Source organism: Magnolia sinica, chromosome 6 (genome assembly GCF_029962835.1).
Source record: "Magnolia sinica isolate HGM2019 chromosome 6, MsV1, whole genome shotgun sequence".
Taxonomy (NCBI): Eukaryota; Viridiplantae; Streptophyta; class Magnoliopsida; order Magnoliales; family Magnoliaceae; genus Magnolia; species Magnolia sinica.
Window position 1 is genome coordinate 39,787,639 of NC_080578.1, and position 72,089 is coordinate 39,859,727.

Genomic DNA, 72,089 nt, shown 5'->3' on the forward strand with positions numbered 1-72,089 from the left:
GTAGCCCAAAACCTAGAAAATGAACAAATAGTGCGCATATACACATAATATAGTGGGCCACACAGGGCAGCACCATGGTTTAAAATGGATGATCTACACATCAAGGTGGGCTTCAAGGTTTGGTCAATCCTTCTAGCATCAATGGGGCCCAACGGTTTGGGTTAACCCACTAGGGGGAGATGAAAATGGGCCTAAGGATGGGCCTAGGGAGGTTACAATGTGGACCTTTAACCATCATTACTCTTACAATGTGGACATTTAACCATAATTACTCCCAAGGCATGGCCCATTTAGAACGTATCCTATAATGGGGGCCCATAGGCCTAATACTTGTTAAGAATGGATGATCATTATAAATGTTATCACATACATCATGGTGGAGACACGCATCACAATTAGGCCTCATCACATCATGATGGGCCTCACACAAGGGCCATATATACATTATATCTGGCCTCACTACATGGGCCTCATATACGTCACCATGGGCCTCATATAAGGGCCTTACATGCATCACATTGGGCCTCATCATATGGGCCTCATATACATCACATTGGGCCTTGGCATATGGGCCTTATATACATCACATTGGGCCTCATCATATAGGCCTTATCTACATTACATTGGGCCTCATCATATGGGCCTCACATATATCATATTGGGCCTCATCATATGGGCTTCACATACATCATATTGGGCCTCAGCATATGGACCTCATATACATCACATTGGGCCTCATCATATGGGCCTCATATACATCACATTGGGCCTCATCATATGGGCCTTATATACATCACATTGGGCCTCATCATATGGGCCTTAAGGGGCAGCCCATGATTTGGTAAAAAATGGATGATCAACATGTGTAGGAAATATATCAAGGTGGGCCTCACAGGTCAGCCTTATGGTCCAGAAAATAGATGGACAATGTTTACAATACACACATTAAGGTGGGCCTTATGCATCACGAAAATGGGCCCCACCAGCTGGATATACAATGCATACAATATGGTGGACCCCACCGTCCCTGGACTTGATGGGGCGGATACAACTCATATCATCAAGGTGGGCCCCATCCCCACACGTGCAGCATGTGTAGTGTGGGTCCCACGTCCAGAAAATGGACGAATGGCATGGGATAAATCACATATATCATGAAGGTCCCACCATCCAACAGACTGGATGGTGTGGATATAACACGTACCTCAAGGTGGGCCCCACCCCCACACGCGCAGCATGTGTGGGTGGGTCCCACGTCCAGAAAATGGACAGTTAGTGAGGATAAAACCCATACATCGTGGTGGGGTCTAGCCCACATGGACGGTTCTGATACAACATGCATCATGGTGCATCCCACCGTCCAACAGATTGGACAGTGTGGATAATATACATAAATCATGGCGGGTCCACGTCCCAGCTGGACGGTGGAGACCCCACACATGCAAGGTGGGTCCCATGTCCAGCAATGGATGGCGTGGATGTAAAATCCATATATCAAGTGGGTCCCACTGTCCTTTGCTAGACGGTGAACACCACATACACCACAGTAGGCCCCACCATCCATGTGGATGGTGGTTGGCATGGATGAAACATATACCTCAGGTGGGTCCACACGTGTGGCCCACCAATAGCTTGGATGCAAGCTAATATTTGTATTTTCTCTACAACTAGGCTTGTCCAGACGGTCAGGCAGGTGGGCTTACCGCTGGATGTCAGCAAGGTGGGCCACATGGGTGGTCGGCATGGATGAAATGCATACATCATGCAAGAGGTCCACTTGGGTGTGCCACCCATCCAGAAAATCAGGCTGATCCTTCTATTTTCCCTCATCCAGATTGGCCCGAAAATGGGCAGTAAGGTGACCCAAAAATCTGGATGTGTGGGGTCCCATCTTTGGACAGCAACATGCATTAGGTGGGCCATCATGCAAGGGATCAAGAGAGAGAGAAGGAAAGAGAGAGAGGGAAAAACGTGTGATAGAGGGGCCCTGCCACTATGGGGCCCTTTAGGATCTACAACATACATCATACAAAAAAAAAACTGAGGTGGGAATGCCATCCCCACCATAAAAATCAAGGTATAGGTGACCCATCAATGCTATGGATTAAATCAAAACATCATGATGGGGTGCATGGAGAATGGCCCCATCATGGATCATGTGTGCAACAAGGATGGGCCATTGGCCACATCCACTTGGTCAAGTAGGATCTCCACCATTGAATTGTGGGTCTTACATGCTCCTATGCAAGAAAAAACAAAGATCTATGAAGGGAAAAGGGAAATCTAGTCATAAACATGCACCCACCTTGGATCTTCAACTTATTCATCTTCCCTTATGCTCCAATGCTCCTATGAAGCTCTTTTAATGGTGGAGGTGGGCTCTTGATGGTTGGATTGGGAGGGATCCAAGGTGAAAGGGGCTGGATTTTCTCCAAATGGTGGGACGTCCAAGCTCTTACAAGAATGGAGAAATGAAGAAGAAAGAGGGAGGGAGAGAGATAAGAGAGACGTGTAATCATTAGTTGTAAGGTAATGATAATTGGTGTAAGAAAGCATGGCTAGCTAGCCATCATAGCTTGTAAGAGGCATAGGGCTATGGGCTAGGGTAGGGTGATGCCACCCCTAGGGTGACATCATCCTAATGATGGGTTTTTAGGAAAAACCAACAACTGAGGTAGGTGGGTCTGCAGTCAAGTGATCAATGGCCAAAATAATGTGTGGGTCATATCTTATAATCTAAGCATCGCATTGACGCACAAGATGAGACGTCAGAACCGCGGCGATGGCGGGGTCGTAATGGCATAGGTCTCAGGTTGAATCAGCTCGGGTTTAAAGGAAGCAACTTAAGGTCACGTGCAAATTCTAAATACAGGTCGCAGGTTGCCGAAATTCGACCGCGAGGACCCCGGGATCCTACGGAACGGAATGGTACTAGGACACATGCCTTAACAATCAATCATGAACTCGATCCTCGATATTCCGAGTGTTACTTATGCTTTACATAAGTATGAATTTATCGTATTTTTTCTTGATATTCGAGCAATCATATAACTAAGCTAAATATTGTAACACACTCTGCAATAAATCCATCTAAAACAAGCAATATAAAGAAATATATGAAATTACGATTTTACTGCTACAAGCGATGCTTGAATATATGCCTAATGTCCTAGAGGGGGGTGAATATGACTTTTTTAAATTTCAACTGAATAAGTTAAATGCACTTACTTATAAACACTTATGTAAAGTTGTAAAAATAAGAAGAAGTGCAACTATTCATTTACTTAAATGAAAACATCATTTAGGCATTTTGTCAAACATGCTTATTGTAGTAAAGTAAATCATGTATATTGTTCAGCAAAATGTAATAGATAAGAGATAAAACATTTAGTTTATTGCATACTATGTATAGTGGTTCGGCTACATGCCTACTCCACTCCTGGCTGACACACACACACACACTCTCTCTCTCTCTGTAAGGCCCGTATCCTAGACCATACCGTTCCATAGACTCTCGTGATCCTCCCCATCTAATTCTGGCAACCTGTGATCTGTAGAAAGTGTTTGCATGCGACCCTAAGTCGCATCTCAGAGATCTAAGTCTATTCAACTCAAAACTTGTACCTTAGCGACCACACCATCGCTGCGGTTCTAACACCGCGTTTTACACATCGATGCAGTACCCAGGCTAGGAGACATGAGCCCACGTTTATCTCGAAGAAACGCAGCGCATTTTGCAAATCCTGAGAAAATCTCTACAACCTATCCCATCAATCAATCAAGTCTAGTCAAGTACCCAACCCATCACTCAACCCATCACACCCATACCTCACATGTCACCTCTCTTACACAAGCTACCCCCAAAGTCAACATTTCTCTTACACAACTCATACCTCTCTTACACAACCATCCCTCTCATCCCATCCTTTTTACACACATCACTACTCTCTCATTTCACTCCATCCAATCTCATTCTCTACAATTTCCAAGCAACTGAGGAGAGAAAATCCTAAGAAGAAAAAATCCTAAGGAGTAAAAGAACCCAAGATCAAGGCCCACTTCCTACCCCCAAATCTCTCCATCCAACCCTTCGATCTTCATCATCCTTCATCAAAGAGTGAGCTTAGGATCTTAGCATTCCAAGGAGCTAAAGAAGAGGACCTTAGGTGGGTGTTTTGTAGGGTTAGAATTTTGTTCTTAATGATGGGGCAAGTGGGGCCTACTGGTCAATGGTAGGGATCCCATTTTGGACCCAAGGTGTGGCCTATGGCCCACCATGATATGCATGTGTTACCCATGAGGGGTCCATTCTCTATGGACTCCACCATGATGTTATTTGTTATTCACCTTGTATTAGGTCATGTAGACCTTGAAATTTGTGGTGTAAATGGGATTTTCACCCTAGATTTTTTATTTAGAGCCCACCTATTTTGGGACCCATTTTGATGTATGTATTGCAATATCTAGGGGAGCTCATAGTGGCGGAGCTCCCCCGCCTCATGTCTCTCTCTCTCTCTCTCTCTCTCTCTCTCTCTCTCTCTCTCTCTCTCTCTCTCTCCGGCCAAAATGTAGAATTGTCGGAGTCCTAGATCAAACAGTGGACCAGCTTGCTGTCCAGCCAGCGCCCCACTCGTGCTGCCTGTCTTGGGCTTGCACGGCCGGACAACCACACAGGCCCAGACGGCATGAAAAACACAAATATTAGCCTGATTTCAAGCTAGTGGACCACATGTGTGGACCACACCCTGGTGTATGCATCTCATCTTAGCCATCCAATGAGTGGACTACCTCAAACCGTTGTGGGCCTGCATGACTGGCCGGTCATGTAGGCCTACCTGTTGGAAAATGTAATTATCAGCTTCATCTTCTTATTTGTAGGTTGGCCCACCTATGTGGACTCCACCTTGATGTTTGGGTGTTATGTCCACACCGTCCATTTGAAATCCATCCACACCATCTGTCCAAGATCGGACAGATCCAGCCATAGGAAAACTGCCAGTAGGACCATCTGATGGAAGGACACCAATATCAGCTTTGTTTTGAGTGGAGTGGCCCACCTGCATGGCCCCACCTTGATGTATGGATTTGATCCACACCATCCATGCCTGTGGGACCAACCTGCTGTCTCACGTGTGTACTGTCCACACCGTCCAGTGTGGGATGGTGCTGGACGCACCATGTTGCACGTGTTGTATCCATACCATCTAACCATTTGAAGAGATCGTTTTATGGCATTGTAAAGAGAATGAGACAGATCTAAATTTCAAGTGGGACCCACCCTGCACGTGCTGAATGTGTAGTGGAACCCCACTTGAATGTATGGATTTTATTTGCACCGTCCGTCCAGTCTCTGGATGTGTGGGAACCCACCATGATAGATGTGTTCTATTCACACCATCCATCCATCTAGACGTGTGGGGTTCGTTGATGCATGTGTTTTAGCTTCACCATCCAAATGGGATGGTGGGCTCACCATGATATGTCTTATATCCTCACCGTCCAATGCACGAGACGGTGGGATCCACCGTGGTATATGCGTTGTATATCCAGGTTGTCCGTCTGGTGGGGTCCATCATGACGTGCAGGGCCCACCTATTGCATTAAGGCCCACCAGCGGAATGTATAAACCACCTTGAGGCCCACAATGTACAGGCCCACTGTGAGGCCTATTATGAAGTGTAGGCCCACATGATGAGGCCCACTTGATGTGTATAAGGCCCTTGTTCGAGGCCCATTGTCATTGTATGTGAGGCCCATTGGGAATATATGAGGCCCACCATAATGTATGTGTGACATACACACTGTTCATCCATTTTCAGGGTTGTGGGCCCCATTGTCTTGAGAGGCCCACCATGGTGTATGTGTTATACGCCCAATTATGGGTTGCCTCGTGAGGCCTGCCTTGATGTATGTACTATATGCACTATCCATCCATTTTTTAGATAATTAGAGGGCCGAGAGCCCCGTTATGATTCCAATTCCGATCTTAAATGGACCGCACTTTAGGACAATGGTGGTTAAATGTCCACTGCTGTAAGTTTTCCTAGGGCCCTTTATTAAGCCCGTGTCCACCCTTAACCTACTAGGAAAACCCAAACAGTTGGGCCCCCATTAATTATGATACTTTATACCGTCCTTGCAGGGGACCCCACCTTAAAATATATGATATGCTAGTACCTTGGATAGGTTACGATAGTCTAACATGGACCATTCCATATAGACTTCTATACATCTAGTGGGGCACTTCGTTCAACCCTTACTCTTGTAAGTGACATACCGGTTAAGGCTGATCATCGCTTGTTATATCTAATAATCATGCTAGTTTACTTAGTCTAGTAGGACACACTAAGAATATGCTTATTATAGTATCATGATACATGCCCATACGCATCATTTGTATGCTTATTATGAGGAGTGTTTGATTATAGCATAGGCCGTTGGGCTGAGATATTTATGGGACTCCTTATGAGATGGAGTGCCCCACATGATCGCAGGTACGTGCAGGACTGATGCATGACTGGATGATATGACTCATGCATCTCGTATTTGTGTGACATGATCAATGTATGCCCTAGCGGTATCAAGGTCGTGGCCTCCACAGGCACATTGTGGATGGCCGGATTAGATACCGAAAATATTGGCTCTAGCACTGTAGGCATATACGATGTCCTTGAGTGAAAGTCTCAGAATCTTTTTGGTACTAGGAGATGCTCTAACATCTACACCGAGTGGATACATGACCGCATGAGTGTCAAATACCAGTAAGCCGCGTCTCTCACTGTGTCGTGGTCGGTTCGGAGGGGGTGTGGCCTTATCTGCCCAAGTGAGGGGGTTGTAAGCTAGTCTAAGTTTGACCAGCTCACCAATGGGTCTACTATCGATGAGCCGGGTAGGTATTGGTAGACTGGTTAGGCAGATAGTGTGGTTTCTTCCGCTCACTGGGCTGTGCAGTTAGGAAGGCGGCAGTTAGCGTGGAGTGTACTAGACCCCAGTGATATCCCAGAGAGGAACTGTACTGATATATGTACTTGATACGAGGACTGGCATGCTTACATTGCATTTTGCATATGACATTTGGCTACGTTAGACTCGCATCACATAGCCTTGATATGGCTGATAACATTCATGGACTTATCGGCATTTCTGCTTACTCTGATATTATATGCTTGGTACATGCGTTAGGCACACACGTACACACTCTCTAAGCTTTTATAAGCTTATGCATGAGCATTGTGACGTTAGATCACAGCAGCGCCGAGGTAGGAGCGAGTATCAGATCATTTTGGAGCTTTTTTATCATCTTGTATTTCCATTTCCTCATTGTACTTAAAGTTTTTGATATAGTGGATATGCGATGATGTTCTTTTGTGAGTTGGTTATGCTTGTGGTTATGCTCCTTTACAAAAAAAATCATATTGAAAATCCTCCTTGTAGGATCCGAGGATCGAAATTTGGCGTATGGGTACCAAGAGCCGAAAATGGGGTACTATGGAGGCTATTGGCGTCGGATTCAGCAATCGAAAATTTTGTGAACCCGGTTTCTGAGTTTGGGGCATGACACATACACACACACGCTTTCTCTCTCTCTCGCTCTCTCCTAGATTGTGACGGATTTCACTATTCAGATGGTTTTAAATCAAGTTCACCATAAATCTTCACAACCTACACAAGGTCTACACAGTTTTCATCCGTTGATATCCTACACAGGGTCTTAAGGAGTTTGGATCTCAAACTCCAACACGAAGTCCTTGTTAACAACCCCAAGTGGAGGGTCATGATGTAGTAATAATCTCGGTAAGACCGAGGTCGAATCCACAGGGACTAATCTCGCGTGTATTCTGAAAGTAACTAGAATCAAAATCAGAATAAGATCTAAATCTAAATTAGGAATAAAAAGGAAGTAATTGTGAAGTGTGAAAAGGCCGAGTTAAAAGTCCTAGAGGGGGGGGGGGGGTGAATAGAACTATGTCAAATTAATAATTAAATGTGAAATTTAAACAAATATAAATAAAGATAGCACTTAAACAATCCATAATGTATAAATGTAATACAACCTCAAGCGTATAAGTATAGAGAGGCTGATACAAATGTTGTTCTAAGGACAACCTTACACCGAAAACTGATGGCTTATGGTAGGACAAACTGATTCCTAAAACGGTCTGTGTATCAAAATCTCAAACCGATACAGAGGAATAAAGAAATAAATAGCAAAGGAAATAACTAAGCTATTACAACATTCCCACACTTCCATAAAAGAAATTACAACGTTCTCCACAAATGCATAAAGGGAAATTATAACATCCACCAAATGAAATATTCAATTAATCACCATAAGACCAGAAATTATAGTAGTTCGCTTGTGTGTACACCAACTGTTTAGAAAAAATAGCCACACAACTACTCCACTCCTAATATCCTCACACAGTGGATATTAGCATTCACTATGAAAATAGGTTTTTCAAGGTTTACCTAAAACCTTCACAATTGTGTCTTTCAAGTGGGCTTACACAATTTAAAAACCCCATACTCTGAGTTTTCTGCATCACCTCAGACAAACTAAAAGAAATTTTTATGTCACAATCTCAATGAAACCAAAAGAATGAATTTTAAAAACAGTAAAATACTTATCTGAATATTCTCATTTTGATGCAGCCCAGAAGAACTAAATCGGAGTAGAAGTTTAACGTAGAAGTTCAATGTTCACACTCACTTGCGAAAAGGTTCTAAATGCTAAATTGATTTTAAATTAAATCACCTTGGGCTAGCTTGATTTGATTTTGATTCCAAGAAATGAGAATATTTCAATCCCTCTTTCAAATAAAATTAGAATGTGGAATACAAAATCAAATGCAAAAACCTAATTAAAGAGAATATGAAATAAGCACTAAATAGCTTAAGAATACCACTAACTTATCTATCAGAGTGACGTATTGATTTTGCTTGAATTGGATATCAAACTCTAAAATTCGTGCTCTATTTATAAGTGCAGAAATTGCATCTACGACTGGTCCTGAGGTCGGTTCGATAGGTCGAAGGACCAACAAACTTTTGAAAATTTAGGTGTGATAAGATCAGACCATTCCACGACTGGTCGAAGGACTTGCTCGACCGGTCGAGTAGCCTCCACGACCGGTCGAGTCCTGTCCACGACTGGTCATGTGAAACTCAAATTAGTTGCCGGACTTTGAGTCAAGCCTGCAAGACTGGTCAAGCACTGTTCATACGACCGGTCGAGTAGTCTCCAGGACTAGTCGAGGCAATAATAAAAAATCTCGAAAATAAGTAACAACCTTAAGACTGGTCGAGGATTTCTTAGACTAGTCGAGCTAATGTTAGGACTATCCAGACTTAGTATAAGACTAGTCGAAAAACAGATTATGCACTTACAAAATGACCCAATTAAATTATGTATTCAAAATGACTTATCCTATGGTCAATCTAGCATCATCCATACCTTATAACCGATGTATGAACATTAAATCTTCTTTTTGCTTCAGTTGATAGTTATTCTTAGAAGTTCACGTAACTTGAGATCTCGACATATGATGAATCTTAAACTTGAGACCTTTTGAAGCTTGAAATTAAAGTACTTGTCTTGTATTCCAACTTGAGTTTTGAGTACCAAAGTGAAGACTATTATCTTGCCTTTAGATAAAGCTTTGAAATCTTGAACTTTGAAGTTTGAAGGAGTGAACTATGTACTTGAACTTGTATATCTCTTGATCTTGCAGTTGAAGTTTTAAGGTAAAGACCTTTGATCTTGTACATGAGATTCAATGTCTTAAACTTGTAGATGAGCTACACAAGACACAGATTTCAAGAGGTTTTGGCACTACAAAATTCGACAATAATAGGAACTAAAAAACATAATACTTACAATCTCCCCTTTTGTCAAATTTGTGACAAAACACACTTCATATTTAAAATAAGCATAATATGCGCAATAAAGAATCATGCATCAATTATCAATATAAACCAATTACAACATGGTTAAAGAATCATGCACGAGAAATTAATAGGTCAAAACAATTCGCATCTACTCCCCCAACAGTACTCCCCCTTACTCCCCCATACAAAAAATTGGATGGTTACCTATCCAGATCCACAATCCACAATCCACATGCCACATATCATAAGGCATGATAAAATTCTCTCCCTTTTTGTCATAATATGACAAAGGAAGGAACCACTGAATGATAATGGAAGTAGATAAATAAGGAAGAATAAGAAGAGTAACGAGGGATAAATTAACAAGATATTCAAGATAGTAAATCCATAAACAAGCATTGTTCAAGCATGATCAACCATGTTCAACCCATAAAATAAAAGATATCTAAGTATCATAAAAGTTATTACAAACCACATAAGCAAATACTAATCAGAACCCGAAGAAGGAGCAGGTATGGTAGGATCAAGTTGATGAAGTCCCTTGTTAAGGCGCCTAAGATATTTGCGCATATATTTGAATTGCAAGTCATGAGACATATTCATGTTTTCTACCTTCTCCTCAAGCGATCGCAACCGCACATCAAAATTAGATGGCTGATAATCAAGGGCATCCGTGGAATCGGATTTGATCTAATCAAAAATATTATCCATATTGATGTCATCTAGAGGCAAATCACCTTCTTCTTCATTTGAGGCATTAGCTCCACCAGCACCCACATTAACTTGGCCTGGGGCCAACTTCAAATTCATCTTATTAATATTAGAGTTGTTGAATTGTAGGTGATGAATGGGAGCTTCTCCTACAGGCATAGCCACTAAACTGTGTGGCCAACGCAATCATAAGATACGCGAAGGGAATGTCACTGTGTCCTGGATGGAGACGGAACTGAATGATGTAACGACAAATCAAAGAAAGAAGACATACAGATGTACCATAAATGATGGAATGAAGAATGCGAACCATGAACGTAGTGAGTTCGGTTTTGTTACTAGAACGAGGATAAATATTTAAAATGAATATCCTGTGAAGGACTCTGTATCTGGGTAACAAATACTTTAAGGCAATCGCATTTCCATTAGTATTCCATTCCACATCTATATTGTATAAATCTTTAGTAAGCATATGTTTCTCAGCTTCAGATCGTTTTGCTACTAGAGTGCTAATGGAAATACTGTCATCATTGACAGGTAAATCCATTAATCCAGAGATAAGGTGACGGTCCACATCAATTGAACCTTCTCTAGTCGAGATAGTGAATGTCAGATTTTCAGTTGAAAAATCAGCAATACAAGCATATATAGCTTGTGCAATGGAGCGATATGCCGGCCCACCCCAATGCAGTATGTTATCCCATCCTACAGACTGAAGGAGAGGAAGGATATCAAATAGAGTTAGATGATCAACATTAACAGGTCGTTTAACTATAACATTGCGCAACCTAATATCCCGTACATAAGAGGGATCATCTTCGGGTGATCGAAGGTGGCGCACTGTTATATGAGTTGATCGAGAAGTAGAAGGACCACGAGATCCTTTCTTCTTGGTTCCACTATCCATTTGTATCAAAGATAACAAAGAACAAAGAGATTACAAAAGAGGTAGAAAGGGTTTTCACTAAATCAGATTTTTGAGAAGAAAATCCCAAAAATAACTATGAATCAAGAAATAAACCACACCAATGATGAAAAGGGAGTGCAAAGAACTTGATTCTATAAGGAAAATGAAAATCATGCACTAACCTTGAAGAAATAGGAGAGGGGTTCGATCAGTCGACCTAGGAGCCATTGGAGAAGACACCCAAAATGAAGAAAAAATGATTTTTTCCGCTAAATAAAGCACCAAACCCATACTACATGGCTGGTCAAGTACGTGCTCGACCGATCGTGCCACGACTGGTCGAGTATGTACTCGACTGGTCGTACACAGTCCAAAATATGCAATTTTCATAAAATTTTAAATTTTAAACATTTAAAATAACAAATATATACATTATGATACAAAAATGCATGACTAATCAATTTAAATTGCACGTACCAAGATCAAATTTTAATTTAGCAAACCTGCTTTTGTCAAGCGATTTTGTGAATATGTCAGCAAGTTGAGTCTCAGTTAGAATATATTCCAAAGAAATTGTCTTTTCTTCCACTAATTCACGAATGTAATAATATCTAATGTCAATGTGCTTGGTTCGTAAATGCTGGATTGGATTTTTGAATATATTAATTGCACTGGAAATATCATAATATAAAACTATAAAATCTTGTGCAATTCTGTAATCGCTTAACATTCTTTTCATCCATACAAGCTGAGTACATGCATTACCTGTCGCAATGTATTCAGCCTCAGCAGTTAAGAACGATGCGGAACTTTGTTTCTTACTTAGCCAAGAAAGTAAACAGTTCCTTACATAGAAACAACCACAACTGGTTGATTTTCAGTCATCAATGTTACCAGCCTAATCAACATCTGTGTAACCAGTTAATTGCACACTAGTATCATGTGGATACCAGAGACCAAGATTAGCTGAACTAGCAACATATCGCAAAATGCACTTATCAACAATTAAATGTGACTCTTTAGGATCAGATTGATATCTAGTGTAAATTTTTATGCTAAATGCAATTTCAAGTCGGCTCACAGTTAAGTAAAGTAAACTTCCTATCAAATCGTGATATAGCTTAGGATCCACACTCTTACCTATCGAGTTTTTTTAGAGTTTTAAAGTAGTACTCATAGGAGTATCAAAATTTTTCTCATTCTCAAATCTGAGTTTTTTAACTAAGCTTGGTTTAAAAGATAAAGAAACCATCAGGTTGCTGTTTTACTTGTAACCCTAGGAAATAATTCAATTCCCCAACCATACTCATTTCAAACTTAGACTTCATAAGATCTGCAAACTCAACAGTCATGTTAGCATAGGTAGAACCATATATAATATCATCAACATAGATTTGCACTATTAAAATGTGATCATTATATTTCTTTATAAATAATGTTTTATCAACACTTCCCATTATAAAGTTACGACTTAGTAAAAACTTAGTCAACTTTTTGTACCATGCCCTAGGAGCTTGTTTAAAACCATAAAAGAGCCTTTTTTAGGCGGTATACATGATCAACATTTTTAGGGTCTTCAAAACCCATTGGTTGTTCAACATATACTTCATGCAAATTGCCATTTAAGAAAGCACTCTTTACATCCATTTGGTATACTTTGAACTTTTTAAAGCATGTAATGGAAATAAATAGTCTGATTGATTCAGGACAAGCTACTCGAATAAAGCTTTCATCATAATCGATGCCTTCAATTTGAGTGTACCCTTGTACAACCAGCCTAGCCTTGTTTTTAATAATATTACCAAGTTCATCAGACTTATTTTTAAAAATTCATTTTGTTCCGATAATGTGTTTATCTTTAGGTCTAGGAACTAAGTACCAAACATCATTTCTAATAAATTGATTGAGCTCTTCTTGCATCGCAACTATCCAATTTTCGTCAATAAGAGCTTCTTTTACATTAACGAGTTTTATCTGAGATGTAAAGCACACATAATTACACATATCTTCCAATTATTTATGAGTGTGCACACCAGTGAAAGGGTTTTTAAAAATCTAATTAGTTGGATGGTCTTTAACAGTCCTCAGTTCTAAAGTATCTGGTTTATCAATTAAAATAACTTCATCATTTTCTGAACTTGCGACAGGTGTATTTAAGTAATCGTCAATAACCACATTAATAGACTCTTGAATTATACTAGTCCTCTTGTTAAGAACTCGATACGCTCGACTATTCATAGCATACTCTAAAAATATCCCTTCATCACTTTTGGTGTCAAACTTATCCAGATTTTCTTGGTCACGTAAAATTTAGCACTTGCTGCCAAAAACTCGAATGTATTTGATGGTAGGCTTTTTATCAAACCATATTTCATAAGCCGTTTTACCATTTGATTTTCTAAGTATAAATGTGATTAATTATATAACAAGCAGTATTTATGGCTTTGGCCTAAAGATTTTTAGGGAGCTTCATACTATTTAACATTACATTTGCCATTTCTTGAAGCACTCTATTTTTTCTTTCTACTATACCAATTTGTTGTAGTGTTTTGGGTGCAGAAAATTCATGTGATATTCCCTGATCACTACAAAACTTCTCAAAACTACTATTCTCAAATTCTGATCCATGATCACTATAAATCTTACAGACTTGAGATCCTTTTTCTGTCTGCATATGTTTAAGTACCTTTTTTACTTCATCGAGAGTTTCTGATTTGTCCTTTAAGAAGACTACCCAAGTATCTAGTAAAGTCATCAACAATTACCACTATGTACTTCTTGCCACCTCGACTCTCCATTCTGGTTGGTCCAATAAGATCCATGTAGAGAAGTTCGAGCGGTTTAGATGTGGCATTGGAGTTTACCTTTTTGTGAGTACTCCTGGTTTGTTTGCCGATCTGGCATTCACCACATATTTTGTCTATTTTCTGTATTTTAGGTAAGCCTCTTACCAACTCTCTTTTACTTAATCTATATAAGTTGTGGTAGTGAACATGTGCAAGGTGTTTATGCCATAACTCGGTCTCATCGGTATGGACCACGTAGCATGATAGATTAGATGAGCTTGAATCACTCACAATGTAGCAGTTTTCTGACGTTCTGCCACCAATTAAATTACAGAACCATTTTTATTTAGGATTTCACAAACTTGGTTAGTAAATTTTACACTATAATTATTATCGCATATTTGAGAGATGCTTAATAAGTTATGTTTTAACCCTTCTACATATAAAACATTCTCAAATAAAGGGAGGTTAAAGAGTTAAATCGTACCTTGGGCAACAATTCTGTAGTTGCTACCATCACCGAATGTGACTGAACCATCAGTCATATCTTTAAGGTTAGTGAACAGACCTTTGTTACCAGTCATGTGTCTAGAGCATCCATTGTCTAGTTACCACTTTGAATGGCTTGTAGCTTTGAAAGCAGTGTGGGAAACCAAGCAAGTAACCTTAGGAACCCATTTCATTACAGTCTTGGGTTTAGGAGTATAGTTGGTCTTCTTATGTTTGTAGTTGTTATAAGACCGACCCATTGAGTTAGATTTTAAGAGCTCCTTAAGTAAATCAAAAATTTTCTCAGCTAAAGGATTACGATTCTGATTTTTATAGTTGATATGATTACTTTTAGGTTTTAAGGTTTGAAAAGTATTAGTATTTTTAAAATAGTTTTGATTTAGACTTTTCCCTTTTGAGTTTGAAGACTCCCCTTTTGCAAATTTAGGTGGAATATTCTTATGTTTGGGAGGAATACTTTTATCGTAGCCCAATCTAGATCGATCGCCACATTTTCTGGATCCGGATAAGAGTTTTTCTAACTTAGAATCACCTTAGGCATACCTCAAAGTGTCTTTTAAACTCAAAAGTGAAGAGACTTTAAGTTTTAGCTTTTCATTTTCAGATTTTAAGTTTTCAACTTGAGAGGTTTTGAAATCTAAGTTGCACTTAGTTTTTTCAAAACAATCTGAAATGTGAGATTTTTCTAAAATAAGATTATCAAAATTTTCTTTTAAGTTTTGAAAACTTTTCTTTTTGAAGTTTTAGTTTTACAGTAATTTTACAACTTTCCTTGTATACGGCATTATAAGCATCTTGAAGATCTTCTTCAATTTCATGATAACTATTCAGATTTTCTTCACTAGTTGAATCATCATTATCTGAAAGAGTGAACTTGGCTAGAGTCATAAGGGCTTTAACTTCATTACCCAACTCAGTTTTAGAATCTTCTGACTAAGTAGAGGCTTCAGAGTAGGAAGATTCATCCCAAGTAGCCAACATACCTTTCTTTTTCTGTTTGTCCGTTTTAGGACACTTGTTTGCTAAATGCCTAGATTCATGGCAGTTGTAACATTGATTATCTTTTAAAGATTTTCAGGTTTTAGATTTAGATCTTTTCTTTTCATTAGGTTTTTGTAAATCAGCCCTCTTTTTACTTTTGAAAATGTTATAAAACTTTTTAGCTAAAAGGGCCATATCATCTTCAGAATTTTTTAAATCAGAACTACTATTTTCTTGAGAAATACTTTTAGAAGATTTAAGGGCGATGGATTTACCTTTAGGAGCTTTAAAGTTTTACCCATAGGTCTATAATGAGCTAACTAATTCTTCTACCCTCATATTATCCGTATCACGAAGTTCTTATATCGCAGTCACCTTTAAATTGAACCATTCAGGTAGTGAGCATAGTATCTTTGCACAGACTTTACTTTTTGGGATTCTATCACCGAGACCCCACATAGAGTTGACAATATCATTTAATCTTGTATAAAAGTCCATAAAAGTTTCACTTTCTTACATAGGTATTTTCTCAAATTTGGTTGTGAGGATTTGGACTTTAGATTTCTTGAAAATTGTTGTTCCCTCGTGTGTCATTTCTAAAATATCCCAGGCTTGCTTTACAGTATCAAAGGATATAATTCTTTTGAATTTATCTGGTGATAGTGCGTAAGTAATTGCATGTAGAGCCTTTGCATTGGCACTACTCTCACTTTTCTGAAGAGTGGTCCAAGAGAAATAAGGTGTGACTTTCATAGTTTTGGATTCGTCTGTACTAGTTACTTCAGTAGTAAGGGGGCCTAATTAGTCACTGTGGCTTACCACACGCTCTCATCCATGGATTTTAAGAAAATTCTCATCCTGGCTTTCCAAAAGGCATAATTGGAGCCATCAAATGGTGAAGGCCTAGTGACTGAAAGGCTATCAAAATTTGACATCTTACAAAGCTCAGATCGATTAGCTCAGGAAATTAATCCAAAAATAATAATAATTAAAGCGAGCTATTAGGCTCTGATACCACTTGTAAAGGCCAAGCTAAGAGTCTTAGAGGGGGGAGGCGGGGTGAATAGGACTATGCTAAATTAAAAATTAAATGCGGAATTTAAATAAATATAAATAAAGATAGCACTTGAAGTATCCACAATGCAGAAATGTAAAACAACCTCAAGTGTACAAGTATTGAGAGGTTGATACAAATGTTGTTATAAGGACAACCTTACACTAAAAACTGATGGCTTATGGTAGGACAAGCTGATTCCTAGAACGGTTTGTGTATCAAAATCTCAAACCGATATAGAGGAATAAAGAAATAAATAGCAAAGGAAATAACTAAGCTATTACAACATTCCTACACTCGCATAAAAGAAATTACAACATTCTCCACAAATACATAAAGGGAAATTACAACATCCACAAAAATGAAATATTCAATCAATCACCACAAGACCAGAAATTATAGTGGTTCACTTATGTGTACACCAACTGTTTAGAAAAATAGCCACATAACTACTCCACTCCTAATATCCTCACACAGTGGATATTAGTGTTCACTTTGAAAATAGGTTTTTCAATGGTCACCTAAAACCCTCACAATTGTGTCTTTCAAGTGGGCTTACACAATTCAAAAACCCCACACTCCGAGTTTTCTGGATCACCTCAGACAAACCATAAGAAATTTTTCTATCACAATCTCAATGAAACCAAAAGAATGAATTTACAAGATAGTAAAATACTTATCTGGATATTCTCCTTTTGATGCAGCCCAGAAGAACCAATTCAGAGTATAAGTTTAACGTAGAAGTTCAATGTTCACACTCACTCGTGAAAAGGTTCTAAATTCTAAATTGATTTGATTTTGATTCCAAGAAATGAGAATACTTCAATCCCTTTTTCAAATAAAATTGGAATGCAGAATACAAAATCAAATGCAAAAAGATAATTAAAGAGAATATGAAATGAGCACTAAATAGCTTAAGAATATCACTAACTTATCTCTTAGAGCGACGTATTGATTTTGCTTGAATTGGATATCAAACTCTGAAATTCATTCTCTATTTATAAGTGTAGAAATTGCATCTACGACTGTCCTGAGGTCAGTTCGACTGGTCAAAGGACCAACAAACTTTTAAAAATTTAGGCACGATAAGATCAGACCGTTCCACGACTGGTCGAAGGCCTGATCAACCGGTCGAGTGGCCTCCACGACCAGTCGAGTCATGTCCACGACTAGTCGTGTGAAACTCAAATTAGTTACTAAACTTTGAGTCGAGCGTACAGGACTGGTCGAGCACTATTCATACAACCGGTCGAGCAGTCTCCATGACTGGTCGAGGCAATAACAAAAAATCTCGAAAATAAGTAATAACCTTAGGACTGGTCAAGCCAATGTTAGGACTAAATGAACTTAGTCTAAGACTGGTCAAAAAATAGATTATGCACTTACAAAATGACCCAATTAAATTATGTATTCAAAATGACCTATCCTATGGTCAATTTAGGGTCATCCATACCTTATAAGCGATGTATAAACATTGAATCTTCTTTTTGCTTCAGTTGATAGTTGTTCTTAGAAGTTCGTGTAGCTTGAGATCTTGACATATGATGAAGCTTGAACTTGAGACCTTTTGAAGCTTGAAATTGAAGTACTTGTCTTGTATTCCAACTTGAGTTTTGAGTACCAAAGTGAAGACTATTGTCTTGCCTTTAGATAAAGCTTTGAAATCTTGAACTTTGAAGTTTGAAGGAGTGAACTATGTACTTGAACTTGTATATCTCTTGATCTTGCATTTGAAGTTTTTGAGGTAAAGACCTTTGATCTTGTACATGAGATGCAATGTCTTGAACTTGTAGATGAGCTACACAAGACACATATTTCAAGAGGTTTTGACACTACGAAATTTGACAATAATAGGAGCTAGAAAACATAGCGCTTACAAAGTGTTTAAAGAATTCAAAGGTGGGAGCTAGGGTTTCCAAGGATCCACTTGTAGCAATCAAGGTGATTCCTTACTTGATTCAAGTAACATGATTAGAATTGGAGTCCTATCCTATCCAATTAGAAGAGATAGCAATTAAGATCAAATCTGAACTTCCCTTGACCTAATTCTCAAAAGAGGAGAATTATGATAATTGGCAGGGATTCCATCACCAAACCATACCCATGAGACGATGACAAATAACAGGATTTACCAATCCTATAATCTCTAAATAGGAAAAGAAGATAATCAAAGCTATTGCAGATCCACTATAATTTAAGTCACAATAAATCATTAAAAAATGAAAGTATTCCTTCAATATCAAATTAGAATCAAAGTAAGTTCAACATAAACATGAATCAAAGTAATAAAAACATCCCATCATGCTACAAACTTCACCTCTTAGCCTTAGCTAAGAGGTTTAGCCAACCATAGACATGATTGGATCTAAAACCTCAGAAGAAAACATGAAAACTAAGGAAGAAATGAAGAAAAACGCTTGTTGATGGCTCTCCACCCTTGTGCTTTGCTCCTCCAAACCCTAGATGATCCCCAAGGATGCCTTAGAGACTCCTATTTATAGTTGAGCAACAGCTCCTTTCACACCGACTTAGAAGAATCTAAAAACTACCTCAAATATACGTAGTCTGCTTAAAATCTACGTAACAGCTTCAATGCATCGAAGGTCTTTCTATATGATCTTCAATATAAGCTTCGATGCATCCAAGCTCTTTCGATATCATCGAATCTGGTCCAGAACTGTCCAGAGTTTGGCTTAAAAATCCTGCAATTTTCGATTCCACCTTCGATACATCTAAGTACCTTCGATATGATGGAAGGTGATTTTTGCAGTTTTTTAGAATTAGACTTTTTTGGACCTGAAATTTCTTTTCAGGAAAATTTTCTGGATTCCTTTTCTTCACTTCAAGTCTTCGATTCTCTTCCTTCATCACTTGGTTTCATTAGATCTTTAGCATGTGAATTCCTTAATCTTGGTCTCCAAAGATCCATTCCTTGACTTAGTGATCTTTCAGCATTAAATTCATTCTTTTACCACCTTTTTCAATCCAAGCTCTTAAATTCACCTTGTAACACAAACATGAGTAAAATACGACATTAAGCAATATCATGTTCATAAAACCAAGATATAATTGGGAGATAATATGCAATATTTGACCCTCAACACAATCCCCAGCCAACATTTTGCTAGTCCTGAGCAAAGTATGCGTGAAATAAACCTCAATGCTCAATGTCCAAAACCTCTTTACGAAAACAATCTTTTGTACACTCAAGTATGAATGGGTAGAAGTAAGATACGAAAGTGAGATTTTGAAAACCCTCCATTAAGTAGATTCTTTATCAATTAAATCAGAGTATAAGTCTATATATCATGTTTTTCAATGTGCTCAGTGAGAATCAACTTACTTCCAATAAAAATAATGTCTTGTCATCATGTTACCCATGTTCATCACTTCAAGATTGGTTTGAAATTCAAGTATTGATTCTAAACTTATCCCCATCTCCTTCTTTTTCTAATTTTTAATTTTATATCGACAGTCAATTTTTATTCATTCTTTATTTTTACAAAGTTTTCCAGTCTTTTTTAGTTTTTTTCACCGTACATGACCTTTTTGTTGATCTCTAGTTTTTTAATTTGTTCTTTTCTTCTTTTAAGGTGGATAAAATTCTTCAGACTTGATTCTCACCACCTATCAATGATTCACATACTAACAATAAGAAATTCTAGCATGTCTTACAAAAGACAAATTAAATGTGTTTTATGATTCAGATTAGCATGATATTCAAACTTCTTCTTAATCAATTCAGCGTAAGAACTTAGGTGATAGATTACTTAGTTGATCAAACTCAAACAATCCAAAATTCAATCTCTATCTTACCATACTCAAAGCATTCTTGAATACAAAAATTTTCTTTCAAAAAATTTTGCTCAAAACTGATAAAACACTGATTAGTTTACCTAATCTGCCATCCCCAACCTAAAATCTACATTGTCCTCAATGTAAAAGAAATAAGCATGCAATACAAAAATGGCAATGAAAGAAAAGGGAGGTGATGGAAAGATAATACCTAAAGAAGGAATTTTGAGGCTCTTACAATGATCTTAATGTGAAGATGGATTAACACAAAAACTAAATAATTGAAAGCAAACTATCCTAGTCCTAAATCATATGAAAGCAATAAACCTAAACTAGGAAAGTAGGGGAAAGCTACTCAGTCATGCAGCAAGGTTCCTTCTCTAGCCAGTATCTTGATAAATTCCTTAGTAGGTTTCTCAACAAAATCATCCAAAAGCCCCTTTTACAATAAACTCGGATGCCCTGGAGCATGAATTTCTAGAGAAATTTATGGACCTTAGCATACGGTTTCTTTTTAATCTCTTGAGATGTCCAAAGTATATATGATTCACCTATAATAGAAAAAGTTTTAATGTTAACATGGTGAATCAGAGACTACAAGTAGATGAAATTCAGAAAAAATTCTCAGTAGGTGGTGTAATCTCAGCACATTCCAAAGTTTCAGACTTTGGTTCAATTTTCAGCTCTCTCTCCTTTGATAATGAATTTTCAGGATCTATGGAAGAAGGGGCTTCAAAATAAGGGTTCTCTCGGTCAGTAACAACTACCGAGATGTTGTCTTATAAGGCATCCACTTTGTCTTATATCATGGGATCGTTTGAATCTGCAAAGTGCACCAAGCAATCTTCGAAACATTCAGTTGAAAGGAGTTCATTCACCAAATCAAGATTTGTGATGATATGTCCAATAACTCCTTTATCTTTTTCGAGAGTGGAAATGAGCATACTCTTCTGTTTTTTCTCAAGGTGGGATGAAATCACCACCGGGTATGTCTCTTCTTGACCTAAGTAAACCTGTTCAAGATCAGTGGGCAAAGGTTTTAGGTCAGGCTTCAGTGTCTTGAAGCTGGACGGTAAAGGCATTACATCAGTTTAGCGCAAATCTTCAAATTATGGCCTCCACCGGTTAACTTCAAGTACCGACGTAGTTTCAAACATGACATCCATCACCCTAATCATGTCATCATCCAAATCAGTGGGGTGAGCCAAACACGTCTCAATTATGTTAATGTCGTGGGCCTTGTCATCATCCTCTGCTTGTTTGCTCATATTGAAAAAGATATTGAGCTCCAATGTCATATTTCCAAAAGATAAACTCAAAACCCCATTCCTGCAATTAATGAGTGCATTTGCTGTAGCAAAGAATGGGCAGCCAAGAATGACAAAAATCCGAGTGCTCATATCCATGATGGGTTGGGTATCCAGGATGATAAAATTTACTGGATAATAGAATTCATCAACCTAGACCAACACATCCTCAATGATCCTTCTTAGTACATGAACTGATCAATCAACAAGTTGTAATGTGGTCTGGGTGGGTTTTAATTCACCTAGGCTTAGTTGTTTGTAAACCGAGTAGGGAATCAAATTAACACTCGCCCCCAAGTCAATAAGTGCATGCTTGATTCAGTAGTTTCCAATTACATAAGTGATGGTTGGGCTACCGGGGTCTTTGTACTTTTGTGGCATATCTTGCTTGAGGATGGCACTCACTTTTTCTGTCAAAAAAATTCTCTATTGAATAGTTTGTCGTCTCTTAGTAGTCCATAGATCTTTCAGAAATTTAGTGTATGAAGGATTTTGTTTAACGACATCCAATAGAGGGATGTTGACCTTTACTTGCTTAAGCACCTCTACAATATCCTGAGAGTTTGATAGAGGTTTTGGAGCAATCAAATGCTGAGGGAATGGAGCAATCGGCTTGCCTTGAGGTTCCGGTTCTAACCCATGTGGGGTAATGCTAGGTCTAACATCCATGTCTTCTTTTTAGTCTTTACCGGAATAGATTTGTCAATTGTTTTACCACTTCTAAGAGTGGTGATAGACTTAGATTGTTCCACATATTGATTTGAAGAGCTTGGATCACTAATTTCATATCGTAGTTTAGGGTTGGGGAGAGCTTGGGCCGGAAAGAACCCTTTCTCCCCAATAAAAATTTTTGTTTCACACCCTTGTATGGCCTTTGAAAGGTTTTGAATGGCTTGCAATATACTCTGATTGAAAAGCTCTTAATTTTGAAGGCGTTTTAAGACCGGATCCTCTTAATGGTTCCCTTGATTGAGGAATTGGTTAGGGAATGCTTGAGGAGTAGTAGTTTGTTCATTCCTCCAGTTGGAGTTGTATGTATTTGAGGTGGGTCCACTGAAAGGTCTTTGGTAGTTGTTCACTGCATTTGACTGCTTATTCAGAATTTCTTGAAAAGCAAGTATTGTTGGACAATTTTCAGTTGTATGCATGTTGTAAGCATAAATACCGCAAACTACTTCCTTAGCCTTATCCTTCTAAAGTTTCATGGCCTCGTCTCTTCTTGTGAGATTGACCACCCTTGCACTCAAGTCATCTTCTTCTTTTAAAGCATACATTCCTCCCCTTTCCTTTGATTGAGTAGGCTTAGAAGCGGTGGGTTTTGGAGAGATGTCCTATGATTGTGCATTTTCAGTAAGTCTGTTTAAATAATCCCACACATCATTGGCATCTTTGTTCATGAATTCCCTATTACACATCGTCTCAACCAATTGGCGCATGGAAGATGTCAGTCCATCGTAGAAGAAATTTATGATCCGCCACATTTCAAAACCGTGTTATGGGCATTAACTGACAAGATCCTTAAACTGCTCCCAATATTGGAAGAATGTTTCATATTCCTTTTGGGCGAAGTTCATGATTGACTTTCTGAGGGTGTTCATTTTATGATATGAGAAAATTTTCTTAATGAATTCGCTTGTCATGTCGTTCCATCTGCCAATCGATCATGGACGTAGTGAGTGCAACCACATCTTGGCCTTTTCTTTTAAGGAGAAGGGAAAGAGTTTAAGCTTTCCCGTGCCCTCAGACACGTTAAGAAAGTATAAAGTAGCTATTATCTCATCAAACTCTTTCGAGTGTAGATATAGATTTTCAAATTCAAGTCTATGGAATTTTGTAAGGAGTTGGATCACTCCTGGCTTGATATTCATATGTCCTGCATTCTCTAAAAAAACCATGCATGAAGGTGTACTTACCCTTGTCGGTTGTAAATAATCTCGTAAAGTACGAGGCGGGGGTGCATGATGCACTTCATTCTCATCATAGGTTTTCTCAACTAGAGGTTGAGGAGGATTTGCAGGTTGAATTGTAGCCATACTTCAGTTAACTATGAGGATCTCAAGTGGTGTCTAACCCGGTGATGGATAGGCAACCCTTTGACTAATCCTCATTCACTCAAAAGACGTAGATTGTTATCACGGACCCACCTGGGCGTGAAACACTCTTAGCCCTCAAGTAACTAAGCTAACATGAACCTAAGAGAGAAAGAAAACTAAGCAATTAAAAAATCTAGAAAAGAAAAGAGAGAGAATTGGAAGAAAGTTACCAAATTAGAAGTTTATATTGGGATCCTGTAGAAGAAAAAAGGAAAGCAAATTAGTTTCTAAAACTGAAAAAGAAAGGCAAACTAGTTTCTAAAAATGAATTAGGAAAGGAAATTAGTTTCTAAAAACATATTAGGAAAGTTTCTAAAATAATTCAGAAAAACCCTAACCTAAAAATAGAAAGTAAACAAATCCTAATCTTAACCTAATTCCAAAACTAGATAATCTTAGAAAAACGTAACTATTGGTCCTAACAATGGCGCCAAAAACTTATTCACAACCACAAGTGTAGGGTCACGATGTAGTAATAATCTTGGTAAGACCGAGGTCGAATCCACATGGACTAATATCATGTGTATTCTAAAAGTAACAAAATCAAAACTCGAAGAAGATCTAAATCTAAATTAGGAATAAAAATGAAGTAATTGTGAAGTGTTGTTTCCAAGGTTCCACATGTAGCAATCAGGGTGATTCCTTACTTGATTCAAGTAACAAGATTGGAATTGGAGTCCCATCCTATCCAATTGGAAGATATAGCAATTAAGATCAAATATGAACTTTCTTTGACCTAATTCTCAAAAGAGGAGAATTATGATAATTGACAGGGATTTCATCACCAACCATGCCCTTGAGACGATGGAAAACAACATGATTTACCAATCCCATAATCTCAAAATAGGAAAAGAAGATACTCAAAGCTATTATAGATCTACTATAATTTAAGTCACAATAAATCATTAAAAATTGAAAGTATTCCTTAAATATCAAACTAGAATCAAAGTAACTTCAACATAAACATGACTCAAAGCAATAAAAACATCCCACCACACTAAAAGCTTCACCTCTTAGCCCCAGCTTAGAGGTTTAGCCAACCATAAACATGATTGGATCTAAAACCCTAGAAGAAAACATGAAAACTACGGAAGAAAGGAACAAAAATGCTTGGCGACGGCTCTCCACCCTCGTGCTTTGCTCCTCCAAACCCTAGATGATCCCTAGGGATGCCATGGGGACTCTTATTTATAGTTGAGCAACACCTCCTTTCGCACCGACTTGGAAGAATCTAGAAACTGCCTCAAATTTATGCAGTCCGCGTAAAATTTGCGTAACAGCCTCAATGCATCGAAGGTCTTTGGATATGATCTTCGATATAAGCTTCGATGCATCGAAGGAATTTCGATATCATCGAAACTAGTTTAGAACTGCCCATCGAGTTTGGCTTAAAAATCGTACAATTTTTTGTTCCACCTTCTATACATTTAAGTGCCTTTAATATGATCTTCGATGCATCTAAGTACCTTCGATATGATCGAAAGTGATTTTGACAGGTTTCTAGAATTTGACTTTTTTGGCCCCAGAATATGTTTTAGGACAATTTTCAGGATTCATTTTTTTCACTTCAAGTCTTCGATTCTCTTCCTTCATCATTTGGTTTTCTTTGATTTCTGGCATGTGAATTCTTCAATCTTGGTCTCCTAAGATCTATCCCTTAGCTTGGTGATCTTTGAGCATCAAATTCATATTTTTAGCACCTTTTCTAATCCAAGCTCTTAAATTCACCTTGCAATACAAACATGAGTAAAATAGGACATTAAGAAGTATCATGTTCATAAAACCAAGATATAATTGGGGGATAATATGCAATATTTGACCCTCAATAGTCCTACACAAGGACGATGAATGTACTCTCCTGTCGAAGGCCTACACAAAGCCTTGTCAAGTTTGGTATTTCAAAATCTGAAACTAAATCTTACATAAGGACTGGTTTCTAGATAAAATGGATTTAAATATACTTTCTTACCTAAAGTGGATGAGATCCATTAAAGCACTTTGTTGAAGATCTTCTTGAATCGTGAAACATCTTTATCTCCCTTGAACCACAACCGTAATGATGATGCGCCTTTGGAAATACCAAGATTTGAGTTAAGGGTTTGATGAATCCTAACTTAAGAATGATGAGTCTTTATGGTTAAGTTTAGGATTCTCAAGGCTAAGCATTCAATGCATCTACCATACAAGATTTGTAATGGATTATTGCTACTCCGACTGTAAGATTAGGATACTAGTAACGCTAAGGAACATAAAAGAATTGATTATATTAAGGAACATAAATGATAATTGATTGATAAGATAATTGGTTTGATTGGTTTGGTTGGTGTGAGATCATTTACTTTGTTGAAATCATTTATTATTTATAAATTCCCTTGCGATAGCCATATTGATGATTCTTCCCCATGTTTAGTGATAGCACTCACTTCGGCATTACTCTGGCCTTCCACACTCCTCTTAGTGGTAGACACTTTTCTTTGTAACTGCTATAACACAATCTTTCTATCAACCACATTCTCCTTTTGAGTTTCTTGGTACATCTACGGATGACGTGTGTTACCCAATCAATGCCAGCTATCACTTCAGTGAATATGCTCCAAGTATCCTAACAAACCTCATATATGTTATGTAATCTTTTACAATCACACGTTTCCCATTCTGATTGGTTATTTTAAAAAAGGTAAAAATTAGGTTGTAACGGACAGAAGGTTTGGATATAGCAAATACATTGGAGTCCACTTAGGGCCCGTTTGGCCGGGTGGACTGGAAGGGATTGAATGGTATTAGGGTGGATGGCATGGTTTTCGAGGTAATGATGGCGTTGTCAGTGGATTGTCTTGAGATCCATGGATTGCTATATCCCTGGATTGCTATATCCAGTCCGTTTGGCACTTCCGGCCAATCCCAGGATTAAAGCTTTCCATCCCTTTCAATCTCTCGTACCAAACACGTCCCAGGGCAAATTTGAACGGATTAGGGTGGATTGGATGGGATTTAAAGGTAATGATGGTGTTGTCAGTGGATTGTCTTAAGACCCATGGGATTGGGATCAGGTCACCGTCTCTGTTTGGCATGCCCGGCCAATCCTGGGATTTAACTTCCAATCCCTTCCAGTCCGACCGGCCAAACGAGCCCTTAATTCCTTGTTGTGTTTAGCATTCAATGATATGAAGATGGTTTCAGTGAGTTGGATTTGCTCATATATGTTCATGTGAGGTTGGAGAGAGAGAGAGAGAGGGCCCATTTGGCCGGTCAGATTGGAAGGTATTGAAGGGTATTGGAAGGGATTGGAAGTTAAATCCTGTGATTGGCCGGGCGTGCCAAACAGAGTCGGTGATCTGATCTCAATCCCATGGGTCTTGAGACAATCCATTGACAACACCATCATTACCTTTAAATCCCATCCAATCCACCTTAATCCATACAAATTTGCCTGAGATGTGTTTGGTTTGAGGGATTCGAAGGGATGGGAAGATTTAATCCGGGATTGGCGGGGCGTGCCAAACTGACTAGATATAGCAATCCAGGGTAGTAGCAATCCCCTGTATCTCAAGACAATCCACTGACAACGCCATCATTACCTAGAAATCCATGCCATCCACCCTAATACCATTCAATCCCTTTCAATCCTCCCGGCCAAACGGGCCCTTAACCTCACGCACCACGCAATCTACTTAGGCTTTCTTGATGTCTCAGTTTAATGGTCATGCATGTGCAAGAGTCGACGCAGCTATTATGCTACCCTAGCATGAGGTGATAGATCCCACAGGACCTAACTTGAGAGGGACGGTCCTGTCAGGGCTACACGGTCCTACCTGATAATTGTGTTTAATCTAAGTGGTCTATCTATTTTAAAAGATCATTCTAAGGTATGATCTAAAAAAGTAGACCGACCTAAGGCTTAAGTAGACCACATCATAGGAAGCAGTGAGGATTGACCTCTTACGGTTGAAAACTTCTTATGTTTATTTACTATCCAACTCACTTGGTCATTTAATCTCCATTGCTCCATATGTGTAGCCAACTTAAGCATTCAATCTGCCGCTGCTTTAGACTTACGCCCTAAAAGGATGTGTGCTGCGTGGATAAAACATATATACCATGATGGCCCCAAAAGAGCCTATTAAGGGCCATCCCTCTCTAAGTTAGGTGTTGGTGGAGATACTACCAAATGTGTATACGTGAAGGATAGTACCTGACTAAATCAGAAAGGCTTCGCTGAGGTCCCCACCTAAGGTAGCCATTCCCTGTGTGACCCATCCATTCATTCGTACATCTAAAAAACCCATAACCTGTATAGCCCATTCAGTCATACACCTGAAATAAAGGCAGAGGTGAAAACATCACACCAATTGCATGATGATCATGGGCCTCCATAAAAAAAAATAGACAACGTAAGTTTAATGAAGAAATAAAATATTTACACAATCGTGATTCCGATACTCCGCTCGACCGAATATTATTTTCTATATATACACACACTCACACTCACCCAAACCTGCATGTGTCATCATAAAAAATAAAAGAGAAATTAGGAGACTCTTGTGCGACGTCATAGATGACGCCTCATTGCTGGTGTGAAAATAGGAGATTCTTGTGCGACGTCACCGATGACGCGTCAATGCTGTTGTCATCTGAATTCAAATAACTCCTTTTGCTAACGTCACAGGAATACCGTGAGCAGTGAGACGTCACTTATCATGCATCGTAGGCACACCGGGAGCGGAGTCGGTGAGATCACCGATCCACCGAGGTGGGTGGGAACTCTGACTGTGGGGGCCCACTGTGATGTATGTGACTAAATTCATGCCAACCATCTGTTTTGAAAACTCATTTTAAGACGTGATCCAAAAAAATGTAGCACTTCCAAAATTTAGATGGACCATAATATAGGAAACAGTGGTGATTAACATAGAAATCTTCCTGTGGGTCAAGAAAAGCTTTGGATGAAGATGATATTTGTGAGGTATTTGTGACCTTTTATAACAGGTTGGATGGCAAATAGACATTCCGGTGGAATCCATGGAGATTTTAATGGTGGGGATTTAATCAATTTAATCATGACTGTTTCCTGTGGTGTGGCCCACCTAAGATTTGAGTCAGCTTCATTTTTAAATCATGAACCAAAATGAGATTTCAAAATGGTTTGACAGTGTGGATTTAAGGCAGATACATCACTGTAAGCCCCACAGTCAGGGGTCCACCCACATGTGGATCCGGGGTCTCACCTAAATCCGCTCCGGGGTATACCATCAGATAACGAAAACTGGAACCGGCGATCACGGGCACACCATCAGATAACGAAAACTGGAACCGCGGCAAACGCGCATATTTGGGGAATGTGTAAGAGATCCGGGCCACGAAATAGATAGGATATATTTCAAGTACTGTCCGCAAGAAAATAAGATGGTTCCTCCGTTACACGCATATGAATAAAGATTTATCATGATTTCTTCTTAGGATTCCTCCTACAAAGGGGTTGCATCTTATTAGCAACGGATCTCCTGATCTAACCTCCACAGAACACTTGATGATTGGTCAGGAAATCAAATAAGTGTCAAACGCTTATACATGGCCACGACCTACGTCTTTCGGCTTTCTATGTGCAAATCGGCGTTTTACCCAATATTAATCAAATGTGAGGTGTACGTTGATTTTCGACAAAGAAAGGGCACCGCAACTTACTAAATTGCCCGTCGCTTTCCACGATACGGAATCTCTTCAACTCAGCAACACCCTTCTCCCATGGAATTTGGGCCTTATTTTTTTTTTTTTTTTTTAAATTTGTTTAAAAAATGACGCCAATGGGATTCTCCTTGCGGGAGAACCAACTGAGCTATGGTGGACTTAAGAGTCACACTACTTGTTTTTCTGTAACAATCCAAAACTCCATACGTGAGAAAGCATGCATATTCTATTACTATTGAGGTGCAAAGATAAAAAATAAATTATTTAAAGATAGGCTTAAGACGCGTTATGATATCGCTATCTTTAAGGTAATATTTACACCCTACTGGTGATTAAACTAATTTGCAAGAGAGTTATAGTAAATTCACCTCTAGAATATAATAAGCCTCTTCTTCAAGAATAACATCCATCTATTTCAAATTCAAATGATGTTCACTTTACCAAGAGGCACTATCATTCACGAATGTGAATGGTCACCAACAATCACCAAAACCACAACCTTTTTCCTAATTTTCTTTATAAATTAAAATTCATTTTCTTTCTTAGAGAGATGTATTCTATTAAAGATATGACAGACAGTTAATAGGGCTTCTTTTCAAAATCCTAAACTTAAACCTACATTATTTAGCATAGAGTTTACAATGTCTATGAAATATCTGTTTTTCCGTTCTGCTATCCCATTTTGTTGGGGTAAATAGATAGCTGTAATTTGGTGAATTATACCATGAGTTTTGCAAAATTTTGAGAATTATAAGGATAGATGTTCTCCTCCCTTGTTTGATCTTAAGATTTTAATCTTTCGGTTTAATTGGTTCTCAACTTTTGCCTTATATATCTTGAATTTTTGTAATATTTCATTTTTATTCTTCAATAGGCACTACGCCAAATTCGTGAATGTGGCAGATAAATTCCATCGCAAAAATCGCTTGGTTTAACGACGGATTTAATCTGTCGCTAATGGAAAAGGTCTGTCGCCAAGCCCGTCTTTCTCGAAGATGATAGATCAAACGTCACGGAATTTCGCTACGGACCAAAATCCGTCGCTAAAATCTAATTTACGACGGATATTAATCCGTCGTACATTAGCAACGGACTAAATCCGTCGCAAAATTTGACTTTGCGACAGAATACGATCATTTGCAAATTCATGCCCAATGTACCAGTTGGCCACGCTTTTCAGTTGCTTGTGCGACGGATCATGGTCCATCGTAAAAGTACTTTTGCCTTAAATATTAATTTTTTTCATTTTTTTTAAGAATATAGAGGAAAATTATGTTTTTTTGTAGTCTAATAATCGTGTTTTAATAGAATTTCAGTTGCTTAATTGTACATATTTGTATCTACGATTACTTTTTAACAATTGATTGAATGCATGAAAAAAAATAATTATTTTGTTTTTATATCAAATGAGTGGAATTTTTTTTTTTTTTAATTTAAAACTAATATTTAAATGATTTATCCTTTTAAAAAAACTAATATTTAAATTATTTGTAATATCACATGAAAAAGAATATTGAGAAGTTTAAAAAATTTAACAATGTTTGAGAAAAAATTAGATTTTAAAAAAATAAAAATCATTATTTAATAAAAATCTATTTTGTTGGAAAAAAAAAAAAGAATATTGAATAAAGTTGATAATTTTGAAAAAAAAATAATATCCTGAAAAAGAAAATTAAACAGATTTTTAAAAATGTGAAAATTTTCACGATGTTGAAAAATGAAAATATTTTGAAAAGGAAAATGAGAGTTTGTATTTTGAAAAATAAAATAAAATTGAGAAGTTCGAAAAAAAATTGACAAGTTCGAAAAAAATGCTTTTAAAAAAAATTGGAGAAGTTGGAATGAATTGAAAATTTTAAAATGAAACGATATTAAAAAATCGATACTTAAACAAAAAAAAAAAAAAAAAAAAAAAAAAAAAAAAAAAAAAATTTTGAAACGAAAGATATAGAAGTTGAAAAATTTTGTGATTTTGAAAAATAATTAAAAATGTTAAAAATTTGAAATTAAAAGAAAATGTTATTTATAAAAACACTGAGATTTTGAAAAAAATATATATCATTTTTAAAAAGAAAATTGAAAAGTTGAAAACAAAATGATGCTTTTGAAGAAAATAATCGGCATTTTGGATTTTTTGGGAAAAAAAATTAAAATTTGAGATTTTTTTTTGAGATTTTGAAAAAAAAAATTCAAAATTTGTATTTTAATTTGTTCTTGAAATATTTTATAATAAAAATGATTTTTTGTTAAAATTTTTCAAAGAAAAATTAAGAGTAAAAAAATATATACATTTTGAAAAAAAATATTATTTTTAAATGGAAATTGAAATTTATCTGTGATTAAAAAAATATTTTTTATTAAATTATTAGGCACATCTACTAATTGAACCTTTAACCGTTTTTGGACAATCTAATTAGTCCTGATTGAAGAGTAAATAACTTCATATGTTTAAATTAAATTTCACTCAAATTGTTCATCCATCTTGTATGCCCAATATCTTTCTCATATGTAACTTGCTTGAGGTGAGTAACTAGTCAAATTGAAGGTATTGATCAATGAAATAGAGTAAATGGACCAGACATATTGAATGGGCCAAATATTCTGGTCAAAATTGTGACCTAACTTATTGACCTTGCGAGAACCTAAGAATTGATGTTAGTAAGTTTTGTGGGCTCCATCATGACGTGTGTCGAATATCAACACCATGTATTTGATGTGTCCCCTTTAGGTTATGAGATATCTCAAAAATCATCTGTATACGAAACTCAGGTGGGCCATACCATCTAAAACCATGTGAAGACATCCTAAAAAATATAAAAGCACTTGGTGGGGCCCACATTAGTTTTAGATGCGGCTGAAACTTGGTCTGATCCCTCATCTAAGTGGGAAACACATAATGAGTGGGTTGGATATGTGAATCACATTTAGGCAGGCCCAATGTATGATTATGAATGTTTTAAGGAAACCCCTTTTCCACCACATTTAGGTGAGTTACTCATTAACCTTATCATACTGAGTAAACTCTGTGGGATCCACCATTATTTATTTATTTTATCTACTCTGTTCATCCCTGATAATAGATAATTTTAGGTCTAAGGAACAAAAGGAAGCAAATCCAAAGCTCAAGTGGACCACACCACAAGTAATAGTGTAATTGAACCTCTACCATTGAAAAATTCTTGGAGGGTAATAGAAGTTTTGGATCAAGCTGATGTTTATGTTTTCTCTTCATCTATATCCTTTTGATATTATGAATAGGTTGGATGACAAATAAACATTATTGTGCGCCCAAGGAAGGTATCATAGGTGGAAATCATTATTACACACTGTTTCGTGTGGCACGGTCCACTCGAGCTTTAGATTTACTAAAAATTTGGAATCAACCCACACCGTTCATCCATTTTTCGAGATCATTTTAAAGAATTATCCAAAAAATGAATCATATCCAAAGATTAAATGGACCACACCACAAATACCAGCAGAGGTGATGATTTTCATAGTTAAAAAATTTGTAGGGCCCACCATAATGTTTAGTTTCCATCCAATCAGTTCATAAGGTCACAAAGTCCTGGATGAAGAGGAAAAACAAATTTCATATTGATCTAAAACTTTCATGACCCGCAAAAGGGTTTCAATGGCAGACGTTCAATCCCCCACATGCTTTTGATCTTGTGGTCCACTTGATAGTTACATCTACCTTAAACTATAGGTCATGCTCTAAATTTATCTGGAAAAATGGATGAATGGAGTAGATAAAACATATGCATTCACGGTGGGCCCCATAAGATTTTACTTAGTATGCGTGGATTGGCTGGTGTACCACACACTAGCTATATAGCTGCTATAGGTACGTGTCGTGCGAAGACGAGCAGTGACGCTCTTCGAGCTCCAAGTTGTACGAACAGTTCAAAGGAGATCAAAGTTACATGGGCCCCACAATGATGTATTTATTATATCTACACCGTCCATCTATTTTTAGAGATCATTTTAGAAAACTATCAAAAAAATGAATCATATCCAAAGATCATCTGGACCACACCACAAATAGCAGCAGAGATAATGATTTTCACCGTTAAAAAATTTGTAGGGCCCACCATAATGTTTACTCTCCATCCAATCTATTCATAAGGTCAAAAAGACCTAAATTACGATAAACAAATTTCATATTGATCCAAAACTTCTGTGACCCCAAAAAAGGTGTCAATGGTAGACATTCAATCCCCTACTTCTTTTTGCAGTGTGGTCTAGTTGATAGTTAGATCTATCTTATTTTTTGTCTCAAGCCTTAAGACGAGCTTGCCAAATGGATGGACGGTTTGGATATAACACATACCTCATGCTGACATCAATACAACAACTATATAGCTGGTGTGAGGTACACCAGCCAATTCGCTTCCCTTAAGTTACCCAGTACGCAATCCCTATTCCCTAGCCAGGAATGGGCGCTGCCCTAATCCTTTCCTCCATTTCTCTCTCTCTCTCTCTCTCTCTCTCTCTCCACCCACAATCTACTATTTCTGAACACCTTACCCACGCGCACCCTCTCTCTCTCTGATGCTCGATTGAAGGCTGGCTCATTCATGACCGAGAGGTCTCTCTCTCTCTCTCTCTCTCTCAATCTCTCTCAATGTCGATTTAGGAATTTGGGGATTTAGTAATTTGTGGATTCCTAATTTGACGTGGACCCTCATTTAGGGATTTGGAGATTTTAGGGTGTATAGATTTGAATGTGGAACCCGATTTGGGGTTTTTCTATCTTACAAATTAGGGATTTGGGGATTTTAAAATTTTGGGGATATGAGGATTTTTGAAAATGGCACTTCATTTTTATTTTATTTTATTTAAAGATGATTAATATTATTAAGGCCAAAAGACCAATAAGAAAACAACTTAAGATTTGAAGTTCTTATTTTACTAGTAGGTATGGTGCACATGTGAAGAGGGGAGAGAGATGGTTAGACCTTTTTAACATAATTAATATATACAGTCCATTCGAATAGGTGTGTTGAACAAATGGTATAGATCAAGTCTCTTAAACCACTGGTTTGTTCATGATCTGGGACAATCTTCATTCTGCATTAGCTCCTGCTTATCATCTAATTTCACTTCATCTATCTTAACATTTTCCTTGGAATTAGGTTGAGCTACAGATCTTTCAAGAATACTTTTAGGGATTACTATCTGTGAATGAGAAGGTATTTCAAACTGTAGGAAATGAAATTTGTAGATTGAAAACCTGCAGAAGCAAAAGCAGGAGCTCCACATCTTTTTGGATATGTATGGACAAGATTACTTTGAAAAGAGGTATGCTATGAATTTGTGAAAATTTCAGCCTCTGCACTTCTGTTATTGTCTGAATTGGAAAATTAAGAAGGAAAAGGGGTGTAAACTTTTAAAATTCAAAATCAGCTAAGTTTGGACTGAAAATGCATTTTTCTCTGCACCTCTTTTTGCATGATTGGTTTCATTATAGATATGTTTTTAAGTTGTACAATTTTCCTGATATTGTGTATGGTTATATAATGCATTCTAATGTTATAGGCTTTCTACTATGAATTCCAGAGATGTGATAGAAATCAAGGAATCAGAACGTAGAGCTCAGGTGCAAGATGAAGTCTTGAAAAATGCTTTGGATGAATACAGTCTAGAGTTGCGAGTGAAGGCTACGAATGAGGCTAAGGCAGCTTGCCAACAAAGGCTTTCTGCCACTTAAGCTGAAATTGTTGATTTATGGGCAAAATTAGATGCTTCTGAGAGGTTAGCTTTATATATGTAATTACTTAGTACTTGTATGTGCACATGGTGGTTACTTTTACATCGTTTCATGGGTGGGTTATATGGAATATATGAAATAAGGTAAATTTACTGTTATGTGTAATTATTTCTGACTTTTTACAATGGTGTCTCGATCCTATCAAATACTACAGAACTATCATCATTCTTTATGACCACATCATTACTACACTAAGCTGATTTTCCCTGAGATTTTTTTATATTAGTTCTTCAACAATATTGCATCCAATTGTCTCGCATGTATCATGTTGCTTTATGGTACATTTGGGAGAATGCTAATGATCATGCTTCCATCCATCCAAATTGTAATTGAGATAAGAAACAACTCATCTTACTTGTGATTTATGCCATATGGAGTGGGGAAACAGGAATCTGGTTGCTGCGTTTTCCACTTCCCAAGCACCCCAAAATGCAAGCAGATTGCTTCTGCTGAAGTAGTGGAACAGTCTGCCAGAATAGAGGAACAGATCTAAATTGGTGAGGGCATCCAAATGGGCCGTTACCAATTAATTCTTGTACTCATAGCTTAAATTGCATGGTTTTACAGAACAATTTGTTTATATTTGTGCTAATGAATATGCAGCAGATAATGTCTTCACTCTTTTGAGAATACATGTTTGAGTGATTTTTGTTCGTCGTAAATCATGTTGTTTGCAATAGTGGCTTTAGCAGTCCATGTTGCATTTATTATTATTATTATTATTTGTATTAATTAGCGTTTGTTGTTGCAAACAAATGTTGGAGCTTAAGGAGGCCATAAAAATAAAAGATGGGGAAGCAGACGCTTATATTTCTAAAATTGAGGTCCGGATGGTCCTTAAAGTCCTACATGTTGTTCATTGTGAAGCCGAATTAGCTACCCAACATTTTAATCTTTGTACATACAGAAAATTGGTCAAGCATATGAGGATATGCAGACACAGAACCTACATTTTCTCCAGCAGGTCGTTGAAAGGGATGATTACAATATTAAGGTTTGACATAATAGATTTTTCTTCTCTATCTCAATGTTATGCATTTATTACCTTCATTAAATGTACAAATGCATGCCTTAGATCAGATTTTGCATCTCATTTTCTATTATTTTTATATTTTATTTTTAGCTAATTTTTCAAATGAATGGTGTTAGTTCATAAAATTTGGCCTTTTTTTTGAGTGCGGATGGTTGGAGTATATATAGAATCATTAGATCTACACATGCATGCCTTAGCTTAGATATTCACATCTCATGTTCTATTTATTTATAATTGTTTATATTCAGATAATCTTTGTAATGAAATGCGTCACTTCATAAAATTAGCAATTTTTTTCCCTGTCTTTTGAATGTGGATGGTTGGAATATATGTAAAATCTTTAGTTTTACAAATGCATGCCTTAAATAAGATTTTCACATCTTGTTTTCTATTTATTTATAGTGATTGGGACTGTGCACCGGTTGACACTACATTGGTGAGCAATGAGCCAAAAATGACAGAGATTGGACTGCTCTGATCACCCATTTATGGAAGGTTTCGCTTGTTGAATGTGGATGGATGTTTGTATTTTGAGTTAACTGTACCTTTTAAGCCCACTGACCAGGTAACCACCCAGTGGGATATTATCCTGTTTTCCATTTTTCTGGTAGTGGATATTATCCTATTTTCCATTTCTTAATTTTGCTTTTATTTTATTTAGTTTAGAATTTATAGCTGTTTGCATTATTTTTTTCGTCAAATATAACCATTGAGGAAATTTCAGGCTATATGACTTCAAGATTAACACTCAATTCTTTATTGTCTGTGCAGAAATTTATTATTGGGCTGAGTCAGGATTCAAGAATTGTTCTGATGTAATCCTTGCTCCATTTGTGAGTCATTGCTCCCCTTACCGAGTGCTCTACTTCTTTCAAAAAAATACTCTTCAATTTTGGCAAGTGTAGTTGTGTAGATAATACTCTTTTGTGCCAAATAAACTAGTTTGATTTCTAAACTATTTTAGAATTTATAATTTACTGTATAAAGTTATATTTTCTAGTCTTGCATTTACATTCTCATTTCTCATCTTGAATCAGAATAAAAGTTATTTGGTTTTCTTATCCCATTTAAGATTTTATTTTTTATTTTTTATTTTTTATTTTTGTTGTCATTACAATTCTAGTCCATCTCCATCCCAAAATCAAGATCAACCTTCACAATGGATGACAATTCTATCTGTATTTATAAGATATAAGATTGTAAGCCATGATCAAGTGCCTTGAAGAGGTCCACACGCTTCAAGAGTACAGCTTCTAAACCACAGGTTCCAACTAGGAATACTAATATAATTGATTTCATTGCGTTTCTTTGCACTCAAAACTTTCCAAGAACTAGTAACTTGTGAATAGGTCATCTAAAGCCCTTTAGCTTAATGTTGACTTGGCTTTCTTCATGCTGTAGAAATTCAGTCAGGACGACTCACCTGATACATGGGCTAGCCTAATTTTCGAAGGAAGAATGGGGTTGGTTAATGAGTCAAGTGGGCTACAATACATATTTATGGCTTAGAAAATTTAGCTAAAGGTTTCTAACTTGTCCATTTGTTTCTAATATCTTCAGCCATACAATGACATGATCCATAGAGTTGATTACAGAACAGAATTTGTGTAGCCAACCAATTAGCTGGTCTAAGGCTTAGATGAAAATGATGACTTTATGATAATAAAAGAAGCACGAGCTGATTTTGATGAGTGATCAAGTGGGTAATTGATTATTGCATATGTGCCAATGTAACACATGTAGATCCAAGCTATTTACTAGGTAGTGGCTGCTGACAAGAACACGCTATGGTCCAAAAATCAAGCTAACCCACATTAACTCAGTAATCATAGATGATTTGGAATGGGCAAATAATCTCTTAGAGCTGGAGCTCTTGTTGATTTTGGTCGAGGTTTTAGACAAGGTGCCCGAGGGATAAAGGCTGATAAATTCTTCTTTTGCATTTCCAAAATTAGTCATCTCTTGAGTTGCCGAACTTCGTATTTGAACACAGAATGTTGTGTTGTTAGGTTCCTGACATGCATTTTCAATTACATGGACTCACTGAAACTTAGCCCACCTGGGGGCTAGTATGTTCAGTAGGCCATGATTAAGAAAAAGGTCCATAGAGAATTTAAGACATCCAAAAAAGCAATACTGTAGAAGCTAATCTAGATAATAAGGTGCATCTTGAAGCCCCCCACATCTGCCAAATGTGTTGTCGTCCATCTTTTAGTGTCTCACATGTGCCATATGTGACACTATCAATCTACAGGTGCCAGTGCATCAAATGTGTACGACTACCACATATGATTGTCCATCAATCTCTATTGTGGTTTGTAGCAGAATAGCCTATTTACGTAGGCCTTAGTAGAATAGATACATCCAAAATAGCCTATTGGAATAGAAACTTGAAGGTAACAAAACAGGCCTTTCTTGGTCCTCTCAACGAGCGTGTGGGACATCTGAGTGGTGAACAAGCTGGCCACCATAGGCCAAGATGACCAGATGTACAATCATACCATTCCACTCATCAGGTGGGACACAGTTACATGTTGGATATGAACCGTTGGTGAGCTTCCTTACACCAAACCACACATCGTCATTTTCACAGTAGGGTGCCATCTTAGGTACCACTCAGATGTCCCACACACTTACCTAGTTGGCCTGTTTAGTGATAAAATTTTGTGTATTGCAGATGCTCAAAGGATCAACAACAACAATGTAAAGAAAACATCCATGCAAGTGTAGTTGAAGAAGTGGCAGGGGTCATTAGAAGAGTTGATGCTGATTCCAGTAGCAACAGAGGCCAAATGCAGAACCAATGCAGGAGAGCCTATATATGTAAACAACTAATACCATGTTTGGTAGATGCCTAAAAATGATTTGATCTCATTTTAGTTAATTGTTATGTTAGAGAAATCTATAAACTTCCAGGAAAAAAAGAAAGAAGAAACCTTTTATGCTGACACAAGTTGATACTTTTTTTAAAGTTTGTTCATTCACATTGACTTGGCTTATTGGTTGTATGATTTTTTGTTATGCATTTTTCTTAGTAACTCTTGCCTTATTCCATTTTCCACTTTGTTCAGTTGAGCTGAGATTGGGAGATTTGTTGCTATGCTTTGGAATTCTTCTTCTATTCTCAGGGCATGCATTGCTTTTGCTTTACTACAGGTAATTGCAACAACTTCACTTATCCAATGTTTTCTTTGATTTTTTTTTTTTCAAACAATGCGTGGCATTCGCTCAAAGGAGTCAACCGCTAAAGAACAAGGATTCACTTAATGAGGTTATAGAACCTCCAAAACTTCCACAAATACTTTAAATTGTTCTGTATGGGAACTCTAAAGGCTATTTTTCTGCCAAGTTCTGGTAGCCCTCTTGACCATGCTCGTACGTAGTAGAACTCATTCTTAAATCTTGGTACCATCCTTAATTGAGCAAAGGAATTACTGACAGCTCACACATAGCTCAATATTACTGACAACTCATTGGACGACAATGTTGTTATCCAAGTAGTGACTAAATGTGAACTTGTCATGTGTATATGGCGTCTAACCCATTCAACAAGCTGGAACCACCATGAAGAACATGTTAAAATAAGGTTGATCCACTCATCATATGGGCCACACCATAGAATGGATAACCGCTAACCTGGTCAAAAGTGTAGGCGTGGCTTGCCTGATTAGTGGATTGGCCAGATTTTTGCACCTTTTGTTCTTGAAGGCCAATCCAACTCGTTAGATGGGTTGGATTGCATACGCACATGGCATGTTAACACTTAGGTGCTAGTTGGATGATACCATTATTTTCCAGCTAATTTTGTGTGAGATCTCATGGTAGTTGGTTTTACCCATTTTATAGTCATTTTTACATAAGTAACAGTTAGATGCATTCTCTGATTTCTATATTAAGCAAGGATGTCCTCTGATTATGCATAAAAAATTAGTGGTTTCTTTCTTGTTAATAGAATACTATTCCTAAAGCTAATCTCTAACTCTTTATGACATTATGAGATCATATTTCCCTTTTTGATTTCTTCATGCACTCAGAAAATCAGTTGGTTAATTAATTGTTTTCACAATCGCTTAACATGAGTTCATAGTTTAAGGGACTGATCTCGTGTCGAAGAGGGTGCATCTAATAGGCAGATCGTCGGCTATAGTTCTACAACTCGATGAGTCTTACCCGAAACAAGGCCATAAACTCAATAAAGTGACTTGACTGAAGTCACAGGACTCATCCTAATCATTTTTTTTTTATCCAACAAGTATTTTCTCTTGCTTTAGATGTTGTTCTATAGCATATTGTGTTTGTAATTATCATTTTCCTTACTATAGTGGATGGCGGAATAAGATTCATCACAATTTTTTGAATAGGATTCTTATTAAACAATTGTGTGAATTATTTTTTGAATGACCATCAGGTGAGAAGATTAAACAAAATTAAAATCTGGCGATATTTTTTTATTCACAAATATTTTAGCAATGGACCAAATCCGTCGCTAAGTTCTGAACAAGTTCAAAATAACGACGGATTTGAGGTCCGTCGCTCTAGTCAATTAGCGATGGACCTTATCTATCACTAATAATTTTAATGACGACGGTTTTTTCAAATTTTACCGACAGATTTTTTATTTTTTCTGATGGATGTTATCTGTCGCTACTAGGTGACGGACCTTATCCATCGCAGATTAAACAATGGATTTTATCCATCGAAAAGAAAAAATAACCCAGTAAACAGCGACGGACCAAGCGACGGATGAAATCTGTCGTTTATTTGGTTTTACGATGGATTTGGTCCGTCGTAAATTCATAATTTTGGCGTAGTGAGGTATACAACAATATAACGGGAGAAATCATCTATAAAGGTTATGAAGTACCTCTTTCCCTATCTTGTTATTAAACCAGTCATTTCACATGTCACTATGAACTATGTATGGGAGTTGTGATTCTCTTTCCACCCTTGAAAACGGTTTTCTAGTTATTTTGGATTATACACAAATACTACATTTGTCATTAGGTTTTGTATACATAAGAGTTATAATAAGATTAGACATTTTATCCATACTACAATAACTAATATGTCCTAATCTAGCATGCCAAACATCATGTGAATTGAGCATATAAATGGAAGAAGAATTTTTATTTATAAGGTTCGATTTGAACGTTCCATTGGATATATAACCATTCCCTACATATACCCCGTTTTTAGACACAATCAATTTGTCGAATTCAAATAGGAGTCTGAATCCAAACTTAGTCAATAGACTAGTTGATATAAGATTCCTCATAATATCCGGTACATGCAGTACATCGTTCAGAGTAAGGACTTTTTCGGAAGTTAGATTAAGATGTACATTTCCTTTTCCTACAACCTTGGATATGGAGGCATTCCCCATATATAGCTTCCCCTACTATTTTGTAGGAATTGAACATGTTGTAATTTCTACAAACATGTATGGTAGCGCCAGAATCTAACCACCATTCAACATCCTTATTCAGCATATTAACTTCAGAGATGACAACTACCAGATTCATGTCTTCCATCATATTGACTTGTCGTTTTTTTTCGTGCATTTTCTTTTTGTATTTTCATCAGTCTTTCTTTAAGTGACCAGGGATTTTGTAAAAGAAGCATGGACCCCTTTTGGATGTGTTCTTTTTGAACCCTTGGTTATTAGGTTTGAGCCTATCATCTTTCTTGAAAGGTGCATTCTCTAATTCCCGATTCACACTATTCTCAACTACATTAGCATTACTTATGGCCTCTTGTTGTTCTTCCTTTTTGTCACAGAGCCTAGATTCTTCTTCTATTCGAAGAAACATTAGGAGGTCCTCTAAGGACATTTTCTCTCTTTTTTTTTTTCTGTTTTAATGATTTTCTAGAATAATTCCATTTAGGTGGAAGTTTAGCAATAATGATGGATACTTAGAAGGTTTCGTTGAGATTAGTGTCATTGGTAATAATCTGTTGGATGATAACTTGTAACTTACGTACTTGATCAAGGACAGGTTTTCATCCAACAATTTAAATTCTAAAAATTGATTTATAATGAATTTTTCGCTGCCTTCGTCCTCTGATGTGTATTTGGTGAGCAGCGCATGCCACAAATTCTTAGTAGTCTTCTTTTGACAGTAAACAGCGTATAACGAGTCAGAAAGAGCATTGAAGAAAAGACCTTTACATATGTAGTCGTTACGCTACCAATTTTGTCTCTTTTGATTTTGTTCTAACGTATCATTGTCAGATGGTGGTGAAGGAGGATCTTGAGTGAGCACGTGATTCAACTTAAGTAATATGAGGAAGAGATAGACCCTCGATTGCCATCAAAGAAAATTTGAGCCGTCGAATGGTGTAATTCGTACAAAGTCAGGATGACCCATAGAAGAGGCCATAATATCGCCTTAAAATTGTTATGAATAAAGTTGACAAATAGGAAATGAATCACTTAAAGATAGGCTTGAGGTGCGTTACGATGTCACTATGTTTAAGGCGATATTCTCACCCTACTGGTGATTAAACCAATTTGCAAGAGGGTTACAACAAATCCGCAGGATATAATAAGCCTCTTCTTAAAGACCGGAGAAATGTGGGTTTCTACCTGCAAAATCGAAAAATCAGACCCCGAACACACTTTTACAGTGTACAACCCTGAATTCCGTGCTGTTACAATTTACCCCCTGAAAATTTTTTGCAATTTATTGCCTGAAAACTATTTACAATTTAGCAACTGAAAACTATATCTTTCGAAAAACCTTCCAAAAATGAAAATGGTTAAGAAGAAGAAGATGGCAAGGAGATTGTTGGAATTGTGATTAGGATTGACCCAAAGATGGGTTTATATAGAATCACAAGAAATGTTTAAGGCCCTTTTCATGAAAAGACATCTTCTTCGATGGTGTCTTTTCAACAATGGCATCTTTCCATTTCAAATTCAAATGATGCTCCCTTTACCAAGAGACACCGCCATTCACGAATGTGAATGGTCACCAACAATCATCAAAACCACAACCCTTTTCCCAATTTTATTTTATAAATTAAAATTCATGTTCTTTCTTGTTTTGAAAAAACCCAACATATTTGAATCGTGAGTTCTATAGTGTTAACTCTGATATTTATAGTATTCTGGTTTTCACTGCTTTAATACACTGTACTAACCGTGCAACCCCAAAGTGTCACCCAGGAAATGGGGGATATCCCACGTGTGTACGTTGTTATGGAAAAAATGGACCAACTAAATAGTAAGAGGTTAGGTCGGAACTTCATGTACTCCGCTAGATTTGATGACGATAGACATGACCAATAATTCACCCCTTAACACTACACTGAGCGGGAAATGAGGTCGATCTTAGTCTCTCGTCAGCAGGTCGGAAGATCCACTGATCTACCCAACGCCAAAAGAAGCTCGACTACTCGCAGGAGTCAGGTCAATATAATTACATGTTAGCATATTATCTTCAGGTCAAGTTGGCATAGCCTCACCTTGGACTTTTATTTCATACCACTGCTGAATCCAAATAATCAGATCTTATCTAAGGGAGATCCTCCCGAAATCTTCTCCAAAGATCTCGGAGGACATCTACAACACGATCGGGATCTTAAGATCTTAGCTAAGAATCTTGAGAGATCCCCCCACACGTTCGGGATGCAAATTCTACTACAACATGTCCATACTAAGCAAGGAGATCTCCTCTACCCCATCCCCTTCCCTCACCTATAAAGGGGAGCACCTCCAATGGTGAAAGGTACACACAATCCCTAGCTTAAAATCATGTTTACAACTTGACCCAAATTCCTTGCCTGACTAGGGCATCAGAGGCTCCCCTATACCAGCCAGGTGTTTACAACCCCAAGTGTAGGGTTATGATGTAGTAATAATCTCGGTAAGACTGAGGTCGAATCCACGTGGACTAATCTTGTATGTTTTTCAAAAGCAACTAGAACTAGAACTATAAGAAGATGAAAACCTAAATATGGAATATTTGAGAGAGTAATTGTGAGAAATTTAATGAAAAACTTAAGAAATTCAAAGGTGGGAACTAGGGTTTCCAAGGATCCACTTGTAGAGATCAGGGAGATCTATGCTTGATTTAAGGACACAATTGGAATCAGAACCCCATCTTATCCAATTGAAAGATATCTCAGTAAAACCAAATCTGAACTTCCTTTGACCTAATTCTCAATGGATGAGAGGTGTGAGAACTAGAAGTGATTCCATCACAAAACCATGCCCAGGAGACAATAACTCAAAATAGGATTTACCAATCCCACAATCAATCTGAGAGAATTGTGAAAGTTAAAAAGGATTCTATCATCCAACCATGCCCAAGGGATGATGGTGAACAATAAGATTTCCTAAATTCACAATCTCAAAACATGAAAAGAACATATTTAAAGCTATCATAGATCTATTGTAATTTGTGTCAAAACAAACCATTAAAAAACTAAAAGTATTCCTTATAATCAAACTAGAATCAAAGAGAGTTCAATATAAACATGAATCAAGGCAATGAAAACATCCCATCACACTACAAGCTTCACCTCTTAGCCCTAGTTAAGAGGTTTAGCCAACCATAAACATGATTGAACTAGAATCTCTTAATAAAAACATAAAAAATAACTTAGGAGAAGGGAAGAAAAACTCTTGGCGACAGTTTCTCCACGCTTTTGCTCTAGCCTAGGAGTGCCATGGAGACTCCTACTTATAGTTTTACAGCACCTCCTTTCGCACCGACTTGGAAAAATCTAAATACCACCTCAAATTTACGCAGCTTTGATATATCGAAATGTCTTCGATATGTCCTTTGATATATCGAAGAGTCCTCGATATATCAAAGAGTCCTCAATATATCAAAGATCGGTCTAGAATTGTCCAGCGAGTTTGGCCTGAAATCCTGAATTTCTCGATTAATCAAGGGGTCTTCGATATGTCCTTTAATATTATCTACAGGTCTTCGACATATCGAAGGCCTTTCTGGCAGTTTTTCAAAACTAGACTCTTCTGGCCCTGGAATCTGTTTTCAAGACAATTTTTAGGATTTCTTTTCTTCACTTCAAATCTTCGATTCTCGTCCTTCATCACTTGGTTTTCTTGGATCTTTGGCATGCGAATTCTTCAATCCCAGTCTCTTAAGATCCATCCCTTGCCTTGGTGATTCTTGAGCATTAAATCCATGCTTATAGCACCCTTTCAATCTAAGCTCTTAAATTCACCTTGCAACACAAATATGAGTAAAATAGACATTAAGCATTATCATGTTCATAAAACCAAGATATAGTGGGGTATAATATGCAATATTTGACCCTCAACACTAGGGTCTCCTTTGTCCATTCCTTATGTAGGTACATGAAGGTCCAGGGAAGGTTAACTAGATTTCTGCATCAACAGTTAGGTGCCGTCTATGGGAAAGACATCTAAAGTCGTTCTCATAATCTACCAAGGTGCTATAATGGTGAAAGGGAGAATGAAAGTTTAGACCTCAACTGTTGCACCCAATCTTGCGTCACCAGAACAGTCTACTGATTGGTGGGATTCATCTTCCCAATTTCAGGCTGACTCTACGCCCGTAGGACCGACACAATGATCCCAGAATCATAGAGATAACTTATCTCTCTCGAACAACAAGTTGAAGCACTGACTAACAACATGAACTCAATAAAGTAACTTTTAAAGCAACATAACCCTCCCCCCGTCCAGGGGGCTAAGGAAGCAATAGCTCGAGTAGTTATAGAAGTTACCACACCACTTGAGCAGGCAGATAGAAATATCAAGGCTGATGCCCTCCCACATCTCGGGCACTACCGCACTGGCTACCACTGACTTATGCCCCGAGTTGGAGAAGAAGAAGTGCAACAAAGCTCCCAAAACTATGGTCGAGGTAATGGTTGAAAGTGGGGATCAGTGGGAAGTTGAGCCAAATAAATTGTGGGGCCAAATCGGCGACATCCAACAGGCTTACCACACACGCTTCAACTTCGGTAGAAGCATTACTAGAAGAAACTGAGTCACCATTCACCGCTGACATCATGCATGCCCAATTCCCACCCTGGTTCCAAATACCGCAAATCGCCCTTTATTCTGGAACCACCGACCCGGACGAGTACCTAGAATCTTTCAGGGTTTGGATGGAACTTCAAGGTGCATCAATCGTGGTTATGTGCCAAGCGTTCACCTTAACCCTAACAGGAGCGGCTCGGAAGTGGTTTCGGTAACTGAAGCCATAATCTATCAGCTTGTTCACAAAACTCAGCAAATCATTCATTACCAACTTCATAGGAGGAAAGGAGAGGCTTGAGTCGACTACTCACCTCCTCACTATTATCTAGAAAGAAAACAAGCTACTAAAAGACTACATCAAGCGGTTCAACCTGTAAGCGATGTAAGTAGAAGGGGACTCGGAAGAGATCGCCCTAGCCGCCATGATGAGGGCCTGAGGAAGGGGAGGTTCCTCTTCTCACTTGACAAAAATTTGCTGACAACATTGGTCGATATCGTAAATCAAGCCCAGAGATACTCCAATGTCGAGGAACTTTTCAGCTCTTGAAAGGTTGCTCGGAACATGGGAATCTCAGCCAGGGAAAAGCGACCAAAGGAGGAACCGACCTCGACCAACATCAACAAAAGGAGAAAAGACGACGAGCCAACTAGAAGCCAGCACCCAAGCAGGCGACCTGAGTGTATGTTCAGTTTGTACACCCTGTTGAGGCAAAAAGAAAGACAGATTTATGTTGTGCTCAAGAGTGCTGTGCACTACATCAGATTGGGCTGCATAATGAATTCTGCACAAAGGGGAGCGTACAAGGGTGGTCCGCACAAAGGGGAGCCACTACAGGAAATTGCTCTTTTATCAATGAATTTTTTTCATCAGTACAAGATGTTTTTTCGTCGATAATGAGTTATACCAACGAAATATGTCGTCAGAAAATTCGTTGGTAAAAGACCGTGGGTAAAGGCTTTTACCAACGAAAAATCACATCGTTGGCAATGGTAAGACTTTTACTGACAAATTTTTTCGTAGGTAAAAAATGTTGACGAAACTTTTACCTACGAAATTTGTCATAGGTAAAAACTGTGGAGATTCGTCGTCAATAATGGTAAGACTTTTACATATGAACTTTTTCGTAGGTAAAAATTGTGGATGAAATATTTACCTACAAAATTTTTCATAGGTAAAAATGTAGATGAATCTTTTACCTACGAAAATTTTCATTGGTAAAAAATGTGGATGAAACTTTTACGTACAAAATTTTCTGTAGGTAAAAATGTGGATGAACCTTTTACCTACGAAATTTTTCATAGGTAAAAAATGTGGATGAAACTTTTACCTACGAAATATTTCATCGGTAAAAGTCTCTCTCTCTCTTTTTTTTCCCTACGAAATATTTCATTGGTAAAAGTCTCCCTGTTTTTTTTTTTTTTTTCAAAATTCAGGCAAAAATTCTTGATATACACCTGTTACAATATATTTCATTATATTCATATTCACATCCCTCCAAACACAAACTACATCCATCCAAACATAAACCACATCCACACATACACAAACAATCTTATTCACATCACATTCATCCTTGCACAAATACATATAAGTTTAACATTCATATATAAAATAAATCATAAATAAAATACAAAAAATCATAAAGATGAAGTGGAGGTGGTAGGGTATTGGTGGGTAAGCGTGCAGCGAGAGGCTGAAACATCTTCTCCATCTGTTGTTCATACTCCACCTGTATCTCCTCGATCCTCCACTCTTGCTCCTCCCTCTGCCTCTCCTGCTCTTCCCTCTACCTCTCCAGTTGGTCTTTAATCTCGTTGATGATGCCCCGTGGCTGCTGAACGCCTCTCTCTGCGATATTAGCTCGGTGTAGGGCGCTATTGCCATCGATGGATCGGCTGGAGTCAGCTTTAGCGGGTGTCATGAGCTTGACACCATGGCCAAGCCCATGCATATATCCAGAACGTGTGCCAACCACCTCACTCAGGTTCTCTGGCTCACTCCACTGAGTACCATCGGGAGTGGGCTAACTACGTAATGTGTCCATCATCGCTTGTAATGAAAATATATGAATTTTTATAACAAATGACATTATTATAATTCAATACAATTAAATTTTACAATGTAAGAATTTTTACCTAATTCTCGCTTGCTCTAGGATGTATCCAAGATCCCGTCACCTGCCAACAGTGAGTCTCTCTGCAGAGGTCTACTGGTTCGGGCTCCTGGCCAGTGACGGAATCTCGCTGCGCAATCAAAAGGACAATAGAGTTAATATAAATGAATGGAAAAAATATATCAACTTAATAATTACCAGTAATTTCTTACCATGTCATGATGAAGTTGTACAAATGACTTTGAACGAGCTACGTGGTTCACTTCTAACTTTTTCCTGTTATTTGAATTTATTCTGCTCCTCTTCTGAACGTATTATTCATAATACATTATTATTAATTACGAATTTAATTATTATCTTAACTTATCATAAATATGTAAATATTACCTGAAAAGACTCAGACGAAAATCTCTCGCAGAGTATCCACCAGTCGTCAATGGTCACGTGCGGTGGTATGGATAGTACGGCCTTCTCTTAGCTCCTGGACCACTTGTACCACTAGTGTAAGTCACCGCGATACTTCTTGAACCGCTCCTTGACCATGTCGTCAATGACACGGGAAATGTACGGAACACTCAAATCCAAGATAAATTTATCCTGTAGTTTCGTAAATAATAGATTAAGGTAATAAACTTATTAAGAAAATAACTTAACCTACAAAACAAAATTTAATTTACTAAAATTTATCGTAAGGCGCTGACGGATGAGATGTCGTACAATATCTGTCACGTCTGCCCAGCGGGGGGTGGTGGCGGGGATTAGAGATCGGCATAAGACACCAATCTTTGACGTAAACAACTTGACATTGTCCTCAACATGTCTAAGGCAGTACTTTGGGAACTCTACCGTCACCTTACTTTCATGCGTAAGTCAATCTAAAACTAACCCAAACATGGGTCCACGTCCTCGTCAGCCGGTCGACAATACTATCGCAAAAGAAATATGTAAGTCTAAACATAAACAAAAGTCATTAAAAGAAATATATATTTAGACTTACATGCAGTGCCCAGTGTATGCGCGACTAAGGGATTAGACGCCTATGATGCAACATGTGACGGCGATGCTGTCTCCGTCGCATCACCGGTGGAAGGGGTAGATCAAGTGCGCGAACGATGTGACTCCCACTTGGTGCCATCACTAAATATGTGCGAGCTACAAACTTATAAATTTAAACGATGTCAGTAAAAGTTCAGTAAAAGTGGAATATACTAAAACATTATACAAGTAGTGTTGATGGTAGAATGCATTTGTGCTTATGCGTAGAAAAATGATTAAAATATGATAAGACCATTACATTATAATGTAAGCAGAATATAATAAAATCATAAACTTTAATCTATAATATTTGAAAATTCCATTACACATCGTTATTCTATATTAACTACACGTATTTCATTGTAATACGAAACAACTTTGAGGTGAACTATCCGAAGTACTCGTGTAAGTTATCGTACGTTACAGAAGTATATGTCAAGCTATGTGAAGCACTCGACATTGTTATAGCTAACATGCTAGTCATAATAGGAGAAATCTGGTCTCTCGGGACTTCATTCAGATGTACAAGTGACAAAACTGCATCTTCCATACGAAGTTTCCCATGGTTATATTCCTCCATGAGCTCCGAAATTTTTTTGAGATTGTATAATCTTTCATCTGAGTCATCGTCGATATATTCCTCCCTACACTCATCGATCAAACCGGGTATCCCTTTGGCCATACCAAAAGAAGATGGGGTCGAAAAGTCTATCCGCAACAGTTGATGAAGTATGCTGCGTGCTTTCGCTACACTCCGGTTTGAGGAGGACATGATCAAAAATTAATTCAACTACAAATGTGGATTATAAACAAGTCAATTAAAGGAATAAATCATGACTTATAATTTTTACGTATATATGTAATACGTAAATTATTCGAATTGAAAAATGACATGTAAATCATGTGTACACTTAATAATCGTCGTCTATATCACTATCGCTTATGACTATTTCTTCTTCACCATCACTATCGCTAATCAGTATTTTCTCTTCATCGTCTGCAACGTTGTCATCAATGAAACCACTATCATCTATAACAATGTCATGTATTATTGAGGCATCAACATGATCAGGTGGCACATCATCTCTGTCCAATTTCACCACATCAATATCAACATTTGGATCAGTCCCTATATCCTTAAATGGCATGTCTTCTTGATATGCTTGTTTAACTCTGGACATTTCATTTCCCCCGTCCTCACTATCTTCAACTTCTGGTACGGGAATGTCAAATACGTTCCTGAGCTTTATTTTCTACACCACGTGCCAAGAGCCTCCTAACTTGGTGTCAGCGAGGTAAAATACTTGTTCGACTTGGCTAGCGAAGACAAATGGGTTATCCTTAACCACTTTCGAGATAAATTTATCCTTGTACAGTAGTTGTCAGTCTGTATTCCCAACTTCTTATTTCCAATGTCCCACTAATCACATTTGAATAAGTACACCTACTTTGTCATATAATAACTCAACTCAATAATATCCATCAAAACACCATAAAAGTCAATTTCTACCTCCTTATGCGTTCCCTTCACAACCACCCCACTATTTTGTATGGTCTTATACTTCTCACGTTTTTTAGTGTGGAATCGAATCCCATTTACAATACAACCAGTATATCTAGATACATGTTTATCAAGGCTACACGACAGTGACTAGAGTGCATCAGATGCATCTGCAGAGTTGCTAGCATGCAACGTCTTCATCTATTATCACATACGGAATGTAATTCTTTAGGAATTTTCTTAGGCTTAAATATTGTGCAATACAATAAAATTTTAAGTGTGGTGAGATACAATGTGAAATCTTACACGTTTTGTGAACCATTCTAGAAACTATTCTGATGCATGCAATCATAATTTGTCGGGTATTGGAACTTCATCTCCTCGATGTGTTCGCTACACATAATTGACACGTCATCAGCAAGAAATATTAAGATCATCATATATAGAGGTACAATTATCGAGGGAAAACTTACTCTAAGTACGACTCTATTTCTTCACAATTATGCAACACATACCATTGCGCCTTTGCTTGATCCCAAAGGTACATATCTTAAAATGCTAGGGATCCTAAAGGACGGACGTTATGTGCGAATACAGATATGAGTCCTTGTTCACGCTCCTACCCTTCATCGGTAGTCCGATCTTCTCGGTTGAATCTAGTTTCTACGCCACAAAGATACATAGAGCAAAATGTCAGGCACTTATTATCAACGTACACCTCAGGAATGGATCCCTCTGGATGTGCCTTATTCCTCACAAATCGTTTTAGTGTGTGAATGTATCTGTATACAAAATCACTATGTTATAAAATATGGATATATGTAGTTTATGGAATGAATAAAAATTTTAATAGGTTCTACCACCTTTTGATCGGATACATCTAACGATATTGTACTGGGCCTACAAGCTTTGCCTCATGCGGTAAGTGAATCGCTAGGTATACCATAACATCGAAAAACACAGGTGAAAATATTCTTTCAAGTTTGTAAAGGATTACGACAATGTCCCTTTCCAGTCGTTTAATAACCTCTACATTCAACAATTTCGAACACAAATCCTTAAAGAATATCCCCAACTCAATCAGTGCCACACTGATATCCTTCCTCAGGAATCCACAAATCACAGCCGGTAGTAGACGTTGCAAAAGAACGTGGCAATCCTGACTTTTCATTCCTATTACCTTACAGTCCATAATGTTTATGTGCCGAGAGATATTTGACGGATACCCATCGAAAAGTTTCACTGATGTCAACCATTCACATAAATGATTTTTCTCTAGTTTTGTCCATGTGTAGTAGGCTGCTAGCATAGTATATGAATTTTCATGTGGTTGCAAGTGCAACTCTTTCCTTAAACCCATTGCTTGTAGATCCAATCGAGCCATGAAACTATCTTTTGTTTTCTTCTTCGTGTTCATCAATGTTCTGAGGACATTGTCACATATATTCTTCTCAATATGCATGATATCGAAGTTGTGCTGCAATTTCAGATCACTCCAATAGGGTAACTAAAAAAATGCTCTTCTTCCTCCAACACTCCAATACTATATGTTTCCTCTTCTTCAAGTGCAGTGCCTTGTCAAATCTAACTTCTCCAATGTTATTCAGTGGTTGTATCACATCTTTTCCAGATACCTTTTTCGGTGGTGGCCTATGATCTTGTTTTCCATTAAAGATCATTGTTGAGGGTCAAATATTGCACATTGGACCCCAGTTATTACCTAAATTTACGAACATAATACTATTTAATGGCATGTTTTAATCGTGTTTATGTTGCAAGGTGGATTTATAAACGTGGACTGAAAAGGGTACTAAAAGCATGGATTTAACATTCCGTTATCAAAAAGGGAAGGGATGGACCCTAGGGGACCGAGATCGAAGAATTTACATGCCAGAGATCCGAGAAAATCACGCCAGTCATGTTAAACGGGCCTGAAAACCATTCAGAATGCAAGATCACAGGGTTCCCACCATCCGTTCAGCTCGAAACTTTATATATGGCCTGAGGACCATAAATTAATCGTACACATCAAATTTCAGCCATTGGATCCTTGTGAAAGTGGCCCAACAGACAAATCAGTCTACAAATCTATGATTTAGGGCCCACATGATATCTGGATATACTTCAATTATGGTCTCGACCACTTAAATGAGGTGGTAAAATGGATGGACGGAGAAGATGTCATATATACATCACCAGTGGACCCCACTGGCAGCACCAGTGCACAGTGCACAAGTGCACTCGATGTGCACTAAACCGAGACAACTGGTCAGCACCCACTGACCTGATCCGTCTCACACACGGAGACAGCGGGCGAATGATGTACGTCCATTTTTTTTTTGTGCAGTGGGCCTCACCCATCACCTGTATTAATGATCAGGACCGTTCATTCACTCTAGAGGGGGCCCACGCCCCTTGTTAAGCTTTATTTTCGCCCCGTTCACGTGTACACATGTGGATCGTTAAAAAACGCAGGATGGATGGCGAAGTAGAAAGATCGGTGGACCACACCTAATCTAAGCCAAATAAACCCTTTCCAAACAATTTTTCGAGGGCATTTTAATGGACGGTGTGGATTTCCTGCTTGACGTCAATCAGTGGGACACCAGCCATCACAGCGTCGACGTATGCCGACTCTGTTCGCAAGCAGGGGCATCGTCGATCGCTAGTGGACCTCCATCTTGGTTCAAAAGATCAATCCGAATCGTCTATCATGTAGAGGGACTCAATCTGGTCAGAACTATTCTGACCGTTTTTAGCCATACACGCATACATGTCAACTACAGTGATCACAAGAGGACGATTCAAATACCGTTGCAGCAGGAATTCTTCCCTAGGCCACATTAATAGACGATTAAAATAGACCATATCCGGTCGATATTCCGAGGAGAAGCTGATGGACAACATGGATCTCTCAAATGATAGCTAAAGTGGGCCCCACCAATCATCCTTATGCAGGAAGCCCTGTTGTTGCGCGATACAGAGTCCGGCCCTGTTGCAAACAGCTTGGGAAAGGCAGGTCAGTGCTCTACACACATCCACTGTCTTCAGCGCCTATAAAGGGTGAGAGAGAGGGAGAGAGGGGATCAAGGTCAGGTCTTGGATCTTGAGTAGCCGTGGAGGCATCTTGGAGTAAGGGAGCACGAGTTTTTCCTTCCCTTATCTTCGTCTTCTTCTTTTTCTGGGTTTTAGCTTGATCAGGTCTGTCTAAACCTCTTAGCTAGGGCTAAGAGGTGAAGCTTGTAGCGTGATTGGGGTGTTAGCTTTGCTTTGATTTATGTTTATTGAACTCTCATAAATTCTAGTTTGATTATAAGGAATGTTTTTAGTTTTTATTATTTGTTGTGACTCAAATTACAATAGATCTACGATAGCTTGAGATATTCTCTTTTCATGTATTGAGATTGTGAACTTGGGAACCCTGATGTTCACCATCGTCTCATGGGCATGGTTGGGTGATGGAACCCTTCCTAACTTTCATGATTCTCTCATGATTGGCTGTGAGATTGGTAAATTGTTGTTGTTTACCATAGTCTTTTGGGCATGGTTAGGTGACAAAATCACTTCCAAATCTTCACCATTCTTATCTATTGATGATTAGACCCATGAGAAGTTCAGAGATCTGACAAATCTCTTCTGACCAACTGGATAGGATAGGACTCTAATTCCAGTTATATCCTTGAATCATTGCTAGGTAGCTTCGTAATTGCTACAAGTAGATCCTTGGCACCCTAGTTTTCCACCTTTAAATTTACAAGTTTTAGATTAATATTTCACCATTAATCCCTCATACTCACTTGATTTAGATTTCATCTTCTTCTAGTTCTAGTTCTATTTAATTTCAGATTATGTACAGGTTTCAGTCCCTTGGGATTCGACCTCGGTCTTATCGAGTTTATTACCACATCACAACCCTATACTTAGGGAGTGTACAAGTTTTTGGCGCCATTGCTGGGGATTGACAGTTACGCTTTTCTAAAATTAATTAGTCTTAGGATTAATTTAAGATGAGGATTTTTACTAACTTTAGTTTTAGGGTTTTAGTTCTATTTGATTTTTAGAAAGTAACCTGATTTCCTGCTTTGTAGGAATTTGATAGATCTTCTAAAGTGGTAACGTCATTCTAATTTCTTTACTTTCTCTATTCTTTAGATTAGAGTTTATCTTCTAGAGACTAACTTCTTTTATTTTCTTTTGAAGGATCGTAACATAGGAACTTCTAATTTGGTAACCTCCTTCTAACTTCTCCTCTACTTACTGTTGTAGGAATTTTTCTTTTATTTTCTTCTATGATTAGACTCAGAATTAGGATTCACCATGGAAGCTTGGGTATGTGTATATGCTGAGATGGATAAGCAATTTTGGGGAATGCCTGAGGGTTTTGGTATTCAACGTATACCTCAAGATTTTTCTCCATCGAGAACCTACTAGAACATTATGCTCCATCAATTAATAGGTCTGTACACGATCATAATTATGGGAAAGAGGATTATTATCAACCATCATATTCTCCCACGTATGATTAATATGACTATAACCAGTGGAAACATCAAAACTGAGAAGATGAACCAACAATATGTTATAATGCTTATTCTCTTGGATACCCTACCTTTGAGATCTAACCAAAAACGATCCAAGAGGATTCATTTCAGCGTTACATGAGGTGTCTTACGGAAGTTAGAAATGAGATGGAAGCACTTAAATCATGCCTTAAATAAGATAGAGGAAGCTCGTTCATCCCAATCACCACAACCCATTCTAGAAATACAATACGAGAAAAGTGATCCTAACTCACTTGTGGAAAATTCTGGAATTTGGAATATAGAGTTGGGTTGGGATAATAAGCATGCGGTTCAATTTCCCAATGAGTCAATCTCAATGATGGTCCAAAGGAACGGTCAAGAGACGTGGGTGTCTTTTAAATATAATGATGATGACACACTCCACTCACATGACACATCTGGGTTCAACGATGATGGAGAGGTTGGTTTATTCGAACCTCAACCCAATTTAGAAAGAGAAGGTGAGGGACGCGATCCCATACTAAGAGTGCACTGTACGGAATTAGACAATGATGTGTATTGGGATGATGTCATGAATGTGCAGCCCAAATTCTCCTAGAATCAGTCTCAAGTTTGGTGCAGGTCAATGATCAAGAAGTACACGAAGTGAGCGGTCATAATGAGCTACTCCACTCACCTGACATGTCTAATTTAAAAGTGGATGAGCTCCTTACAATCAACGCTTCTATCTCTTGTGAGACATGCTTGGACCACTCCCCTGAATTGAATGATGATATGATTCAGGAGATGGACGAGTTGCTCGAGACAACTCTGGAATTTGAAACCATCCAGTTGAGGCCACCATCTGAAATGTTGAATTTTGACAATTCAATGCCTCTTCTGAGTAGTATCAATGAATAGAGTCCACACATCAATGCTTCTACTGACCCTCAATTTGTCTATGCAGGGCTGGAGTAAGAGAGCATGCGTCCATCCACTTTCAGAGATGCTAGAATCCTTGGACAGATCATCACGAGCTTCAATATGGAAAATGAGTCACTCTCAGCTGAATTTCCTATCTCTTTAGATGATTGCTTGACACACTTTGCAAATTCAAACGATCCTATGATAAGAGACATAGTGAATGCCTTGTAAGAAAACATCTCGGTAGTTGTCATGGACCTAGAGAACCCTTACTCTGAAGCCCCTCCCTCTCCAGATCCTCATTGTCTACCATTAAAAGAGGAGGAGCTAACAATGGAACTGAAGTCTGACACTTCGGAATGTGTTGAGACTACATCACTTCCTGAGAAGTTTTTTGAACTTGATCTACTTGTAGTCTCTGATTCACCATGGGATACTAATGTTGAAACTTCTTCTGTCACAGGTGAATCATATATACTTTGGATACCTTAAGCAATTCAACAAAAAATTCTTATGAGGTACATAAGTTTCTCTAGAAAGTCATGCTCCAGGGTGTCCAAGCTTATTACAAAAAGGGCTTTTGGATGATCTTGTTGAGGAACTTACTAAGAAACTTATCAAGATATTGGCTGGAAGAGGAACCTTGCGGCATGATCGAGTAGTTTTCCCCTCCTTTCATAGGACTATGGTAGTTTGCTTTATGTCATTCTAGGTTAGAGGGTTTTATGTCATTAGGTTAGTTTACATTTTATAGTATTTTAGGATAGTTTGCTTTCGTGTTTTCACTATTCTGCTGACTTGCTTTCATGATGAGATAATTGTGGAAAAAGCCACTCTCGATTCATTCATCCAGGTACTATCTTTCCATCACTTCTCATTTACTTCCATTGTCCTATGTGTATTGCATGCTCTTATCTTTTACATTGAGGATAATGTAGATTTTAGGTTGGGGGTGGGAGATTAGGTTACCTAATCAGTATTTTTTGGTCTTGTGTAAAATTTGTGAAATTTTTTATTTAGAAGTGTAAGATACGTAATGTTGGTAATTTATGATTCTTGGATTCAGTTATCTGTTAGATTTCATAGTTAAGTTTGAACTATTAATCCATGATTAGAAATTGCAAACATTGATTGAGTCATGATTTCACAGGACACAACCCGCTTACACATTAAGATTTTAGTTCGATATTAAATTGTAACTTGGTGATCATTAAGCATGGAAGGAACCAACCTAGGGAATTTGTCTATCATGTTCAATAAGATGAATATAGAAAAAGAAAAGGAAGTTTTGAAAAAAAGAAGAAGAAGAAGAAGAAAAAGAATGCCCAGCTAAAATTAGTTGTCATCAGGAAAAGGTTGGGCGAATGATCTTCTCCATAGGTTTGCTCCCTATACGTGAGGATTCGATTCCCTTCCCCATTGATGGAAAAATCAAAAACTAGAAGAATGAAAAAGAAGAACTATAAGGCAAGCTCCAGTTTAGGTTTTGGTTGTCAGGAATGCTCTGTTGATTGTCCTTGTTACCATGGAAATTGACAATTTAATCCTTAATGGTGATGAGTTGAGGTTGCACTATACATCCATGGAACTCAATGCTTATAAAATTTTCTAATAGATGAATTAATACTTTGAACTTGATTATGAATTTTACTGTGCGTTTGAGTCCAGGAGAAAGTAATGCCCAACATTCATGAATCTTAGAATTTTAGGATTTGGATTGTTTCTCAAATATCACTCGAGTTTATAAAATTTTCTTATAAATCTCAACGTATTTTTCATATTCTTTGCGCGGGACTAGCAAAATGCTAGTTGGGGGTTGTATTGAGGCTCAAATATTTCATATTATTCCCCAGTTATTACCTAATTTTATGAACATAATACTGTTTAATGGCCTGTTTTAATCGTTCTTATGATGCAAAGTGGATTAATAAGTGTGGACTGAAAAGGGTACTAAAACCATGGATTTAACCTTCCGTCATCACCAAGGCAAGGGATGGACTCCAGGGGACTGAGATTGAAGAATTTACATGGCAGAAATCTGAGAAAATCACGCCACTCATGTTAAATGGGCCTTAAAACCATCCAGAATGCAAGATCATAGGGTTCCCACCATCCATTCGGCTCGAAACTTGACATATGTCCTGAGGGCCATAAATTAACCGTACACATCAAAATTTAGTCATTGGATCCTTGTGGAAGTGTCCCAATGGATAGATCAGCCAACAAATCTCTAATTTGGGGCTCACATGATATCTAGATATACTTCAATTCTGGTCTTAACCACTTAAATGGGGTGGTAAAATGGATGGACGGAGAAGATTACATATATACATCACGAGTGGACCCCACTGGCAGCGCCAGTGCACAGTGCACAAGTGCACTCGATGTGCACTGGACTGAGACAACCAGTCAGCGCCCACTGACCCAATCCGTCTCACACACGGAGACAGTGGGCAGACGCAATCCGTCCACTTTTTTGTGTAGTGGGCCCCACCCATCACTCGTAGCAATGATCCGGACCGTTCATTCACTCCAGAGGGGGCCCACGCCCCTTACTAAGCTTTATTTTGGCCTCGTTCACGTGTACACACGTGGATCGTCAGAAAATACAGGATGGAAGGCAGAGTAGAAAGATCGATGGACCACACCTAATCCAAGCCAAACCCTTTCCAAACGGTTTTTTGAGGGCATTTCAATGGACGGTGTGGATTTCCTACCTGATGTCAATCAGTGGGACACCAGCCATCACAGTGTCGACTTACGCCGACTCTGTTCGCAAGCAGGGGCGTCGTCGATCGCTAGTTGGCCTCCATCTTAGTTTAAAAGATCAATCTGAACCATCTATCATGTAGAGGGACTCAGTCTGGTCAGAACCATTTTAACCGTTTTCATCCATACACGCATACATGTCCGCTATAGTCATCACAAGAAGACCATTCAAATACCGTTGCAGCAGGAATTCTTCCCTGGGCTGCATTAACGGATGATCAAAACTGACCATCTCCTGTCAAAATTTCAAGGAGAAGCTGATGGACGACATGGATCTCTCAAATGACAACTAAAGTGGGCCCCATCAATCATCCTTATGCAAGAAGCCCTGTTGTTGCGCAATACAGAGTCCGGCCCTATTGCAAACAGCCTGTGAAAGGAAGGTCGGTGCTCTACATACATCCACCGTCTTCAGTGCCTATAAAGGGTGAGAGAGAGAGGGGATCAAGGTCAGATCATGGATCCTGAGCAGCCATGGAGGCATCTTGGAGTAAGGGAGAATGAGTTTTTCCTTCCTTCATCTTCATTTTCTTCATTTTCTGGGTTTTAGCTTGATCATGTCTGGCTAAACCTCTTAGCTAGGGCTAAGAGGTGAAGCTTGTAGTGTGATTGGGGTGTTAGCTTCACTTTGATTTATGTTTATTAAACTCTCATGAATTCTAGTTTGATTATAAGGATTGTTTTTAGTTTGAATGGTTAGTTGTAACTCAAATTATAATAGATCTGCAATAGCTTGAGATATTCTCTTTTCATGTATTGAGATTGTGAACTTGGGAACCCTGTTGTTCACCATCGTCTCATGGGCATGGTTGGGTGATGGGACCCTTCCTAACTTTCACGATTCTCTCATGAGTAACTGTGAGATTGGTAAATTGTTGTTGTTTGCAATAGTCTCCTGGGCATGGTTAGGTGACGGAATCACTTCCAAATCTTTGCCATTCTTATCAATTGATGATTAGACCCATGAGAAGTTTAGAGATCTGATAAATCTCTTCTTACCAACTGGATAGGATAGAACTCTAACTCTAGTTGTATCCTTGAATCATTGCTAGGTAGCTTCTCAATTACTACAAGTGGATCCTTGGCACCCTAATTTTTCACCTTTAAATTTAGAAGTTTTAGATTAATATTTCACCATTAATCCCTCATACTCACTTGATTTAGATTTCATCTTCTTCTAGTTCTAGTTCTATTTAATTTTAGATTACGTACAGGTTTCAGTCCCTTAGGATTCGATCTAGGTCTTACCGAATTTATTACTACATCACAACCCTATACTTGGGGAGTGAACAATCATCGTCTTCCTGCGCTAGCTATGATCGCTTGGAAGGAAGCAACGATGACCCATATAACACATTTTTTACTATGCTTCAATGACAATGAACAAGTCTCAATACGACATGTAGGACAAGCCAACTTTCCCATCGTGCTCCACCCAGAAAAAATTTCATACGCGGGGAAGTCATTTATTGTCCACAAGACCCTACATGCAATCAAAATGTCTGCCCTGCAAATGTGTCATACGTCTGTATACCTTGACTCCACAACTCATTTAAATTATCTACTAATGGTCGCAAATATGCATCAATGTCATTCGCGGGTGACATGGGTCTAGGAATAAGCAATGACATCATGAAAAATGACTCCTTCATACACAACGAAGGATGTAAATTGTAGGGTACAAGTACCACTGGCCACATACTGTACGAGTTACTCATATTACCAAATGGATTAAAACCATCACTTGCAAAACCTAGTCGAACATTGTGAGAATCCTTTGCAAACTAGTCATATTGCTTGTTAAAATTTTAGTAGGCTTCAGAGTCCACAGGGTGCATCAGTGTACTATCATCATGAACGCGTTTCTCCTTATGCCACCTCACATCTTCAGCCAACTTACGATATGTAAACAATCTTTACAATCTAGATTTTAATGGGAAGTACCATAACACCTTTTACGAGATTTTCTTATGCTTGGCTTCGTCATACTTCCACCTAGACTCTCCACATTCTGGACACTCTTCAACATTTTCATTCTCTTTCCAATACAATACACAATCATTTATACATGAATGAATGGGGATGTAACCAAGGCCCAAGTCTCGTATCAAGAATTTTGCCTCGTAATTAGACTTAGGCAATGTCTCACCATCTGGTAATGTTTCTTTCAGCAAGTCAAGCAATATATCAAATGATTTGTTACTCCAACGATTTATTGTCTTCAAATGAAGTAACCTTATAAGAAAATTCAACTTGGAGAAGTTCTCACACCCCGGATAAAGTGGATGTTTCGCATCCCTCAACAACCTACTAAACTTTTATGATTTGACATCACCCATAGGAGGAATATCTTAGCCACTACTTATCACTGTAAAATCAGTATCTAAAATTGTTCCCCTGAACACATCTCCTATAATATCTTTCATTTCTTCAACGTCTTCATCCTCGTCATCCGGCACAATTGGGCCAGCAAGGACTTTAGTGGCCTTATCTCTTTAGTGGAACTCTTCACTATGATGGATCCACCAAGTGTAACCCTGGTCAATCCTAAATATAAACAAATTGTCTTCTACTTTGTCTAAAGTCTTATGAACCATGTTCTTGCATTTTCGACATGGACACCTAATCCTATTGCCTGAATCCATCTGATTTCGCGCAAATTCTATAAACTGTTTAACCCCTTGTTTATACTCTGGGCCAAACTTGTTCTTAGCTCGCATCCAACTCTTATCCATCTCTATAATAAAAAGATTAGAGTCAGTTTACGAAAATAAGTTTAAGATAATACGTTTAGGATTTTGGGTTCGGGTTTAGGTTTAGGTTTAGGTTATAGGTTTATGTTATAGGCTTAGGTTATAGGTTTTTAGGTTTAAGTTTAGGTTATAAGTTTAAGTTTAGGTTATAGGTCTAGGTTATAGGTTTAGGTTATAGGTTATAGGTTTAGGTTATAGGTTTAGGTTTAGGTTTATGTTTAGGTTTAGGTTATAGGTTATAGGTTGCAAGTTTAGGTTTAGGTTATAGGTTTAGGTTTAGATGCGGGTTTAAGTTTAGGTTATAGGTTATAGGTTTAGGTTATAGGTTATAGGTTATAGGTTATAGTTTAGGTTATAGGTTATATATTTAGGTTATAGGTTATAGGTTTAGGTTTAGGTTATATGGTATAGGTTATAGGTTATAGGTTTAGTTTATAGGTTTAGGTTTAGGTTAAGGTTATAGGTTATAGGTTTAGGTTTAGGTTGTAAGTTGTAGGTTGTAGGTTATAGGTTATAGGTTAGAAGTTATAGGTTTAGGTTTAGGTCATAGGTTATAGGTTTAGGTTTAGGTTATAAGTTATAGGTTATAGGTTATAGATTAAATGTAACAATCTTGAAAAAATCCGTACAAAGACCCGAGTACCACCTTAGGTGGAAATCCTTAAGGACCGAATTCTTTAGGAATTAAATGAAAATTAATTAAGTGCTGAACTAAATAATTGCTGGATTTAGTTTGAACCACTATTAATAAAAATGAAAAGACTCAAAACCATAAAGATCGCTAGCTTAACACTACTTAAAAACATAAGAGAAATCCCAAAACTCAGTTGCTTTTGGGAGCACATTGAAACTCCGTATCGGACCTGGACCGCACATCGAAAGTCCGATTACTGTGAAACTATAAGGTTATGACCTTATTGAGCTTGACAACCATCGAAAGAATCAAACCCAAACATTATCCAGAAACGCATAACTTGAGCCTTGAGCGAAGTTGTGAGAAACACGAATATCTTTAAAAAATGAACCCAAACTTAAGTGAATTGGACCATTCGCTTGTGGGAAAAATTGAAGACTTCAGACTGTCAGTTACTGACCTAAATACACCCATGGGTCAGGAAAATTTCCTAGCACCTACCGATATAGTTGTGGCCCTGATCGAGGGACGACGATCGTTGATCTGATGCGGCTCCTTCACGGCCGATCAGTTTGTCAAATCGCACCATAAACATAGTCCTGGCATAGATCCATTGTTAGGGAACTTGCTCCATGATGTGGGTAAGAAATGGATCTTCCTAAGGGCCCTGTTCATCGAAAACAGACACCCTTTGGCTATAACCTAAGTATACCATGGCCTTAGGGCCACTTACATCACTTCTAGGCCTATTTGAAGACCTTAAACCACCCCCTCTCTTTCATACGAATTTATCAAACCCTAGGTGAGAGAAGAGAGAAAAGAGGAGGAAAGAGTGAGGAGAAGAGAGAGAGATAGGGAGATCTCTACTGGGATCCTTTCCCACGACTCCATACGCCGTTTCGTCTCCCCACCATCACTACACCATCGATTCTAACTGCAATTTAGGTAAGAAATCCTAATCCTAAACTTGTTATAGAAGCCCAGATAGGGTAATCAGCAAAATAGCTAACCTATTTTGATGTTTAGATACCGTTGTTTTGTATACGGGGACGTAGGATTCGAACCAAGTTTGAAACGAGAAATTTGACGAAAGGTGCGGACTATAAATGTTTAGGTTATGGTTTTCAAGGCTTTCAATGTCAGCAATGATTTATGTCTAACTTGATTATTGCCATATGATTTTATTTATGATGTATTCGATAAATTATACATGTGTGTGAACTATGTGAATATATAATGCATTCTATGTGTTTGTTAAAATGTTTGAATGAAATTGAAATTATGATTTGTGCTTGCCATGACTATTAATCTAAAATATATGTTTGTTGTATGTATGACAACTCCTTTATGAAAGGATTTGACATAATATATGCTATAACTAATTTAGTTCATGTATGTAGTAAGGTGTAGTCTAAGTATTTGATAAAATGTTTAAATAAGAAATTGTTTGGTGAATCACTTTTAACAAGGGTGTTGGGATAAGATTCTCAACTACCTTATCCATATCTATAATATCCTTTATATAATGTAAATTGTTGTTATGTGATCCATAGATGAAATGCATATGTACAATAACTTGTTCAATGTGTTTGATAAAATGCTCAAATTGGAATTATGTTTGAATTATTCATTAAATGCTATTATGATTAACATATGTGACTACCTATTACATTTGAGTACGATTGGGACTACTACGCAGTCCAGGAGATCGGCAAAGGTTCCCGATGGAGTGGTCGAACTAGTTTCGCCACATTGGATACATTCGATGAGTCCGAGTCGTATGGTGATTGTCGACAATGGTTAGGCCACGTGGAGTGCTTGTCTGCTCCATATCGATTAATTCAACGTATGCTCATACGAATCGCACTTATCAAATAATCTGATTGGTCTATTGTGTGTTTATCATGTATGGACACTACTGCTTAAATCTAAGGTACCGCTTACCAATGTAAAGCCCGTTTTAACCATGGTACTAAGATCCGCTAAGACTCATGAGCCGGGCATAGTGGTGTATGGGACACCGTGATCGAGACGAGCCTCCCCATAGTGACTAGTGAGCAATCCAAACTCATGAGCCGTATATGGTGGTGTATGGGACACCATATTCAAGCTGTCGGCCTACGTTCAGGTGATGAGCCTCCTTCAGTGACCTCGAGTATAAACTAGGCCTACGCTGAAGTGACGAGACTCCTCGTAGTGACCTCGAGTGTAAACTCTTGAACTTGTCTATCATCTGCTTTTATCAGGGGTGATGCCCTACAACTTACCTATCGTATGTGATTAACTAGGATTGACGACCCTAGATGGATCCTTGTTTGGGTAAATGATAAAAAGGGAGGTACCTTAGCTTCTTGAATTTGCTATATGAATAAGCCTAATTAAGTACTTGGCTAACACGACCATGCACCGCATTGTATGTGCATTGGCGAGGAAGCACACGTTTAGGGAGTTTGCCATGCGCGATCGTTAGATGATGTCGCTGAGGGAGTGCTGGCGAGGGCATGCATCGTTACTACATATCGTTCCTACATTAACAAGAGTAATTAGGAAGTTATTGTTGTATTACTTTATCCTTACTGATTGACTGAATTGATAACATGTTAACCTTTGCCTTATAGTACCACTGAGTTGATCACTCACTCCCACACTAGGACAGTGTTTTAAAACACCAACCAGACCCTGCTTTAGTTGCAGATGACGATGTGGCCTATGCGACGGAGCATGATTTCTTAAATGAGGCGGAGGAGTTCTCCTACGTACAGCTCTCAAGCGGGTCTGTGTAGACCTAGAGCTACGTCGCCGGGATTACAAGGATTATATGGATTAGTCGGACATTCACACCATATCATTTTGTATATTTTGAAACAACACCAGTATATATTCAGCCTGATAATGCAATCATACTCTGGAGGTTATGAAACACGTTTATACTTTATAAATTTATCTTAGTCTTCCGCTTGCTTAATTACATTAACTCAGGAGTATGATATGCTGATTTAGTATCATCCCTCTCATAGTTAATGCACTAATATGGACAATATTTAAATATCATTATCTATGTTGCATAAGTGATGCGTTGGATCTCGAGAGTTGAGCTTTACTCGGACCTCGAAATCTGGGGCATTACAAGTTGGTATCAGATCATGATTTGGATTAAACTGGACTTGGGTTATGGTAACACGACGTACTTTGATGCACTTTGACTTAGGTGGGGGTAAAAATGTAGAAATGTGTAGGATCCCAAGTTTCACCGATGGGCAAGATTAACCATTGAAATGTGACCCGTACACATCTGAGATCATGTGAAATGATCTCAACTCCTTCTTAGACTATCAATCGATGGGTTTAAAATATTAGTCGGCAGCACCGAAACTTAAATCACGTAAAAAAGCGTGAATATGTGTGAAGTAGACCGAGAAAATATGTCACACGGACGTATGGGCACAAAGCCCATTTTTTGGTGGGACCCAGGGGGTCCCCTACACTTTTTGGGCAACCCGAGAGGGGGAAGCCACTGCCCCCAGGCGCCCACCTCTAGCGGGCTCGCGGTTCCGGCGGCCCACCGTCCTCCAACCCCCTCCTAGCTCTCAAAACCCCTCCAAAACCTCATTTTCCTTTTCAAATCTCCCTTCCATACATACTAAGTTTCATCTTCTTCAATATCTTTTACCCACCACCACTATTCTCTCAAACCCATCTCCTAGAACCTTCCATCTCCCCTCTTTCGCCTTATTTTAGTACACAAACCCATCTTTATGTCTCAAATTTCCTAAAATTTCCCATTCTCTTCAATATCCAAGCCTTTTCCACTTCCATGGTGCCCTTCGAGTTAATTACTGCCATATTCACGCTCTCAATGCTCCTTTCCCTTATGGGAAAGAAGAGGGTGCCCGGGGACGAAGTCAGGCCTAGCCGCCCAACCCGTATGAGGAAGAAATAATCAATGTAGACATGATAGCTCGTATCATGGGTATGGAGCGTGGACTTGTACATGCTAGCGAGATAGCTAGTGAGTGAGAAAGGAATCGCCGCACTCATTTTCTTTGCGGCCAGCTTGAGCAATGGAGGCGAGGAAATAGCCTTGCATCTATCAAAATGACCAACGATTTTTTCCTGCTCCACCACATATTCACATATAATGTATACCCCAGGTGGAGTAATCGCACAAAATGTACTCGTCTCATGGTAGATTTCTTATACAGAGTTGGTTAGGGAGACAAGCTATGCCTGCCTACATTTGTATTGTCTCAGATTATGGGTACTGCATGAACTACACGGGGTGATGTCACTTCCTTTCAGTCGACTTATTTGTAAGATCGTCTGAAATTTCAGCTTCCAACTCCATATGGAGAACCATGACCCGAGCTATATCATCAGTGACACTACGTTCAACAATATGGGCATCGGCCCTAGGCAGCGACAAGCAAGGCTCGATGAGTATAGAGATGAGATAGAAGAAGAGGAAAAAAGTAGGGAAGAAGAGGAAGAAAATGAAATAGAGGAAGGAAGTATGGAAGAAGGTAGTGAAGAGGAAGGCACTAAGCAAGGGAATGATGGGGAAAGTAGTGAAGAAGAAGAGAAAAGTAGTGAAGGCCCAAGATCTGCAAAGGGAGCTTCCTAGTGCTACACATGATGACTGACATAATTGAGCTGCCTTAGAAGCCTGCATGGCCAAGATTGTAGAGAACCAGGCTGCCCTGAAATAGGAAATCAAGGAGAATCAAGCCTACTTAAAACAAAAATTCAAGAGAATGTTTGGCACTCTGAAGACCCTATTGTACTATATGCAGGATAAGGGTGTGCCTCCACCTTCACTAGAGTTGGACGACTAGTCATATCTTGTAGCCATCCTTGGGTTTTCCTTCTTTCTTGTTTTCCCTTGTAATAGCCTTGGTAGGCTTAGTTGGTTGTTGGTGTGCTTAGTGTTTAAAGCTTTTGTTAGATTAGCTCACATGCATCTTTTGTCATGATCCGTGTAATGCCACATCTCATGTATTATGACAATTTTGGTTAAATGAAATATACGAAGCTTCTTTTGATTTGGAATGTGTGGAATGCTTGGAAAAGAAATTAAGTGTAGTTATTTGAAATCTTACATATGTTGCACCCTATGTTGTATATAGGGAATGCCTCTGAAAACCACTCGAAATATGACACGTCTTGCACTTGGCAGATCGATCGAAGGGGCACCTCCCTTGAATGATAGTCAGACGGACCCTAGCCTGGGCCCTAATTTTGAAACTATGTTGGATTCACAGCCGGCCACTCGCCCCACTAATGGGCCAACACCTTTTGCACCACCGGTTCCAGAACAGAACTTGCATCTACATCGACGCCGCACATACCTCAGTCGGCTCCTCCTCCTGATAGGTTGGAACAGATGATATTTTTGATGCAACAGCAACAATAATTTTTTGCCACTATTGCAAGGGTCATTGCCCAAAATATGAGCACAGTCCCGCCTACACCACCTGTGCAACCTACTGGAAATATGAATACCACCAGCCATTTGAACACTTCCAGCGCTTCCGACCTCCCACCTTTGCGGGCACTCACAGGCCTGAGGCAGCCGAATACTGGCTAGATTGCATCTCTAAGATGCTGAAGCCACTACACTGCACTGAGGCAAAATAAGTTGAGCTGGTCACCTATATGTTCGAGAAGGAGGCTAGTCTATGGTGGGACAGCATCCTACGAACAGTTCCCACATGACACATGTGGACATGGGATGCATTTGAGACTCGCTTCCATGGAAAGTACTTCCCCCTCACTTACTATAATGAAAAGGAGAGTAAATTCCTTTACCTCCGACAGGGAGGGATGACCGTGTCAGAATATGAGAATAGATTTATGGAGCTAACAAGATATGCTCCTTTGATCCTAGCAGATGAGCCGATGAAGATGTGACATTTCTCAGATGGTCTGCGGCCCAATATCCGCATGAAGATGTGTTGCGTTAGCATTCCCGACTATGTTGAGCTAGTAAACATGTCCCTGCAAGCTGAGCAAGATGGAGATAGACTGTCTCGAACATGTTTACGAGTGGTCCTGAGGCCTCGACCTGATTTGCCGAACCGACCATTCCTTGACAAGAGGCCACGTGCCGATTCGCCTCCCAGGCTTATGGCTCCACAGACCCAGCAGAGGTGATCAGATCTGTGGTGCACCTAATGTAAGAGGATGAGCCATACAAACACCTACTGCTTTACTAAGATGAGGGACAACGACTTCACGCCGCCTCAGAAGATCAACCGTCAGCCACCACAAGTTATATCAGCTTCACCTCTACGATCGGCACCACCAGCATAACCATTTTACTGACCACCTGTACCTTGAAATAGGCTGCTCAATGACCTATGGCAGCATAACCGAATCATCCTTAATAGGCACGTATACATGCACTAGTAGCTGCAGCAACCGAGGCAGCAACTGCAGTGCCCATATCCTTTGAAGTCACTGCCCACATTTAAGATACACCTGTATTTCTATTGGTGGACACTGGGTCCACTATCTCGATAGTATATGCTCTACAGTTAAGCGCTTAGGGTTGAGCACTACTTCTATGGTTGGGGTGAGAGTCCCTACTACAATGGAGACTTTCTCCAACGCTACTAATTTTATAAAGATTACTCGATAGACTTAGGGAGCAGAACAGTATGCATTGACCTGATTGTGACTCCGCTGCATCATTATGACATCATCCTTAGCATGGATTGGCTCACCAAAATGAAGGCAGAGATCGAATGCGATACCAGATTGGTGATAGCCCATGGACTTGAGGGCACGACCTTTTATTTCCTAGTGCAGGTAAATTAACCCTATCGTATAAGTTGTTACGCTTCTTTATTGAAGAATGTTGATTGTCCGACACTTGGGGACATGCCTGTAGTCTAAGATTTCACAGATGTATTTAGCATGATACCTGAACTACCTCATCGACACGATATCGACTTCACTATTGACCTTGTGCCCAGTGCGACGCCCATTTCCTTGCCAACATACCACATGCCTCCATGTGAAATGGAGGAATTGAGGGGACAGATTGATAATCTGTTGGAATTAGGTTTCATACGGCCTAGTGTATCCCCTTGGGGAGCACCTGTTTTATTTGTAAAGAAGAAGGACGAATCGCTGTGATTGTGTATTGATTGTCGTAGGTTGAACCAAGTGACAATGAAGAACAAGTATCCTCTAAGTAGGATAGATGATCTGTTCGACCTATTAAAAGGGTCATAGTATTTCTCCAAGATAGACTTACAGTCCGGATATCATCAGTTGCGCACAAGGATGAAGACGTATAGAAAATAGCATTCAGAACCAGTTTTTGGCACTATGAGTTCCTTGTGATGTCATTTGGACTTACAAACGCACCGACTGTATTCATAGACTTCATGAACAGGGTGTTTCAGCTGTATCTATATTGATTCGTCATCGTATTTATAGATGACATTTTGATATACTCCAAGAACCGAAAGGATCACGAAGAGCACCTACGAGCAGTCTTCGATACTCTTAGGAAGAATCGTTGTTTGCTCAATACCGAAAATGTGACTTCTGGAAGGAAGAAGTCAAATTTCTTGGACACGTGGTGTCCAAGGAAGGTATTGTCGTGGACCTCACGAAGGTGACCGTAGTTCAGGACTGGAAGCAGCCCGGTTTGGTTATAAAAGTGAGGAATTTCCTCAGACTTTCAGGCTACTATCGGCGCTTCATTAAAGATTTTCCAAGATAGCTAGACCATTATCGCAACGCACTTGAAAAGATCTTAAGTTTGCCTGGAACGAGAAAGCAGAAGCAGCCTTTCAGGAATTAAAGGATGAGTTGATGTCTGCACCCTTGCTAGTATTGTCAGAGCAGGTGGTCAAGTACACTATCTACATCAATGCCTCTCGTGTTGGTTTGGGTTGTGTTCTTATGTAGAAGGACAGAGTGATCGCCTACACCTCACGACAGTTGAGGAAGCATGAAGAAAACTACCCCATGCACGACTTGGAATTGGTGGCAGTTATTTTCGTGTTAAAGCTCTAGAGACATTACCTCTATGGAGAGGAGTTCGAGCTCTTTTGCGACCACAAGAGCCATAAGTGCATCTTCACGCAGAGAGATCTTAATATGAGGCAGCGTCATTGGATGAAAACCTTGAAAGACTTTAAGTTTGAGGTCTCATACCATCCTGGCAAGGCCAACCTTATGGCAGACGTGTTGAGCCGAAAGTAGAAAATAGAATTTACAGTTCTGCTGATGGTAGAAGAATGGAATATGATAGAGTTTGTGCGAGACTTCGAACAGAAGCTTACAGTAGATGAGTTGTTCGAGAGTGTCGCACACATCCACGTGTAGCCACTTATTGATGATCGAATCATCGTGGCTTAGAAGGAAGATGAACTGTTGGTGAAAATGAGAAGACGAGAAAGTGACAGTGAAGACTCCGAATGGAGGGTTAGCTTAGATGGCAGTTTGAGATATCGCGGCTACCTGTGCGTCTCAAACCTCCATGACTTGAGGAGAGAGGTTCTGGAAGCCGCACATAATTGAAGATTGGCAATGCATCCCCGTAGTACAAAGATGTATCAGGATTTGAAGCGTTCATACTGGTGGGACAACATGAAGGCCCGAATAGAAGATTTTGTATCCCGTTGTCTCACATGCTAGCAGGTCAAGGCCGAGCATCGCCGATCTCGTGGTTTACTTCAGGCCATACCCATAGCTAAATGGAAATAGGACTTCATATCTATGGATTTTATTTCCGGGTTACCGAAGACAAGGAAGGGACATGACTCCATTTGGGTGATTGTGGACCGATTGACGAAATCGGCTCATTTCCTCCCGATTAAAGTTTCAAACTCAGCAGATGATTTAGCCAGGCTGTACATCAAGGAGATTATACGACTGCATGGAGTGCCTATGGAGATTGAGTCAAATCGAGATACACGATTCACGTCCATTTTCTAGAAATGAATCCAGGAAGCAATGGGAGTGAAACTGAAGTTCAGTACTGCATTCCATCCACAGAGCAATGGGTAGATGGAACGGGTAAAACAAATACTTGAAGATATGTTGCGAGCATGTTTGCTTGATTTCAAGGATAGTTGGGACAATTGTCTTCCCTATGCTGAGTTCGTTTATAACAACAGGTTCCAAACGAGCATCGGCATGACTCCCTAAGAAGCATCGTATGGTCGCCCATGTCGAGCACCACATTGTTGGGTGGAAGTTGGCGAGAAGAGCTTGATTAGCCCAAATTTTGTTCAGGTGACCTTAGAGAAGATTGATATCAGACTCCTTGCAGCACAGAGTGGACAGAAGAGTTACAGTGATACTAGAAGGCGACAGCTGAAATTTGAAGTTACGG

At 38.5% G+C, this 72,089-nt stretch overlaps 1 long non-coding RNA gene and 1 other non-coding gene across 2 annotated transcripts; both read left to right on the plus strand.

Moving 5' to 3' along the window:
* Positions 1-23,424: 23,424 nt before the first annotated feature.
* Positions 23,425-23,531, plus strand: LOC131250400 (small nucleolar RNA R71). The gene has a single exon (XR_009173325.1). It is a non-coding gene; the product is annotated as a small nucleolar RNA R71 (small nucleolar RNA).
* Positions 23,532-34,738: 11,207 nt separating this feature from the next.
* Positions 34,739-35,442, plus strand: LOC131249985 (uncharacterized). The gene is made up of 3 exons (XR_009172946.1): positions 34,739-34,760; positions 34,945-35,021; positions 35,280-35,442. It is a non-coding gene; the product is annotated as an uncharacterized LOC131249985 (long non-coding RNA).
* Positions 35,443-72,089: the final 36,647 nt, after the last annotated feature.